The 72,089-nt window shown below is 40.5% G+C and overlaps 1 protein-coding gene and 1 long non-coding RNA gene across 5 annotated transcripts; both read right to left on the reverse strand.

Moving 5' to 3' along the window:
• Positions 1 to 26,851: 26,851 nt before the first annotated feature.
• LOC121452351 lies at positions 26,852 to 43,613 on the reverse strand. Of its 2 annotated transcripts, XR_005974842.1 has the most exons (4): positions 43,531 to 43,613; positions 42,998 to 43,072; positions 34,682 to 34,805; positions 26,852 to 27,185 (listed from the first exon to the last, which is right to left on the reverse strand). It is a non-coding gene; the product is annotated as an uncharacterized LOC121452351 (long non-coding RNA). The 2 variants fall into 2 exon arrangements; XR_005974843.1 differs by lacking the exon at positions 34,682 to 34,805.
• Positions 43,614 to 45,870: 2,257 nt separating this feature from the next.
• On the reverse strand, positions 45,871 to 50,195 carry Foxg1 (forkhead box G1). 3 transcript variants are annotated; one of them, XM_041658441.1, is made up of 3 exons: positions 49,989 to 50,126; positions 49,230 to 49,460; positions 45,871 to 49,097 (listed from the first exon to the last, which is right to left on the reverse strand). In XM_041658441.1, exon 3 carries the CDS (start codon positions 48,907 to 48,909, stop codon positions 47,470 to 47,472), a length of 1,440 nt encoding a protein of 479 aa, XP_041514375.1. In that variant the 5' UTR covers positions 48,910 to 49,097; positions 49,230 to 49,460; positions 49,989 to 50,126; the 3' UTR covers positions 45,871 to 47,469. The 3 variants fall into 3 exon arrangements, with proteins under 3 accessions (XP_041514375.1, XP_041514373.1, XP_041514374.1); XM_041658439.1 differs by having other exon boundaries at positions 45,871 to 49,460; positions 49,989 to 50,195; XM_041658440.1 differs by lacking the exon at positions 49,230 to 49,460 and having other exon boundaries at positions 49,989 to 50,117.
• Between the last annotated feature and the right edge of the window lie 21,894 nt (positions 50,196 to 72,089).

Here is a 72,089-nt window from a genome sequence, read left to right on the forward strand (position 1 = left end):
GAGATATGATGTAAAATTGGAGGTTCAGATTCTAATTTTACTGTCAGTACAGTAAAATTAAGATGAGCTCACTCTGACTTAATAAGCAGAATGACAAGAACACATCAAAGACAACAGAATCTTCCCATGCCCTACAATTGCCTTTCTGTGGCTCTTAAGCAGACAGTTATATTGTAAGGACCAGAAAGACACATCAGTTATTTGACTGTTGTCCATCATAAAATTCTCTTGAAAATAGGCCTATACAGAAAGTCTTTCATTTGGGGTTATTATAAAATAAACAACATAGAAAGTGAAAGGGAAAATACTAGAATATACATAGTAAGAAATGAAGACAATTAAATAAATTATTATTGTTATGAAAATAAAATATTCAGCAAGAATTTTTTTAAATGGTAAAGCAAATTCCTTTATAGGAAGTCTCGGGGGGGGGTAACAGAATTCAAAGAATAGTATGCAAAACAATAGATAGAAATGAGTTGTGATTTGGGATCAACCTACCCCTGGACCCAGGAATACCACTCTTGGGAATATACCCAAGAGATGCCCTATCATACAACAAAAGTATATGCTCAACTATGTTCATAACAGCATTGTTTGTAATAGCCAGAACCTGGAAACAACCTAGATGCCCTTCAATGGAAGAATGGATGAAGAAAGTATGGAATATATACATATTAGAGTACTACTCAGCACTAAAAAATAATGACTTCTAAGTGTGTGGGTGCACCCCTCACGGTCCTGAGTTCCTTGCACGTGCTCTCTCTCCTTCTGCTCCTGATTTGGACCTTGAGATTTCAGTCCTGTGCTCCAATGTGGGTCTCTGTCTCTGTCTCCTTTCATCGCTTGCTGAAGGTTAATATTCAGGAGGATGCCTATATGTTTTTCTTTGGGTTCTCCTTATTTAGCTTCTCTAGGATCAATGGGGATGTTCTACTGGGAACTCACCAAGACCAGCTGGCCTGGGTCTGGAAAAGCCTGGGATAAAACCGGACTCTCTGAACATAGCCGACAATGAGGACTACTGAGAACTCAAGAACAATGGCAATGGGTTTCTGATCCTACTGCACGTACTGGCTTTGTGGGACCCTAGGCAGTTTGGATTCTCAACTTACTAGACATGGATGGAGGTGGGGGTTCCTTGGACTTCCCACAGGACAGGGAACCCTGATTGCTTTTCGGGCTGGGGGGGGGGACTTAATTGGGGGAGGGGGAGGGAAATGGGAGGCGGTGGCGGGGAAGAGACAGAAATCTTTAATAAATAAATGAATTAAAAATAATAATAAAATTAAAAAAAACAATGACTTCTTGAATTTTGCATGCAAATGGACGGAAATAGAAAAAACTATCCTGAGTGAGGTAAGCCAGACCCAAAAAAAGGAATATGGGATGTAGTCACTAATATTTGATTTCTAGCCATAAATAAAGGACATTGAGCCTATAATTCGTGATCCTAGAGAAGCTAAATAAGAAGGTGAACCCAAAGAAAAACATATAGACATCCTCCTGGATATTAACCTTCATCAGGCGATGAAAGGAGACAGAGACAGAGTCCCACATTGGAGCACCAGACTACAAACCCAAGGTCCAAATCAGGAGCAGAAAAAGAGAGCACGAGCAAGGAACTCAGGGCCATGAGGGGTGCATCCCCACACTGAGACAATAGGGATGTTCTTTCGGGAACTCACCAAGGCCAGCTGGACTCGGTCTGAAAAAGCATGGGATAAAACCGGACTCACTGAACAAAGCGGACAATGAGGACTGCTGAGAAGTCAAGAACAATGACACTGGATTTTGATCCTACTGCACGTACTGGCTTTGTGGGAGCCTAGGCTGTTTAGATGTTCACCTTACTAGACCTGGAAGGAGGTGGGAGGTCCTTGGATTCCCCACAGGGCAGGGAACCCGGTCTGCTCTTCGGGCTGATGAGAGTTGGCGAGTTGATTGGGGGGAGGGGGAGGGATACAGGAGGCGGTGGCGGGGAAGAGACAGAAATCTTTAATAAATAAATAATTAATTAATTAATTAAAAAAATAAATAAGAAAAAATAAAAAAAATAAATGAGTTGTGAACTGATGAAATTGGGGGAAGTACCTGAAGAAAAAACTGATTATTGAAGAAATCAGATAAATTAAGGGGTTGTAGATCCTGTCATGATGAAGTAGCTGGGTCAAGACTAGTCCACTCATAACAGCCAAGAAGAAAACTACAAATATTTCCATACATATTATAACAATTTCCATGTCACCATGATTAACACTAAGAGAGGAGAATGAAATAGGCAAGCTCATACTTAAGCAGTGTTTCTGTTTGGAATGGCATTAGGCCCTAGTGGGAGGTAGATTATATACAACTCAACACTCTAAGATAGAGAAAGAGGTGGGTATCTTCAGAGAGTCTGAGGTTCATCATGAACTTTGTTTACTTATTGGAAGCTTGTCTCTTAAGCCAGTCTTGATCTTTATATGTAATCAAGAATGAGCTTGCACTTCGGATCCGCGTTCTCTGCTTCCGAGTGCTGGAATTACAGGTCTATGCCATCACACCCTCTGGTGCACAGGCTAGGCAAACACTCCACCCAATGAGCTGCACGGAATTGGCATCCCATAAGAAAGGCTACAGAATAAGAGACAGCGTATGCATAAACATCAAGGCCACATTCCAAGTTATCTCTAAAGTGGTTGTTGGGTATTATGTCATGCTGTCGAGGCTGAGGTAGAAAGCAAAGAAAGTTGTGCTCCAGACACTACCCAGCACTCACACAGGACTTGGAGAAGTCCTGATTGCCATGAGTCAGAGTGCTGGCTCCTCACAGCACTGCTTGTACTGTCTGCGTTCCCACTAAATGGACAAACCCAGGTCTAAAATGAAGACCTTCCTACATCTACCCTAACCACTAGGAATACCGTTAGGAACAAAACTGAATTGCAAGTAACTTAACCATCCGTGAGGTCAAATCCGACCACATTTTAAAGGAAGTTTCTTGGTGGAAGTCTAGCTGTGGGCAGTGCAGGCAAGGGTGGCCAGACTAGCCAGGGCAATGGAAGTAGACTGGAGAGAGATCTGGGGCTTGGATGAGGGTACTTAGAAAGAAGGATTAGTGATACTTTCCAGGCTAGACCTCCCTTTGTAGATAATCCCCTTCCCTTTTGATAACTTGATCTATAAAGTCCTGTTCACTGGGTAATTGTGCATACGTAATATTTCAACAATTTTTTACCCATATACTAGAAAGATAGACAATTGTCTTCAGTGTTTAGATCTCTTCTTTTAAAATACAACAAGAAATGTTAAAAATAATATCTATACATGTTTGTGCCCAAAACCAAATTAAATTTTACTTTCTTCAATTTTAAACACATTATTTCTATAGTCACACAAGGTCAAAAAGTGTAATTTGGAAAATCTCATAAAAACTAAAACTCCTTTTGCTTAATGTAATGAACGGGTGATGGTGGCATGCATAATGCATTTTTCACAAATGAAGGCAAATGTGAGTTGTTATTTCAAGAGAAATATGAACTAACTCAATAAAGATGAGCAATATTAACTAACCTTAAGGAGTTAATCATGAGAGTGAATGAGGACTGATAGTATAATTACCAGTATATGAAGGTAGTCATTAAGGTGAACCAAGGCACATAAAATAGTTTGTAGTTTAATGTAAACAAAAGGCAAAGTTCCCATAGCAACACAAACTTTTCTCAAAGGTATAGATACTACACTTTGGGTTATTACTTAATGTTATAAATTTATAATTTTAATGCATACATATAATTAATGCGTATCAACCTGATTCTGAAAACAATAAAATTTATGCATGAAAATGATATGTATTTTGATTTGCAAGCTTCTCCTTTCATTTTCTAGATGGTTGACATACGCTCAAACTATTCTGTTGTTTTAAGACATTGTCATAAAATCATATCTGTTCTACTTCTGGAACAGTTTATGAGCATTCTTGCTGCTTTAGCTGTAAAGATAAACTGTTTTTGGATGCCTACTTGATCTCTCAAGTTCAGTTTTAAGAATGTTGATCTCTAAACCTAGTGATGTTAAAATATAAGGTTATATAAACTTCAGAGGACTGTACTTCAGACCCTGACGTCACAGCACCTTTTTTTTAATATGTGAACCAACCTAGGTTCCTTCCCAGCACCTCAAAAGATAAAAGAGCTTCATTCCTGGAAAATAAAACATGTAGCTCTAAACCATTTATTCACATAAGTAGTAAAATAGTAAATATAATAAAAGTGTATTTCTCCTCAACATGCATAATTACAATGCTATTCTTTCTGGAGAGAAGAATTTTTTGTTTCTATAACTCTAGCTCAGACAATACAAACTGAATCTTTTTCATTGTTGGTTTTATGTATATGATTGCATTCTTATATGTGTGGTGTAATATATATATATATATATATATATATATATATATATATATATATATATTATGAAACACACACACACACACATATATATATATATATATCACCATATTATTCCTGATGCCACATAAGGCCATTAAGGGAAATGAACTCCTGAGACTGGAGTTAAATACAGTTTTTTTTTCCATTTATATTTTTATTGAGAAAAGGAGAAAAAAAAACAAGTTTCCACCTCCTCCCAGCCTCCCATTTCCCTCCCCCTCCTCCCACCCTTCTCCCCCTCCTCCTACCCTTTTCCCCCTCCCCCCACTCCTCTCCCCCTCCCTCTCCAGTCCAAAGAGCAGTCAGGGTTCCCTGCCCTGTGGTAAGTCCTAGGTCCTCCCCTCTCCGTCCATTCCTATGAAGGTGAACATCCAAACTGGCTAGGCTCCCACAAAGCCATCACATTACGTAGGTTCAAAACCCCGTGCTAAAATAAAAAACTCCAATGATAGCCTTTGCTGGAGAGGCTGTGGAGAAAGGGATACCCTCATCCATTGCTGGTGGGAATGCAATCTTGTGCAACCACTTTGGAAATCAGTGTTTTGGTTTCTCAGGAAATTCGGGATCAACCTACCCCTGGACCCAGCAATACCACTCCTGGGAATATACCCAAGAGATGCCCTGAGCATTTGTTCAACTATGTTCATAGCAGTATTATTTGTAATAGCCAGAACCTGGAAACAACCTAGATGCCCTTCAATGGAAGAATGGATGAAGAAAGTGTGGAATATCTACACATTAGAGTACTACGCTGCGGTAAAAAACAATGACTTCTCAAATTTTGCATGCAAATGGATGGAAATAGAAAACACTATCCTGAGTGAGGTAACCCAGACCCAAAAAGATGAACATGGGATGTACTCACTCATAATTGGTTTCTAGCCATAAACAAGGGTCACGGAGTCTACAATTGGTGATCCCAAAGAAGCTAAGAAGGTGAACCAAAGGAAAAACATATAGTTGTCCTCTTGGCTATGGGAAGTAGACAAAATTAAATACAGTTTTAAGGCACCTTTAGCAGCTGGCACACAAACTCACGTCTTCTACAAGAGTAGAAAGTGCTCTTAATCACTGAGCGCTCTGTCCAGGCCCTTAAACTGAATCTTTACCTTGAATTTCTTCTTTAGAGAGAAAATGGGGCTATTTAAACATTGTATTTACAAAATGCTTTCTAATGGTTTGTATTGTAATATTTGTGAGATTTTTTTATGAATGTGCTAAGTGAATGATCGGGATAATTACTCGTACTTTGCATATGGAACAAGAAGTGAACATTTAAGAGCACAAGAGTGACAATTAGCAATGTCATCGGAATATCAACATAAGCCCTTATATTGTTCATAGCAGATGGCAGTAAATTCACATTCATTCATGTATTGACCAAGGTAGAAATTCAAGCACTGCGATTAAGAATTAACAACTAAAAAAAAATTAACAACTAGATATTTACCATATTCTAAAATACCCTACTGGTTGACTAGTTCTAAGGAAAACTGTTTTGTTTTGGAGATTTAAAATATTGGTAGATCTTTTCGTCCCTGTAAAATAGACTTTAAATAGGTTCTGGTTTTACTCAGCTATCTGTCCCTGATTTCAATGGGCTTAAATTTCTATTTATCTCCTTTGAAACTATATTATAATGCAGTTGAATTCTCAATTTTTAAGTGAACATTGATTTTGAAGTCTCAAAATTAAATTATTTTGAAATTTAAAAGATTTATGGGCTATAACAGAGCATTTGAAAACTGAGAGATATCATTTTCTTATCATTTGAAAGGTAAAATAACAACATATAACTTGTAGTGGAGTTTCCTGAACACAAAGATTTGCATTGGTCTCTAAATTAAAATGTATTTAATATGTACACAAATACCCAAAAAAATTTAAAATAAAGACAATTAAAATACTATTTAAATTTAAATTTGAATGAGATAATATTTATAATAATATAATTAGTATTTTGGCATTTTCTAGCACCTGCATAAATATCATTGTCATATGAACATTGTTTGTGTTGCTATGAAAATACATGTTTGGATCAGTAGGTTTCAAAGGAAGACTGTCCATTTCTGGGAGAAAATCATCCCCTTTAAAGACAATGATAAATATTCAAGTTTTCCTTCATGAAGATAATATTTCTTGTCTGAGTCAACATACTTTACCATTTTTAAACTTTTCTCATCATATTTTTGACAGCAAGTTTTCTAATTTTGACAGCTTTTTAAAAGTAATTTTAACAGCCGAGTGATTTCTCTTCTAAGCAAAGTCAGATTATGTGAAATGTCAATGCAAAAACCATACACTTTGACACATAATCATTTTAGTTGAATTTACTTATTAATTTTGCTTGCTTTTACTAATAAAATGTAAGTGCTTAGCTAATTATATTTCTTTTTGAAGTGTTTTAATGGTATTTAAAGGGGTATTCTTTCCTACAAAGCTTCTCGTAGCATCATGATTACTCCTTCCTAGTCAAAGAGGAGGGGAGAGCATCAAGTCGCTAGGTAGACACAAGGCAATTGAGAGATAGTCCTGTGAATACTGTAAACTGAGTGCAATTCTTCCTTGTCCTAAACTAGGGGGGAGGCAGACATTAATCCCCTGGAAGAAACTCACTCTCTTGTCTTGACTGAAAATCCTTGGAAGCCATTTAAATAAAAAGTACTGACTTTCTAAACGAAATAAACCCAACTGATCTCTCAGTCCTTTATTTCACAAAGTGTTTCAGGAAGTGAAGTAGTATCTGGTCAATAAGAAGACGTTATTAATTCAAAAACCATCTTAAAATATTTCCTGTGTCTCCTCTCTGTGCACTTTACCTTGATAATGTAAAGTGAGTTTTTCCAGAGTGATACAAATAACTTAAAGGGTCAAAACTAAACGGCAGAATTGCAGAGAAAATGCTGGCGTTATTGCTGTCTGTTGAGTCTGGAGACTAAAACTATGAAGCACATGTGGCCCTCTTGAGCTATTTTTCCAGCACCAAGGATCATTTCAGTCAATGATCTACCACTAAGGAGGAAATGTCATTTCATCACTATTCTAATAAAAATAAAAATCTCATTTAATTTGCATCAAAGACATCCTAATAAAATTATCTTTAAAATTGGGCTGGCAAAATGTCTCACCTGCTACAAAGCCTGATGACCTTATTTTGATCACTAACTGAAACCCACATAATGAAAACCCTGCATGATGAGGCATACATGTGCTTCAACATCAACATGAGCATTGGGGTCTTCACACATTGACACACACAATCAAGCACACAAACTTAAGCAAGAAAATTAGTAAAATGTAGAAAAGTCATTATTCTTATTAAACTCATTCATAAATATATGTTCTAATCAGTTCAAGAAAGAGTCTGACTCAGTATTTTCTTTGGAGAGAGGATCTCACCCAGCTCTGTAATTCACTCTGGTTTTAAAACATATTTCAAATTAAAATATAGTTCCATCACTTCCTCCTTTTCCTTTTCTTGCTCCTGGCATTTCATTGTCACCTCCCTCCAACCCTTCCCATGTCCCGTCTGCCCAACTGATAGCTTCTTTTTCTTTGGTTATTTCTATTATTCATATACACCATATGTGCACACAAATATGTAAATACAACCTGATGAAGGTTTTCTTTTTTACTGTTTTGTTATATGATTTCAGAGATAATTACTTTGCATTGGTTAACCAATTAGGGGACTTATTCCTGAAAGAAGCTAATTTATTATTTCTCGGTAACAATTAGTTGCCTATGAGTTCTCTGCCTAGGGATGGGAGCCATGAGTTTTTTCTCCTTCTGAAATGACAAGTCTACTCATGTTGTTGTTCACATCCTGCTTATGCAGTCGTTTCTTGGGGAGGCAGTTTCACAACAGACTACCTAGCACTTTGGCTCTTTAAGTTTTCTGCCCCTCTTCTGAGATGTTCCCTAAGGCATAGATGTAGGAGTTGTGCTGTCCAAGCATCCACTGGTGTTGGGGTTCCCATAATCGTCTGATCTCTTTTTTTTTATTGAGAAAAGGAAAAAAAAATTCCCCCTCCTCCCAGCCTCCCATTTCCCTCCCCCTCCTCCCACCCTTCTCCCCCTCCCTCTCCAGTCCAAAGAGCAGTCAGGGTTCCCTGCCCTGTGGAAAGTCCTAGGTCCGCCCCCCTCCATCCATGTCTAGGAAGGTGAACATCCAAACTGGCTAGGCTCCCACACAGGATCCTACATGAAGTAGGATCAAAACCCCGTGCCATTGTCCTTGGCTTCTCATCAGCCCTCATTGTTCGCCATGTTCAGAAAGTCCGGTTTTATCCCATGCTTTTTCAGTCATAGTCCAGCTGGCCTTGGTGAGCTCCCAATAGATCAGCCCCACTGTCTCAGTGGGTGGGTGCACCCCTCGTGGTCCTGACTTCCTTGCTCATCTTCTCCCTCCTTCCGCTCCTCATTGGGATCTTGGGAGCTCAGTCCAGTGCTCCAGTGTGGGTCGTCTGATCTCTTCACTGTGTCATAACCAGCTTTGGTTCTCAGTAATTGTTTCTATTTTCTGTAAAGGGAAGCTTCTTTGATGGTGGTTGATAGATATACTTATCTGTGTGTCTAAGGATAAGATTTTGAAAGCAGTTGTTATGAATTGTGCTGGTCTAGAAGAGCAGTCGTAGAAGATTTTCCTCGAAGATCTATGACCTCATTAATTAGGATTACTTGCAGAAGCATGCATGAGGCGTAACTTACAAGAGCACCTCTGAGTCCAAGACAGTTGCATCACTGAAAGCTACGTTGGCATGAGCAAGGAGTCATCAAAGCACCAACTATGAAGGTCCTTGTAAAACATTCTATCAGTTTAACTGAGGAAAAATATCTCCTCTACCCATATCATGTTTATTGTATTTCGGGTGAGACTCTGTGAATCTTCTTATTTTCTGAAGGCTTTGTAAGTTTCAGTAGATTCCTGCGCTTTAATTGATGTCAAATTGAAATGGGCATGGGCTGGGGAGATTTAGGAAGGGTTGCTGATGAGAAATGGAAGTGTGTGGGATCATATTTTATTGTCTATAAATATGAGATCCTCAAAAAATGAAAAACTGTAATATTTTTAAATAAAAAAGCAACAAGACTATGATAAATTGGAAATACTTAGCATATGAACTCCTTGAATTGGGAATGAATTTTAAACAAGTATTGAACGATCCTCTGATATCCTAGCTTATAAGGATGTGGGACATGGGGACAAATGGGTCGGTCTGAGTGCTGTGGAATCAGAGACATTGAGTAATATAACTATTCACCCTTCTTCAGATAAAGGAAGTGTAATCTGGAGCAATATGAGGAAATTCCATAATGGGTTAGCTTCTACGACCCATGGTTATTTATGGTTATCATTAACTTATCACTGGTTATCACTGGCTGAGATCCCAGTGAATATCGGGGACTAATAGACAAAAGTGGAAGGACAGGAGTTACTAAGAGAATTAGATGTGAAAGAGGTGATGATTCATATCTTTTAGATCTCAGATCCTCTAGTTGCCAATCCCTCTTCCATAAATCTGACCGAGCTCCCTTATAGTTTCTTCTTCTTCATATAGAGAGTAAATATTAATAACAGCCATTGGGGTCTTGCAGTCTCCTTTACCTTGTGATTGCCAGTCCCGCCCCCTAATACCCAAGCCAAAAACAACCTTGGATTATAGTTTTACTTTTATCTCTTGCCTCCTGGTAGGGATAAAGGGAACTACAGACTCTGTTTCTCCATTCAGGACTTCATCATTCTATTTATAACTATCCATTAGGAGTTCTTTTTCAGAACTGAAGATGTGATCTTTTCCTTCTCGATCCCATTATTTGTTTCTGCTGCATATGCTGTTACTCTCTTGATAAGGGTCTCTCAAAAGATAATTGGTAAAAGCATTATACCACTAATTCTTTAACCTTTATTAATATCCAATGCCAGTCTACTTGGCCAGATAAGACTGTGTTTTCAAGAAAGCTAAGAAAGAGTTTGATTCAGCAGAGATGTTGGGACTGCTATGTCACTGTGATTGCTTTACTGAGTCCCATAGTGCAATGTGATCTATACAAGTCAAGAAACGCTCTGGTAGATCTAAATGCTTTAGAGCATCATACAAGTCAGGGATGTGAGGTAATAAAGCAATCAAGGGTGAATTGTCAAAGCAGATAAAGCAGCTTGTTCACGAAGGCAAATGTGACAATGTTTATGTCAGGACAAAATTCCTAAAGAACAAATTTACAGAAAATCAAATTCGGTGTTATTAAACTCACAGGAAGTTTTAAACCCCAAACAACAGTTCACAGAAGACATAATAATAAAACAGTTCAAGTGGATAGCAAAGTGTTTCCTGTGAGTGGGCAGTGTTTCCACGGAAGTATGTTGTATACATTTTCTTGTTGCTACAAAATACAATTGGAGTTAAGATTGTTCATCCAGTCCATGGTCCTTACATTAGCCAGATACATCCAGCAGAAAGGCAAGAGTCTCAGTGCTGGCCAAAGGCTGTCAGGACTGATATTCTATCATCAGAACCCCAGACTAGACCATAACCTAGCTCCATCTTGGACTTGAGCCAACCCCAGTAACATAAACCAGCTGCCCCATGCCTTTGGGAATTGAGAGATGTGCAGCTGTTTTGCAGCAGCGGAATCTCAGGATGAAGAAGACTAATGACACACGAGCAATGACTAAGGATTGTGGAAAGTCAAGTCTACTATTGTCCCTCGTAAGTGCTGCTTTACTCAACATTGCTTCTTCTGTGAAACAATTAGTATAATTGGAGATTCAATTTATGTTGTATTGGACATCACTAACATGTTGTTCTTATTATCTCTTTAGCTATCCAAGGTCAATTTTTAGTTGACTGTCGGAGATGATGATAGGCCTTCTGTTTTCTTGTCCATCCTCTACAAAAAAAAAAAAAAAAAAAAAAAAACACCTCACCAAACAAATTATACCATTTTTAAAATTCAACTTTAATAAAGATCTTTAGGACACAAACATAAAATTGTTGCATTATTTGCCAGAATGTGACTTGAGCGTCCTGTTGCCTAATCGCCAATGGAGTTCTTGTTCCCATCTGAAACTTTCAGAAGATAGCGTATCATGAGCACATCTTTGGCATCTGAACCTTCGCCAGAAGAGTCAATCAAAATCTTCACATAAGGTGGGGAGATTTCTCGTTAGGTAAAGTGCTTGCAGCGCAAATGTGGGGACCTGAGTCCTGATCACTCTAAGCAACACAAAGCCAGGCATGGGAGCAGATATTGCCGGACCAAAGTGGAAACAGTAGAATCCCTGAAAACTTACAAGCCTGGCAGGTACAGAAGTAAACAAAGAAACCTTGTCTCAAATAAGGGGGAAGGAGAAGAACAATACCCAGGGTTGTCTTCTGGTTTCTACAAATGCTTTATGGCATGATCATGTCTGTGCTTACATACACACACACACACACACTCACAAGCTCGTACACACACAGACAGAAAAAGAGAACAAGAGAGATTGGGCTGTTAATTATTTTAGGACATTCTATAGATGACCTAAGTCACAGCCCCAAACTCTTCTACATTCCTAACACAAATCATTTCCAAAAGTTCTCAAACATTGATCATGCTCCAGCAAATAGCCTCATACCTAGCAGCACGAATTTGGTTTGTTGGGATAAAGAAAATGTCACATACATGCCTAGAAGTCGTGTGGTTGGACCTGGAAGGAATTACAAGGTGTTGGGGAGTATATATAATCAAAATACCTTGCATGTATGTACTAAACTCTCAAAGAATTACTAAATATATTATGTTTTAATGCCTTCAGAAGATGAAGTCAAGTTTAGTACATGAATGCCCACTCCTGGTACCAACTTTCTGTTTTTCTTTGTGTTTCTCGTCACCTGGGCAAAAGAGTTGACCAGAGATGCCTGTGGGATAAAAGATTTGAAGCATGTGCCTCCAGGATCTATTGGTCCATTTAGTGAGGAAGGTGTGGGAGCAAGAGCACCTGTGCCGTGAGGGGATCTTGCAGCTATAGTTACTCAAGTCACAACTAGAAGCAGAGCTGGGTTCTCAATCACTCCCTCAGATAGGGTGCTAAGGAAAGACAAATGATCATGCCATCCCCCACTACCTTAGTGACCAATGAGTTTTTTCTTTAGGTGACTCTAAGACATCTCCATTACAAAAAAAAAAAAAAAAAAAAAAAACTCAGTATGGGTGATTATGCAAGAAACTACTTTCAGGAGCTCCCAGAATAATTTACAGGCAGTGCAGTGATCAGACTTGAACCCAAGGGAAGGGTTTTGTAAGTCTTGTAATGTTCAGCAGCTTCCTATGCCTTGTAAGTTTTGTTTACTTCCTTGGTCTTATGAGCTCCCATTCCTCTTTGTAGTAGGGACTCTTTCAGTCTGGAAAAGATAATCCCACAACACCAGTGCCTTTCCTCCAGCTCTTAGGTTCTTCCCAATAGAAGAATAGTTTGTTGCAGACATAATATCCATGCCACTATTACATTGTGCCTCACATGTTGGTATGATAGAAGTTAGGATCCATGGTAAAGATCCTATAAATGAAAATTATCCACCAGAAGCCTGTGGAGTAATTTTTGGCACTTTGAAAGTCATCCCCGAGAAAGGGGACTTCCATATCCGTCCCAGGATGGTTTCTCAGTGCCCTTCAATCATAGCATGATGTGTCTTCATAAATAGGGACTCACTGTGTAGTTACAGCCTGAAACAAACCAACATCAGTGTCAAGAATCTTTATGGTTTACATGGCCTTGAGAGCTTCCATGACCAATAACTCATCCCTAAAAATGAGATACTCCACTCAACAACTTTATGGCTCCTGGGATTGCATCTTTGCACTTACAGTTTTCAGGCCGCTCATACAAAGAATATTCTCTTGCATGCAATTATATTTTTCTGGGGAAGGGATTTGTGAATCTTGAAACTTTCAGGAACTTTCTGTGGATTTTTAAACTTTTTTTTACTTCCCAGATCTTAAAAGTTTCATCAAATCTCCAGGATTATGAATCTCTTTCAAGGAAGAAATGGTCTAATTTAGAATAAATAGCCTTGTATATTTTTGCAAAGATTTTGGGTTCCTTGGCTACTTCATAAGGCCATGAATAATTTGGAGTGCATGAGACCTTATCTCGAAGAAATAAAAGGGCAAAAAGAATAAAGAGAACCAAATGCACAACAGACATTGCTGTGGAACCTGAAGATATTGGAAGGCTTTAATCTGGGCTGTGGAAATAATGCTGGCAGAAAGCGAATGGATTTGGAATACATTCTAAACTACACAGAAACAAAGGTTCTTGATAAGTTAGGGAGCATGCATGAAAGACAATTAACAGTGAGCCACTATCAAATCTAAGAGACGTGGGAATCTCCAGTTGAAAGGATGAAATTTTATTTCCCTGAAAAATTATATTTGGTGAAGAACAAGTTGTGGGAGAATATTCTAAACATGTGAAGATTAAGATGTATATCCACTATCTAAGCACAGAAATGTTATGTGTAACTCAAAAAAGAAAAATAAACTGGTGATTCATATTTATGCATGCACTTTATAGTAGTGTATGCATGAATTTATATATCATGTTTTATTTACATTTTCATATTTACATAATATGTGAGCATTTTATAGAGTATTATATGAATATATGCTTACATACTACATAAGTATAAAAATGACAGTTAAAGCCTTGAGAAGGATATGTCAAGTAAAGTAATTGTTAGTGATAGAAAAAAAATGATACAAGTACCAAACCTAGGAAGAGTGAGACATTCAGAAGCCAGTGGGGTTTGTTGAGGTGGTATCCATTTGCAATCATAGTGTGTGGGAAGAAGAAACAGGAAATTTTGATTTTATTTTATTTTTATTTGGTCGACTGGGCTACAGAGCAAAACTTTATCACAAAATGAAGAAAGAAGGAGAGAAAGAAAAAAAGGGATGTTGTCATAGAGATTTGGAGAAACTAACAAGACCTGAGATAGTGCTCCATAAAAAAAAAAAAAAGTACTCTGTAGTCTTTTCATGGTGGAAGCCAAGCCAAGTAAAGACAATGTTTTAAGTTAGGAATACAAACCAATTCTGTTAATGTTGCTAAGAAAGCAGGGAGGGGAGCAGAGAAAAATGTAGAGCTCAATAAAAGGCAGTTAAAAAAAAAGAATCCAAGTAAAGATGAGAAGTAAGAAAGGAACAGCCAGATCTCTTAGTTAGATGTCAGCCTGGTCTATATAGCGAGTTCCAGGTAAGCCAAGGTTACACATTGAAGCCCTGTGACCAAAAGAAAGAAAAGGGGGGGGGGAGTTTATTCTATTTCATGGACTTTTAAATTGTTGATCTCTAGATAGAAGACTAAATTTAATGATAGAATTTGGTAATAGTAAATCAGCTACTTTGCAACACTGACATGCAGACAGATATTATAAAACATTACACAAGAAATTAAAATCAAATCTAAAATCTAATCCAAGAAAGATCAAAACTGGATATGCATGTATTTTAATACCATCCAACTAGCACTGTCGATGTCATTTTTGCCATTACTGATGCCAAACACTGCTCAGCTGTGATAATAGAAGACATTGCATTGATAGCTAATAAATCGGGATCCAAGAGAGAGAGAATTGATAGTTATATTTAATGGCATGGAGTTGATAGGCAATAAATAAGACAAGCTCAGTTGAGATATGGAGCTAAAGATTTTGTTTGGAAAGAGGTCAAGAAAGAAAACTGGAAGAAAAATTGGAAGAAACATGGAAATACCCCATTTCTTCAAAGAATTTCATTGTAAAAGAGAGCAAAGATGCTGAAAAAGAATCAAGTAGAAAGGAAAGGGAAGCCTAAAATAAGGATCTCTAGAAATAGAAGCAAGAGCAATATGTTTATGTGCTGTAGAAATCATCTAGTCCGGGCAAATACACATAGTACCGGAGAGGGAAGATTTGCTGGGACCTCATCTAAAGTAATGGGAGAGGAAGAGAATCCTGTACGCAAGTAGCAAATTAGCTTTTCTAAAACTACACCAAGGGAATCCACGTAAAAGAGAACTACTAGTGTTAGGTTAATACATCTTTTTTTATTTTTTTTATTTATTTATTATGTATATAATATTCTGTCTGTGTGTATGCCTGCAGGCCGGAAGACGGCACCAGACCCCTTTACAGATGGTTGTGAGCCACCATGTGGTTGCTGGGAATTGAACTCAGGACCTCTGGAAGAGCAGGCAATGCTCTTAACCACTGAGCCATCTATCCAGCCCCTGGTTAATACATCTTTGGGCAAAGGTGGAAGCTCCTCAAAAGGCCCTCTGTGTAGGCTGTTCTTCTTAGTGAAGTAGAGGTGGTCCTGCTTGTCAACTGAGGCTAAGGAGAAGAAAAAGGTCTGGGGTTTGAAGAAAGAAATTGTATAATAGTCAGACCAAGCCTAAGAGGGAACAAAGAAGATGCCTCATGATTACCACTAAACCTAAGGAAACAGAGGTCAGCTACCCCAGTTTAAGGAGAGCATAGCATGAGTTTGTATTTTTTTTCTCCAATTGCATTTGATTAAAAGTGGAGACGTGCAAAGTAATTTAACAACAGTTGTGCTGTTCCCAAATGAACACAGTGAAGCCTCAGAGGCCACAGGGTGAATGGTGTTCACAGGCAGCGATTCTCCAATGATAGGAAATCTTTAGAAACTCACACCAACTTAAAACCAAGATACGTTTTAAGCATGTCTTATCTCCACCATTGATAAGTTTTATAGTGTTCCTTGACAGCACAGGGAAAAGCAAAAAGGTTCGTGTGAATCCTTTTATTTTTCAGTTCTACAAAAGCCGCTTGTAATTTCTGCTAGCCTTTAAATTGTATCATTAGAAAATCGGGGTCTTCCATTATCAATAGATGTATTGTGTGTGATAGGGGATGCTCCATAATAGCAGAAAGTTTAAAAAAAACTTAAAATCTAACCGCCAGTAATATTAAATTATCCCTGAGTGCACACTGTTTAGTTCCTCATTATCTTAATTGTTTTCCAGTAAAAGTGAAATGTGCAATATGCAAATTAAATAATATTATGTGTCAGAGTTTGAAAGAAATATTCATTTAACATCGGAAGGGAGATTTTTTTCCCAGGAAATCTTGTTCATTTATTTTGTGAGAATTTTTGTTTGTCGTTATTTGTTCAAAACATAATACAATTGTGAGACCCAGTGCCTGCTGGCAAAGTTGGAATAGCTGTCAGCAGGAAATGGCAAACTAATAATAAGTGCTGGTAAAATATTTATATTATAGTTTACTGGGAAGCTGAATGTAGTTTTGTATTTCATTAGTGCTTGAGGCAGTACATAGTAGCATATTTGGGCTCCAAAATAAGTGGATAGAAGTCTAAATACTATGGTAACTTCTCTTTCAGTTATCTGCTGGGGAGACTAGAATTAATAATAATAAACCCTTTTAGTAGCTGAAATATAAGAAATTTTTAAACAAGGTCCATAGGGCAGTAATTAGCACCATCTCACACTTAGTGTTATTGGACACTAGGCTGCTGGATCAACCACTTCTGTATGTGGCCTAGTAATTTAGCTCCAGCTCATAATTTTCAATAGCAGAGCTATTCACCAGAGAGGGGTGGTCAGAAGTATGGCGATGTTCAAGTACAGCACTGTGTTTATGTACTCCCCAAAGTGTATCAAAGCTCAGATCCAGAGAAAGAAAAGAAAAGTCAAACAAAACAAGCATTAGACTGCGTAAAATAAGGTATGGACAAGGCAGACAGGTGGGGCATTGTTTAGGTGGCTGAGGTAGATCAATATCTATTCTTGCAAGCCAGGAATCCTGCCTGCTTTCCTCGGGAGCTGTGCAGATCATCTTACGGCTTGCAGACAGACTGTCGCCTAACGCCAACTGACAGACAACCTATTTCACCCTGTAAAAACCATACCCATCCTCTCTGTCTTTGTGATTCACTGGAGGGGGAGAGAACGTATAACTGCCAACATAAAATGATACCAGATTGGCCTCTCTGTGTTCCTATCCCTCTTCATTAGCTCAGTTTTAAAAGACCCGCTCCTAATTTCTCTTTCATCTCTGATTTTAAACTACTCAATAAAGTGTAAGCGGATTATGATGACAGTTGTGTGGGGTGGTGATGGTGGTGGTGGTGGTGGTGGTGGTGGTGTGTGTGTGTGTGTGCACACACACACACACACACACACACGCACTTGATCAGGTTTAATGGAAAGGTGACCTAGCTTATTCAAAAAAGAAGTAAACATATGACACACATCATCTTTAAATAAATATCAACCAGTATCAATATTCCTCTCATAGTAGTTTTACCTAATAGAAGGATTTACATAGAAGAAATTAGAATTAAGGAATCATGTTTATAATTGTTTGTAATCCTGAAACAGAGATATAATAGTTCAGCCATGCTGAGAGAACTCAAGTGTGCTGCTCATAGCTGAACTTGAACTCAGAAAGTCTGGCAGCTACATTTTGGGCAGAGAAATGTGGATTCGCCTTGTTCTAGTAAACTACAACTTCTTACCTAACTTTAAATAATATTTTGTGCTTCCTGTACTGCTTTAATTCCAGTGGGAAAATCAAACTTAGAAATAATTTCAGCAAAATAATATTATACGTTTGTTATATGGAAAATAATCAGATAATAAACCTGCATTTTAGCTTTAACTATTTAAGGTTATGCAGATTTCCCTTCAAAATAATTACTTGGATATTTTGTATTTACATATATAGTTTATTACCATTTACTTTACAACTTTAAAAAGTCGGGATAGTAATTTCTACAAATACAAAAATGATAGTAATTAATATAGCAAAGAACTGTGTAAAGGAAAGGTTGAAATAAAAGTCATTTAATGAATAAAGGAAGGAAAGAAGGAGGAAGAAAGCTTATTCGAAAACCATACAATTCTCTTAATTTTGATTTAGTGTTACTGTTGAGTTTGACATTTGCTAAGGATAAAAGTTTTTTAATTATTTATACTATAAATGCAAAATTTTTTATATTTTCACATCAAATTCATCCTTTTGTAATTTGCCTTCTCTGAGTTGACCAATAAAAGCAATAAAAATTCAATGAAATACTGAAAATACTAAACACCATGGCTGGGGTATTTTAGTTATTATAGAATTTTGCTTTGATCTTCAAGGGTTATATTTTGTGAACTGTAGGGTATCATATCTCTGAACAATGAAAATATGCCTTTTCTTCAGGATGACAGTTCTCTGTTTACCTCTTTGTGGTGGAAGGAATCTCACTGTCAACTTGAGATATTTTATATGTACGTCCTCCTGTCTTTTGAACTGGTAATTTTGAAATACTGTGTGTTAAATAAATGGCGTGTTCAATTAAATAATTCCTTCACTTTAACTAAGAAAAATATGATTGTCAACTTAATAGGAAACCATATGACTATCTTGAATAAAGTACATTTTAACTCATCAAGAAAATATGATTATACTAATTTTAAACAGAGACACATAATTAGAAGGAAAACAAAATATTTAAATTATTATCTTTGAAGTATCAATAATAGTTTTTCTTTTAAGGTTTAAAAATAATATACTGCTATTTTAATATATTAGTTTAAATTAAAACTTTTTTCTTTAAACAACTAATCTACAAGTAAAGCTCAGTTTAAAAATCAATGAACACTGACTGGAGTGATCGCTCATTGGGTAACAGTGTTTTCCTGCCATATAAGCCTGACCTGAGTTCAAATCGCACAAGCCCACACAAAAGTCAGACAGGATACACACACAACACAAGCATTCCTAATCTCAGCACGCCTGTGGGGAAACGGTAGGCCAGAGGGAAATCTCCAGAAGCTCCTTCTCCAGCCAGTGTAAACCTCCATGAACCAGAACAGGACCCTGTTTCAAAGAAGGTGGAATGTGAGGACCACTTACCAAGTGTTGTCCTGTGATCTCCACATAAGTACTGTAGCATGACCATACCGACATTCACATTCTTCAGTAAGCACATATGTGTACATAGTATGCACACATACATACATGCATAATCAACACCTTACTGTGATAATAAAAGCTTATCTTAAATAGAAACCATTGTAAGCTAACAAGGAGAATCACTTTTACTTTTAAATTAACAATTCTAAAGGACGATTGCTCAGATCTAAGACGAAACTGTGGTGATGGACTTGAATAATTAAGCATGCTATAATGTTACAAGCTTGTATGTCTAATATAGGTATATTCAACTAGGTAATATGCATGACTGTTTGAAAGCCAAGAATTTATTTTACCTTTAAACTTCAAAACACAAAATAACAGGTTTGCTATGATCATTCAAAAGCATTATCCTGAAGGTCAACTCATTTGTAGCTATACAAAAAAAAAAAAATTCACAAAAGTTAGAGTGTGACCTAAGAAAAACCATATGCTGTTTGTGAAACTATGAATTGTTATCCTAATTATCACTATTTGTGTTTGTTTAGTTAGATAAACAGATGAAACATTTCTTATCCAGATGTGACAATCTCAGTGCTGTCATTTACCTCTCAAGGATCATAGAGTTTTGCTTTTAACACATTCCCCGGAGTACCTACATGTTTTCATTATGAGCCAGTAGTTGAGAAAACATGTCAGATATTAAACTCAAAATCCACCATGCAGGAAACATGTGGAAATTTAACAACTGTTTTTGGAAGAAATGACTTCAAGTCAGCTTACAAAAAATCTTAAATGATTTGCCAATAAACTTTAATTGGCATTTATATTGCATCAAACTTCAAATACTAAATGGCTTCTGCTAAACAACTTATTGTCAAATATGTATAAAACCTGAGGCTAGAACAGTTATGTCCTATAATATAAAGAAGTTTAGGCATGAAAATGTAGATTTTGTAATAGCAATTCGGATATATAAAACCATTTGTCTTTAGCACTTAAATCCCATTGATATGCAATGCCTTACAGGAAACTGCAGGCAGAAGACATGGTGCCTGATATAATAGCTTCTTACATGGCTGTGCAGGGATGTGCACAACCACGAAGACAGCAAAAGTTAATGCCATCAAAGTCACAGTGACTACTGCACGTGAAAGGTTAAAAACATAGGGGTTTAAAACACAAAGGTTAAAAGACTTCAAACTTTTATAAAATGATTCTACTTCATGGATTATTATTTTTCATACCAAGAAAATCATTTATTTAATATTAAAAGATGAAAATATATACATAGTGATTGATAATTTTAAAAAGGAATTTATAACATAAAATGCCAAAAAGAATTCATCTTACATCTTTTTTTTTTTAAAGATTTATTTATTTATTATGTATACAACATTCTGCCTTGATATATGCCCGCACACCAGAGGAGGGCGCCAGATCTCATTACAGATGGTTGTGAGCCACCATGTGGTTGCTGGGAATTGAACTCAGGACCTCTGGAAGAGCAGCCAGTGCTCTTAACCTCTGAGCCATCTCTCCAGCCCTCATCTTACATCTTGTACGAGTTCCTACTTAATGTATTTTAACATCATGAACATGACATCAAAATGTTTATTTCGACATTTTGTTGCTTTGTTTTTCTGACACAGGGTCTCACTGTGTAGACTTGGCTATCTTGCGCCTTGCAATGCAGACCACACTGACCTCGAACTCAGAGATCCACCTGACTCTGCCACCAGAGTACACCACCGCCCCTGGATCTATTTTGCATATTTGCTTATTTATATATTCTGTGTTGATGAACGGGTTCTTACTATGTAATCGAGGCTAGTCTCAAAGTCATGATCCTCTGGCTTCAGTCACTAGAGTGCTAACCCTGTATGTACCACTGTACTGGTTTTAATTTCTATTTTTTAAAATCCTTTTTTGGCATAGTTGTTCAGTTTAGTATTATATGTCAACAATTATAGAGCTGATGCATTCAAGATTACTTACTTTTGATGTTTGTTTAATAAAGGTAGAGATTAGGCTAACACAAAAATCATATTCATGGTGCTATTTGAACTCTAACCTTTAATTTGCAAACAGACAAATTCTAAAATACACAAATGTATCAAAAAGATGACACATATTTTATATACAAATTACTAATTAGTACAAAAACAAGTATGGACATAATGTATACCCATCTAAGAAAGTCAGTGTTAAACCAAGATGGTGGCACATGCCTGTAATGCCAACTTTTGAGAGCTGGGTTTAAGGGTTCAAATCCACCCTAGACTACACAGAGAGCTTAAGGTTAGACTAAGCTATATGAAACCTTGTCTTAAAAAAAATCAGCCTTTAACTTTACCTCATAACTAAATAGAGACTTAAGAATGCATTACAGTGACTATCAGAAATATTTCATTTGAGTAAGCATAGGTAGACAATCAATTCAGTCAGTTCTTCTGGGGGTCTTTTTGTCTCCTTTTCACCTCTGAAGCATGGCTTCATGTAGGACTTTCTCTGATGATGTCATCAAGGTGTTCAATAACAGGAAAGTGAGCAAGTGTCGGCTCCAGAGGAAGTGAAGAACTTGAGAAGGCAGTGCCTGTCTGTCTGAGTGAGGACAGAAACACCATCCTGAAGGAGGGCAATGAGACCCTGATAGGTGATGTTGAGCAAATTGATGACTGCTACCTATCATTGTCAAGATGCAGCCAGATAAGAACTATTGCTCTGATGTAACCTGCTGAGACCCAGTAGAGGAATAGGAGGACCCAGTGTTCACCTCTAGGCTCCTGGCAATGAATCCTTTGAGAACAAAATGATCTATACCAGATCCATCAAAAAGAAGTACCTATGCATCAAACATGAAGTAACCTGCTATGAGGAGACCGAGGACCACTGCATTCTGACAGAAAAACTCAACAGTCCTGCTGTTGTCTTCCTGAGTGGCAAGACTTTAAGTAGACGCCTCTAATCCCTACCTGGAGCATCTAGCAGTTACCAGAAACGCTCTTGGGTGTTGAAGATCATCACTTTCCTGACAAATTTAAAAGCGACTGGAGGAATCCCAGCAAAGAACAGGTAGCCCCATCACCGGAATTGTCAAATACCATCACCACCACCACCACCACAACAACAACAACAACATGGATGGCCCTGTTCCCTCCATCCCTAGTAGTTTTGGTTTTCCCAAACTTCTATTGATCTTCTGATTCCTCTTGGGTTTAAGCAGACAATGTCTTCCATCCCAGACATCTAGTTGGGAAGGGATCGTATTTTTATGTCATCCTGATTCCTTATTTATCCCTCACCACCTATCCCTCTCAATCCCATGTTGTAACGTTCCAGGCAAAATAGTGATTCTGCTTGCTTTTTAGCTTTGTGTATAAGTGGAATGTTGTGACCTCCCTGCACCAGCTGGTTACCTTACCCTTTCCCTGATTTTGGCTACACAACAATGAAAAAAAAAATCACCAAGGGAACTTTGGTTTAAAAAATTAAGGTAAACTAAAAAGGATGATTCATAAAACGAGATACAAAACGTAAAAGATAATTCATTTTCACATATTCATATGAGAAGACTGTAAGTATAATAATTAGTTCTCACAAAATAATATCAGCTTAATTGAAATACACTGAGTGGAGAGAAGCTGAGTAAATGCAGTCAGTCTCTGGAACACTGGTATTACTAAAATATGTGGTGTGAGCATCACAAGCAATTTGTTCTGTAAAAGAATACAATAAGCAAGGTATTTGACTCTGTGTGCTGGCCCATGATGAACAAGCCCTGTCATGGAAACTTTAAGAGAAGTTCTTAATTTGGATAGAACTTTCAAATATATTGCTCAGTGGATTTTAATGCTAGCAACTCTCTCACCAGGAAAGTGGAACCTGTTTTTTTTTTAAAAAATCATATTTTGGAATATCATAGCAAAGCTAACACTGGGTGTAAAGTTTACCATCACAACAATTTTTCATAAAAAATCTCAAATCTAAAGTTGTCAATCCACTTCTTTTTGAGTTTTTCAGCCACTTAGAAATAGCAGCTAAGCATGAAGAAAAAAAAATCTCTTAAAAGCATTGACTTTTACAGTTCATCCCAACAAGAAAATTGGCTATTTACTTGTTTTACATTTAATCTCCATGCTAAATCTGAAAGTGCATTCTCAATAACGACTAGAATAAAAGAACACTGGGATAATGACATGACATGATGAAAGCTGGGAAAAGCTCATTTGAGGATATAATCTCTTCCACATACGTAAGTTTTAAGTTAAAATGGCATAGGTTAAAGGTTTCAGAAAATGTTATCAAGAGGAATTGTATGAAATAAGAACTTACCAAGGAGAAAGGAAGCCTTTCTAGACTACAATCCCTATAGGCAAGTGCTTGCTAAGAGAGATTAACTTTTTAGCTTAGTATTTGGTATGATTTTAGCTAACTGATTATAAAATAAAGAAGACGATTCAAATGCATTTAGTTAGTGGCCACCTTCAATTTACTGGCACAACAGAAATACTAGGCATTTATTTTCCCTCTTAAATACATAACTAAATAGCATACTGATGCCTTCCAAACAGTTAAATTTGACAAAGTGAACTTCACTGATGAAGACTTACGGAATTAAATAATTATTTCAAAGAATTCTGAGCATGTATTCTATACATTATCCAGTGTTGATTGTAAATGTTTTCCTGGTCCTCAAGATGGTAGAGCCATTTCTAGGTCCCTGAAGGACTGAATAGGGCTAAATAAAGACCTACTCCCACACTCCATTAGTTCTGATAAAAGTAAACGTGTAAGGCTGTAGGGAAATACATAAAAAACACTTATTCATTAATTTATTCCACCAGTATTATGAATAACAGTGATACATGAGATGAAATTGCCTAGAATTTCAAAATAAAGCAAAGGAGGCAATTGAATGGAACAGAAAGATCAGGTAAGAATTTCTAGAAACTATATCATCTGAAGTATTCAGTTGTTACCTGCCAATGTCTTGCATCTGCAATCATATCCTGAATTTCTACTATCTTATTATGACTCTGTCTTTGCTTAAGTACTTAAACTATTTTTCCACTCATTTATTTTGTGGCTTTTTTTGACTTACAGTTGTTCAGCTTATAGTGCATTATATACTATATGACGTGTCTATACACGTATCACGTGTGGTAATCAGATCACAGCAATTGACATATCCATCACTTCCACCGTTGCCATTTGTTTGTGTGAATAACATCCCAAGCCCTTCTACTAAGTCTATCAAAGCATTTGATTAATTAATTAATGTCAACCACGGTTTCACTTTGGTGTTATAGAACATTAGAGATTATTCTTCGGTCCAATCGTCTCCAGGAACTTATCCCCTTCCCATTTCTTTCCCACACTCTTCCCAGCCTCTGCCAACCAATAGTCTACTTACCTATCTTATCCACTGTTTGTCCAGTGAATTCTTAGTCTGGTACCGTATCCTTGGTGTTATAGACAACGTTGCCGTGAGCATGTGGGTGCAGACACTTCTTTAACGCACCACTGACCTCAGCTCCTTCAGCTATTTACCAAGGATAAGATTTGGGGATGATATGACAGCTCTATGACTATTCCCCCCTGCAATCCCCCCTGCCATACTGGCTTTCATTTCCACCAACAGCCTGCGGTTCTCCTTTCTCTGACTCCTTATTAGAATTTTATGTTACTCTTTTTAATAAAAGAATGTTTAACTGAGGTGAAACAATGTCTCATTGTTGGTTTAACTTGTATATCCAACATACACTAGGATATGCATACTGCTAGGCAGTTTGTGAAATTTACATAATTTTATTTCCTATATGCTAATTTTAATATAATATCCTCATTAAGAGATAACGTCGGTGTGGATACTTGTTAAGGTGGTCTCACAGTAAGCTACTAAGCAGCAAATCCAGCATTTAAACGACCTTCCCCTTACGGCCATATTTTAAATGCACAATATTGCATTACAGGAAATATTTGGTCCCATAAAATTATTATTTTCGCACTGCTAATTACTTCAAGTACTCTCCTTCATACATAGAAGCATGTGGTTATGAATGTTTTCTATCAAAAGTGGACAGAAGTAGCTGGACCTGACAGACACAATTCTGCATCAGTCAGTAACACTGGAAACTTTGCAATGACTTCTATTGATATACCAAAATGTTATCCCTTGCCCTTTTTAAATATCGATACATAGTAGAATATATTTTACTATAGTCAAGAAATGTTTTGACTTGAAATGAAATTGTTTATTTAAGACAAACAACTTTAATGAAGAAACTTCGCTGGAAGCAGGGAACATTACTCGCTTCATGGTGGCTATCACTGTATTAATGCATTTTCTGAGTGGAATTCTATTGAAATCAAGAATATTGCTTGGAAGACATGGGTTCTGAATATGTTTATCATTTATGATTTTAGTGGATATTAGCAGCAAATTTAAGTCAACGAATATGAATACCCTCCTCCATCTTTGAGCCATTCTCGAATAGGTTTTTCTATGTGGCTTCTGATTTTCATTTATCTATTTCTGTGGCTACTATTTCCCCAGTGGGTATGCTAATGCCTCCAATTAACTTAATTCAAATCTTGTAGCTGAAGAATTAATCTGTTATCCAAAGATTTCTTTGTATGTTTGTGCCAGTCTCTTTTGTGTTGACATTGAATTTCAGCAATCAAAAAAAAAAAGTCTCATCTTGTGTGTTTTTATTTAGATTTCTTGTGAATATCTCTCTGTATTAAGCTGTAAGAACTGAAAAAAATCACCAGGTGTGGTGCTACATGCCTTTAATTCCAGCACTGGGGAGGCAGAGACTCATAGATCTCTGTGACTATTTAGTGAGTTCCAGGCCAGCCATAAATATATACATTAAGTCTCAAAAATTTAAAAACTAACTTCAGGGTAATGTAAAGTGCACTGAAACATCTCACATGTTTGTGAGAAATAAAGATAAACAACGGCAACTGTTTCCTCTCACTTAGGATAGAGACAGTGTACCCTTGAGTTGATCATAGGTACTAAGGCCTGAACCTAGGGCCTTATCCACTTTAGGGACACAGTCTAGTGCTCCATTACATCCCCAGCCCTGGTCAATCATTTAATCACATACATCTTGATTGCTGGAATAAAGCTCCATAAATCCCTCCTATGAAAGGAGTTATTTCATAACTACACTAAGCCCTATACCAAGCAAGTGCTGTTGGTTTGGAAAGAAAAGACGCCCAGAAAATATATAAGCATAGAAGCAGCATAAGGAAAAGATGGGGCTGAGCCCGGTGCTCCCGTGAATGAAAGAGCTATGTCTTCAGGTGTGTGAGCTGCAAGAGCAAAGCCCAGATCTGCTCTAGTCTCCACCTCTATTCTCTTTTCCAACTAGGCAAATGCCAAGAGGAGCATTGGCCCACACACAAAACGGGCATTGTCAGGAGGCACCAAATGTAATCACGTGAGTTCATCCACTGCAGTTCTCCAGGACTGGATTGACTTAGCCAAACCTCAACTGATTCACCGAGACTCAAACAACTTTATTTATTTAGTATTATTATATCTTTATTTATGGAACTAGAAGACAGGAAGATGACCAAGAATTCAGGCATGGAAGCGATCTGAATGAACATAAAGTTCTATCTGGTCGTAATGAAACTGGAGGATACTGAAGGGAATCAATTTTTTTTTTTTTTGTCTGAAGAACGATGAAGTAGCTTTCTCCAGGGACATGTCATGAGTCCAGGGAGCGTTGCTTTAAACTTGGAAATTTCTGCGTGGTATCAGCACACTGGCAGTTCAACAACCTCTGATGTGAAGCGAATGATCATGCCAGCCTTCCTGTTCCAAGCTCTGAAAATAATAGCATAAGAAGAACAAGAGAATAGACAATCAGTACAGAAAAGGAAAATATTATTAATAAAAACAAGGTTGCATAAGCAAAAATTATTTTTAAAGTATAGTAATGGAACATATTTATTTCTCATGAAACTTTGTTGTTACGTTATGTTTTAACAATCACCAGAAACATTAGATATAAGGGGTAAGATTTCTTATGTTTAATTACACACAAGGGGTTGGCCATATTTGTTCTGGGGTTTTATCTATTTTTGCACGTTTTAATGGATTTTCCTCATTTCTTATCAATTAAATGATTTCTATGAATGGAACAGTATTTATCAAACATTATTTAGCAAAATACCATAAAGAAAGAGTGAGAGAATGATTCTTGGGGAGATGCGTTACAGGTCCTAAAAATTCAACTGTTCTACTGTAAATGATTGAGTGATAGCAAACCAAACTCATCCGCTGGCATATGGTATCATATGACTCCCCACACACACACCATTTGTGATCATTAGAAACAAACTGAACCATATTGATAGAGAGAAATCAGAAGAAATAAAAATGAAAAAATATATTCCAAAAGAAAAAATCTTAAGAAATATTATAAGTGAGAAGTAATTACTATCTGGTAGAAAATTGAGGGAAAGACAAGAAATAAAAACTTATTTGCACATCCACTACTACCTATAGATTGGAATGCCAGTCCAAATGATACACATTAAGACAATTAGTGGGTTTAAAAAAAAAACACCAAAACTTAGTAGTGTCTGAATAAAAAGGCAAACAATAAACCATTATTAGTTTCGTAGAACTCATAAAATAACAATAAACTTCCAGAAATAATCTCAAGCTTGACTATAATAATGCATGAAGCGTTCATCTCAAAGATCATCTAATGAGCCTATGTAGTCAAATTCTGAGAGAAAGGATCTGACCTCTCAGTCCTAACAAAGTATTACAAGAAGATCTTATTTCAGTTATGTAACTGAAATTATAACTGTGGCTTTCTAAAACCAGAATATCAAAGAGGAAACTGACGTACCCACCAAACTTATTGTCTTTCTTGAAGTTACTGACAAATGCTGCATCTATAGATCATTATTTCATTGTTTTTCTATAATAATTATATGAATTAATAAACAAAGATGAAGGCGCATGCCAGTTCGTTTTCATTTTTCAATATGCAGAAAAATAGCTTAGACCCTGAACATGAGCTGTCTTGTCTTATAGGCTGCACCTGTCCTCCGGCTACACATCTGTGGAGCACAGTACCAGCCAACTGTTAATCAAGGATCACTTCCCTTCAGAGTGACTGATGAACCACTGCTACAGCAGTTTACAAAAATAACTTTTAGAAAAGGTGATGCAAGAGTTTCAGACACATCTCTCCAGTCCCAAACGTTCCATGCTTGAAAGTTCGGGTTTCATTAATCAGTAAATAGATTTTTAAAAAAAAAAAATGGCCCGTTAAATTTTAGAAATAAAATACCATTGGCGATATTTTCATTTTGATTACAAACAGTGATAATGTCCAAGATTGGCTTTTGAAACTGCTAACGAGCCCTGGCAATGTGGAAAGGATATAGTTTAGGTAGAGGCAAGGAAGTATGCTTAAAGAGGAGGAGCACTGAAGGGTGCCGGGGGGAAACTCTTTTCAGAAAGAGTGTAATTAGTGCCTGACAAAAACACTTGGCGGATAAGATTTCTGAAGAAGAAAGGTTAAGACAGACAAATATTTTATGACAAAGCTGTTTAATTTTTCCCCTTTGATTTTTTTAATATCCTCAACATTACACTGAAACTCCATACATAAATAATGTTTGTGGAATACTTGATGCAAATCTCCCAGACAATTGGGTGTTTGAATTGCCAGACACGGAGTGCAGAATGTGCTAAAGCATCGTCTTCCATTCTTGCTGTACATCCATTCTCTTTGTTGATTTATGTAATGTAGCTAATAATATGCAACCTACCCTCATTTTAAACAAACAAGTGAACTTTTTAAAAAGCTTCCTATAAGTTGCTAAGCAACTCCAAAGACATATTTTATTAACTTAACAAATAGCATCCAGTTGACAAGTCCCTAAAGATGGCTTCTACCTCTGCTGCTACAAAAAGTAGAAAATCCAAGCAGATGCCCTTCTGATTTCCCTCCTGTAAGGCCTCCGGGCAAGTCAAAGATGTTGCCTTCTTCAAATATATTTTTCTTAGGATGCAAAATAATATTTTTTAGTTGAAAATGTGATTATAAAAAAAAAAGATAGACCCAAGGACTCATAGTGGAGCTGTCCAAAATATTCTCAGCCCTGAAGATTGGTTAACCCAGGTTCCACTGACAGGTTGGATAGGAGAATTTGAGTGTGTAGAGGACTAAACTGTGAATCGTCAGGTGCTTCTTAACATCCTACAAATCTACCTACAAGACCAATAGTGCCCCCCAGTAGTTGCTATAATTAAAACTTTCTGTAGCTGAAAACAAGATATCTAGAGAAGGTGGATACAGTAGAAGGAAAACTTGTTCATAGGTGAAAATCGCTTCCAATGAATATGGACATGAGTGTTAACTATAAAACACATCTTGAGCTTCCCTGGCGATGGCGAAGTCTCAGGATTTATCACCACTCGTCAGTACCTACCATCTCCATCACCAATGGTAACGAAAAACATGTGGGTGTGCAAGGGGGATTCTAGGGCACTGCTGCTTTCTGTGCGTTCACGACTTATGCTGGAGTCTAACATTTCAGCGTAATTTCCACTGTTCACAAACTGGAATAAGAGGCTCAGTGGTTATTGTAATGAAAATCCTTTTCTAGAAACACCATGTTCCAGAATTTCAGCAAAATCTTTTCTTACTCTCAATTTTTCTCTGCATTCAGTATTTAGCAAGAATGATTTAAAAGTACATAGTAAGGGGCCGAAGAAGTGGCTCAGGAGTAAAGAGCAGATGATGCTCATTTAGAGAACCCATGTATGATTCTCAGCACCCTTGTTTGCAGCTAGCTCACAGATGCTTGTAATCCCAACTTCAGAGGGACTGATGCACACACCCACACACATACACAGAATTATTGAAGGTTTATGAAAATGTATCTGTTGTAATACTATTGTAACAGTCTTTGATAGGGCATTTTGATAACCTCCATTTAATAACTAACGTCTTTGTCCCTCACACACAAACAGCTTGTATGCTTCCAATTTCACGTGTGTATGAAAGACAAATTAGGAAAGTTTTCCTAATTAATCCTTCCTTTACTTACAATATTGTATTTCTGTGAAAAGAACTGCATGACTGCAGATTAACGTGAGGGAATCATTTTCTGACGGTCTTCAATATGCCAGGCACTGAACAATGCCTCGTAGCTGTTTCTATCCATTTATATTTCATTATTTATGCCCAACTAGATTGTAAGTTCCCAGAGGATAGGAACAGGTTTTATCTGTATCCCTCTGGCACCTTTTAATAACGATGCTAATAAATATGCTTTACATTTGATTAGCAATTATAACCTTTCAAATTAGTTTCGTGGTTATTAGCTCACTGGTTATATAATTTCACTATTTTACAATCAATGAGAGTGGGACACAAAATTCTCTAGGGAATAGTTCGTGGATTACACAAATGGTACTTCGTAGACTGTGTATTCAATATGCAGAGACTCCCTAAATCCAGTCTTACAAGTCCAAAATGGCTTGCCTGATTGCAAAGTCTGTTTACGATGTTAAGGAATAAAAGTTGTTGTAAAAAATAAGAATTGTTGAATGTTGCAGAAGACACCACAAAGAAGTGAATCAGTTTTTAAAAAGTGTTCAATTATACTAAAGCAGCAGGAGAATGTGAGAAATCGTGTAGTTTCTACAAGAGATTATCTTCATTTTGTTAGGTCTTCGCCTCTTATTAAAGAAGTAAAGTTGTTTTTAAAAGACAATAATACGTAAAGGAAAAGCCTTAAGATTAACTTCTACATTCTGAAAGTCACAGCATTTTACCTCATATGTATGAATAAGACCACAAAAAATATTTTCTACAACTTTCCCCCACCCCAGTTGGGGGGGGGGTGCATAGCCATATAAATAACACCAATGCAAAACATACGTTGTTTATCTGCCTTTGGGCCGAGCCGAAGGAGAAAAAAAAAATACCCTATGCCGAAGTCAGCTGATCCGAGGGCATCCAAGCCTAAGGAAGTCATCCCTTATCCAGCCACAGTGCCATTTACTGCGCGCGACTGTTAAGTGCAGACTCTGGTCTAGGCCCTGGAGGGAAAGGTCCAAACCAAAGGCTGCTGGTGTGAATCTGGGGCAGCGGGGCAAAGGGGGGCAAGTGAAAAGACCTGAAAAGCCAGAAATGATTTCCTTGTCATTGGGCCTTTTCTTTCTGCCTTTAGCTCCTTCCGATCCCAAATTTAAGAAGTAAAGGCATTTAAATAGAAATGAAAATAAGAGGAAAGGTTAAGTAAGACGTCACCAGCCAGGAGAAAGATCACCCGGCGTCCGAACCATCCTTCAACCACGTGACTGGCGTGAGAGGGAGCCGCGAGCGACCTACACACCCCTCACCCGGTCTGGGAGGGCGGTCATCGAGTGTTGAGTGGGGGCCTCGGAGCAGGTGGGGAGCGACTAGGTGTCCGGGTAAAGGGCGGGAGGTCTCCAGGTCCCGGGCGCCCCGGCGGGCTGGTGCCCGGCCGCCTCTTCCAGCTTTTCCAGCCTCTGCTGTGGGCCGAGCCCCGGGCGAGCGGCCGGAGCCTCATCCAGGCACTTCCTCAGCAGAAAGCGCTGGCGAGCTGCGTCCGAGCTCGGGTGCCGGGAGTGGAGGATGGTTGGTCCCGGCCCGAGGGACCTGGGACAGCCCAGCGCCAGCCGGCCTGGGAGACCACCCGGCGGTGGAGAGGCAAGCGCAGAGGACCGACCGGGCAGTGAAGTCCGCGCTCCCCTTCCCGGAGCAGCACAGGCACAACAGCGCGCGGGCTCGAGCCGCACTACGCTTTTAAATCTGAACCGGGAAGAATAAGATAAGTTCCAATGTTTTGTTTAGTCAGAGAGTGAAAACGGAGAAACTCTAGTCTGTTGGCATCTTCCCTCGCCCCTCCCTACCCCTACCTTCTTCTGAAAAGCCTGCCCCAGAGCAGGAGGGGATGGATGAAGCACCCCTCTTCCTCTTTACTATCCTCTCTTTCCTGCCCGCGATCTCCATACACCCTTCACTAGCCCAGCTCAGGAGTTTAGCACAAAGTCTGCCAGGGACACCTCAAGAGCCCCTACATTCAGCACCATTAGAACACTGGCTTTTAAAAGATGGAAGTAGAAAGTAAATACATGCACGCACACACATACATACATACATATATTATAAACTGTATATATACATATACTTTATAACTATACTGCTAGCCGCAGTATAATGAAAATTCACCAGTCCTTGTTTGTTCCCAAAGGCCTGGGGAGGGGTGTTTCATTTTGATGCTGTTGGTCAGGACATCCCTACCTCATTGTTTATAAGATCTTTTAAGCTCTGGTAGGTCTAAAGCAAGCAGGGATTCCAGACAAAGTCGTCCCTTCTTACCCTTTACCTCCATGCTATAGAAACTTTACTTTCATCCCCAAAGGCCTGATGACCCAGAGGAACTCTACACCAGGGGCCTGACTATGGACCTGCTCCCTTCCATCCTGGACCTGGAAAGCAGTCCTGGACCAGAGGCTGAACTGAGTACCCGAACTACGCTTGGTTGTTGACAAAGGGAGGGGGGAATGGAGGAGGCAAATGGAAAGGAAAAACGGAGGAGGGGGGGAGAATGTGTTCATTTACACATTTCCTGTGCAGAACAAAAAAGTCCCACCATCAGCAAAAGAAGTCTTTTCCTCCAAAATAGCAGCCAAAGAGAGAGAATTAGAATATGCATAAAATTCCTTCATTTTCATTTGCACAGAGCATGATTTCCGGCACATTCGTATGTAAGCTGCACGATTAATACCCACGCCTAAACAGTATTTCACTTAGCATCTTTCCAAAACTCACCTAAAGAAAATTACTGTCTTCCACTACCCTACTTTGGGAGCCACCCTTTTCCTAGTCTGTCTGCCAATGAGAATTCCATTGATAGGGTTCTAAGTTGGGTTTTCCTGGCCATCCTTTTGTCTTTAACTGCACTGGTACACCGAACTACACTTCACTGAAAGCTAGCCGGCTGTGAAGCCACGATTGCAAGTCACAGCTTAATAGAAAGTATGTTTTAGAAATATGCACAAAAGACAATAAACATGTGAGGATAGATAGATGCTTGCACATACTCTTTCCTATTCTACTCTAATTAGCAGTAACTAAGATGTTTGCACATAAACACCCCTGAGAATCAGTCATCTTCAAGAGTGAAGGAGAATTGTACAACCTTACTCAGTGTTCTTCACAAATATTCAGCCTATGAGTCCACTAAATCCCCACAGCATATTTCCCTTTGCCACTAGTTCAAGCGATCTTGTCGCAATCTTCCTTGAAAAATTCTGTGTTAGAAAAAAAATGTTAGCATCATTTGAAATAATCCATTCCTTTTGACGTGGCCTTACTTCTCCTTGTGAAAACATACATTTCTTTCATTTAATAGACTTGCTTAATGGATGAGATTTGTGTGTATTGGCTTAAAGAGTTCCCAGAAAACTCAACTCTAATTTCTTACTCCTTCATATCCCAATATGGAAAGAAAATCTATATTTGCTCACAATATAAAGAGGCATCTTCAATGATTTTCTCCAGTATCTGCAGATTTCAAGTAAATCTCAATTACTGGTACTGAAAAGTAATGCTAATATTTGTTTGACTTTTAGTTTTTGTAGAATAAGCAATTTCGATACATTTGATTTGACATATATGTTGTGCATGAATAAGCATATAAATATATGGTTTCTGTTGGCTAAAGAGTTATTCAAATATTAGGCTATAGAAAATTATTAATTTAGTGAAATGGGTTTTTAAACTTTACAGCCACAAGAGTTTCTTGCACAGCTGTTACCACTGTGAAATAATTGCTCTCAGTTTTTATTTACATCAAATATCATCACTCCAAAATCATTAAATGTAGTTTCCCTTGGTTGTTCATGTCTGTGTCGGTTCCAGAGGTCTCAGTCATTTAAAATAAAACACAAAGTATTAGAAAATAAGTTCCCCCCAAGCCATATTTAGGGAATGGGTGTAACAGAATTGTGAGTCATGTTTTCTAGTGATGCTGACTTCCCTTAATTTTCTTACTGAAGCAAATGCTAGTGTGTTTCTTAACAAAACAAACAATTCAAACAAGCATCGTGATGACAGAGTATCATCCTTAAAACATTATTTTGCTTATAATTAAGTTAAATTATGGGATATTCTTGTTATCAGTTTGTCTTGCAGGAGGGCATTTACAGAAGAATTGGGGCGAACTTAGTGGGAAATCTTAAACTCCAAGCATGGAGAAATTCTGGGTGGGGTGCCCATACCTACTTACAACCAGAGCTGCCTCCCACTGCAAACTTACCAACATGGGTGAGAAGTGAGCACCACTTCAGTGAATATAGTCTCTGGAAGCTTCTCTGTCCTTGCTGATCTTTAATGAAACAATGTTCTCACAAACTGGAAGTGTTTCCATTACAAAGAAAAGGCTAAAAGGAAATTTAAATAAAAAAGTGCTCAGCTTCCTTTCCATAAAAAGCAAAGATTACAAAGAACTGAAGCAATGTAAGTGTTGCCTTCCCTCCCCCCAACAGACACCTTGCTTCCTTAATGTTTCTGTTGTGGATTGGATTGAATTTGAGTTTGAAGGAAATAGCTCACCAAAAAAGTTTCCAGAGCACAAACCAGCTCCTGATATTTATGTCTTTGATTTTGACCTTTTCAAAAGTCTAGGTTCTGCTTTCTCACACTTCTCCAGGGGCCACATCAGTGCAGTAAGGTTACACTCCCCTTATCCCCCTCCACCAACCAACCCGCTAGTCTCTATTCTTCTCTCTCACAACTGCCCCTCCTTTCCTAACCAGCTTCTCTATCTTCCTCACAAAAAGAGGCAATTATAAACTACCTGCTTCAGGGCTAACACCTGCCTGATAAGCAACAAATCTAACTCCATGTCCTTCCATTCTTCTCCTTTTATTTCATTTCCCTTTTGGTGGGGGTGAAACCAGGGCCAAGTGTTCAGGAGACAAGGAGATTGTTGGACTGAGAAGATGGTAGACTATTACAGGTGGAGATCTACTTCCCATCTAGGCCCAGGACCTACTAACCATTTGCTCACCTAGCATGTATACACCTCATAGAAGCATCTCTTGTGCCTGAAGATATGGGCTTTGCTTTCCTAGCAAGATGGCCACCACTGAAGTCTACCATCACTAAATCTACTCCCTCAGCACATCTGCCTGTTCCTAGATTCACTGGAAACTCAAAACCCTGCCATTCTCAACTTCCTTGGCTTAAAAAAAAAAAAATGGCGACTTGCCTCCTAACCAGAAGCAATCTAGGCAGCAGGTCCTCCAGCTCTCTACATAAGAACCCTTCACATGTCTACTTCTGTTCTCATTTCCCTCCTGAGCCGACTGCTTTAAGAATGATATCCTCAGGGGGACATGATGAAGGATGAATACAAAAGTGCTTGATGATTACTGTAGATGAAGGGAGTCTTCCTTGAGAAAGCTGACAGGAATCATTCAATTAACCAGTAAAACATGAAATTGGAGGAACGTCCAACTGCAGCCATGAAACACAAACTGTAGGCTAAAATAGGTTCTGTTTTCTTCCTGTTGACCTTAAACTTATTTTGAAGTTCATTCTGTGACAGTTACTTACATTGTTCTTATTAATAGTTTATTTAGCATTATTGTTGCAGGTTTTGTTGTTTTGTTGTTGTTCTAGCTATTAGATTATTCACCAGAAGTTTAGGAAGAATAGTTAAATTAATTAGCTTATTGGTAATTTAAAGCTGAAAACTAGTAATTAAGCCAAAAACTATAAATGATCAGAGATGATTCATACCGATGTAGGATTTGGAAGGAAGACAATCTAAATTTTGGGCACTAAATTTTGCAGCTGTGAAATAAGTAGGACTTGGGAATCAAGAATATGATAACGGACTGATACTTTTCAGTCACCAAACCACTCTCCCCCAGATTCATCTCTGACCTGTTTGTTAAGATTAAAAAATAAATTCGAGCAAAAAAAAATCCCATGAGTGATCCTCAGGTCATCAGCTTTTTCACATTTATTCTCTGTACCCAGGACCATCTCTCCCTTCCAAATCAGCCCTTTACATCTCTTTGCTCTTACTTTGAGTCTCTATGTCAAGACAGAAGACAAGGAGATAACTTCATCCCTTTCAGGCACACTCTAGAACATAAGTTTAGCATGGCAATTCTCTCTACAACAAGCTCTTGCTCTTTCAAATATAATTAATGTTTTGATAGTATAGTTCTTTAACCACATATATACACATAAAACCAGATGCACCCTCCAGCCTTGCTGCTTGTTCAACTCAAACAAAAATGGGTGCATTCTTTCAGTGGCTCCTAAAATTCTTTCAGTCAATCATTACAGAAAGAAGATAACTACAGTCCAAATATTGTCAATTTTTGTTAAATTTCACTTAAAACCAAAGGATATTCTGGATTGGTAATCTGGTACAGAACTTTACTACATACTAGGCAAAATCGCCAAACCCTTGTTTATCTTTTGAAAAATTAATAAAGGGGTTAGAATTTCAATATCTTGATATTATACAGGTGAGGCTAAATTGACACATATGTGTAAAAACTAGTAACTATGACAACTAAAGTATAGTGACTTAGCTAAGCATTGCTTACTTTGTCAAATACCTCAGCTTTGTGTTTGGGTCAATTAGTTCACACAGTTGCTATTAGTTATAAATAAACATATGTGACATAGATGGTCAGAAAAATAGGCATGTAGATATGTTTCTAACAACATAGGGGTTAAGTGAGCAAATCTGAGCTTCCATATTTATGTGTTCGTAGTTCAATCGGTATAGAAAGATGAAATGTTAAGAACTGATAGCTATACAGACCGTGGGCTATGACATGCTTGCCATCTTCAATAAAGAAATGCATAACACTGAATCCAACACACATAACAAACTTCATTTCCCTACAACATTATGGAACAGAGAAATTAGCTATGATATCTGAATATATCTCAAGTCCAGGCAAGGCAAAGAGACATCTTCTACATTTCTCTCCTCTGCTAACTTTTTAGAAGGAATGTGCCAAAGATTCTGCTTTTCATAAACATCCTGAAGATTACTTTCTTCCCTTATTTAATATTTCAAATTACGAAAGAAGATAGGAGGAACAAGGGAGTCCATGAAGGTGATTTTCAGTGGATTTTTTCAAGAATGGCAGAAACAAAACTGCTTTCGACTGGAGTGTGATTCCTAAGAAGCCCTGATCTTTGTCGCTGTTTTAGAAAGGACCCATTGGCATTCTTTTATTACTTTCCCTTGAACAGAGATGTGGGATTGACCCTCCTTCCCACTGATTAGCATGCAGACATTAAATATTAGTTAATTTTCCACCAGAAAAGCCCTCACAGGTGTACAGACTCCGTATCAGGATGGGAATAAACTCCCATCTCAGTCATTTGGGCATAAGCAAGTGAAGGAATAGTTTCTACACTAGTGATCACCAAGGGTATGTGAAATATGATGCACACGTTCTCCACCAGAATTCCTGATGTGTCCTTATTTTTCTCCTTGTATCTCCTTTATTTTATTTTATTTTTTCAGTTCGAAATGACTATGAGTTTCCAATGAGGTTTTGTTTGGGTCTAGTTAATATTAAAGATCACACACGGTTTAAAAATATTGTTATTTTTCTTTAATGGGGAAAATTGGACTCCTGCGTGTCAGATCTGTGGATTTCCGAAAGGCAGTGGGAATGGTACTGACATCACTTTGCACTTTAACAATCCGATTTGGTCAGAGTACAAGTTGTTTGTTTAACCCGACAACTCGGTGCACCCCGTCGCACACTTTGCACACTCATTAAAACGATTATTCACGACCTGTCGAGTGTTTTCGGGTTCATTCACAGGAAAGGCTTGCATCCAGAGAGCAATTCAAGTCAACACTGTCCACTACACCACGCACGTGAGGACTAGCTGGTGCATGCGTGAAAGGCTAGGGGAGGGGTTGGAGAGTGAGTGTCTTGGCTGGGAAGTCCCGTCAACGCGAGATACCAAGGAATCTCAACCGCCTTAGAATGCTTAGAGCTAGCTCTTGGTTCCACCACACAGCCAAGTCACTACCTAGTTTCAAAGACTTCAAAAAGAAAAGGAAAAAAGAAACAAATGAAACAAATAAAGGTAGACCTCCCTGACTCCTTTTCTTTTTCAACCTTCTGCATACTTTAGATCCTAGGGTTGCTGTGGCCCCTCTTCTCACCACCGACAACTACTGAGAAAGGGGGGATTCCCTTTCCTTCCACCTCCCAGGTCCCTTTGACCTCAGGTGGAAAAATTGCAATATATTTGTTTTCTGTGTACCTTGCATTCAGTAGAAGGAATGAATAAGAAAATAAGATCCTTTTGGTAGTTGTAGTCCCAATTGTTAAAGAGGAAGGACTAGTCCTCCATACTGAGAACTTTTTTTTTTTCAGATTAAATACTAAATACCACTCAACAAGGTAGGCCACTTTTGTTTTTGTTTTTCAATTTTCAAGTAAGGTTTCAATCTTTTGGAACGACAGCAGAGGACCAAGACGGATGTATCTCAAGCCCTATGCTTGCCTTGTACTTAAAAGGAGCACACTGACAAAGGCTTTTCCATTTTGTTCTGCGATGAATCCTGGTACCTCCTATCCGTGTGCTGTATTATTGCAAGAGGCATGACTATCTCCAAAAGCTGTAATAACACATGCACACCAATAGGATATGTGTGTACAAGTATGTAATATATAAAAAGCCACAATAATTTCTTCTGCATAAGGACCCCTGCCATATATAAGAGCTTGCACTTCCTTTACAATAGGTGTCCAATATCTACATTTAAATGATTCCTCCTTGGTATTTCATACAAAGCACTGCCAACACCTCATGTCTAGTTTATTTTCATGAGGCTAATCTATCCATGCCTATTGAAAATCATATCTTATTCGGGAGTTTCACTCTATTAAACCTAAGATCATGAAACCATGTATCTACCTTATCGAAACACGTCGATACAATGTATGAGGAAAGGACTGGAGCTTTCAAACAGCATGAGGTTTTAAGCAGAAGCTGGCTTCTAATTGCTAACAGGCAAGTATGAATAAACACTTTTATAAACTGGTCTCACTCCCAGAATTTAAGTGCATCTATAAGGTGTACTTAAAATGAACCGGCTATGTGTGTTTCACTTCCTGTGATTAAAGCTTTCGTTAAAAGCAATGTGTGATAAAAATAAAGCAGGGCACTCTGAGATATGGAAGCAAATAGCTGAGACCTCTGCATAAATAAACACAAATCAATGTAGGAATACATAACACTATTGATACAGAAACGATCGATTTTAGCCTTCCAACCTGCAGTCAGAGTTTGCCATGTTTAATTAACAGTATTTATTTTCAGAAAAATAGAGATAATAAAGAAACAAGCAATACTGGCTATCAATTATATCTGATTCTACTTAATTGTTCCCAGAACATTTTTGATGAGGTCGGCAGAATACTCTTTTTTTTTCCTAAGAAAGCTTTGCCAACCTTTAAAAGCACATTATTAATTATAGAAATTATCAAAGTATTAAATAATAAAATTACCACCTTATTCTTGCTCTGAATTTCTCAACCTTCATGCCAGTCTCTAATTATTCATTCAGAACATTTTAATAGGACAAACATAACAGTACTTCTTATTTTCAAGTTTTCTCAAATGCTTGAATACTATTGGGTTTAAAGATTCCTTAGCTACCTCTTATAGTAAACAAGAAAGCTGTTGATCTCCCAATATGCCATGAAAGCCTTCTCTCCTGACCATACATAAGCTTTATCAAAGAAAAAAAAAAAGATGGGGAGGGAATCTGCACTATTTCAAGACTGTTTCTTACCATGAATGTAAAATGAACATATGTCAGACTCAAAGAAAAAAGCAATATTTTAGATTCCTAGAATTTACATCTAAAACAATGTTGCAGGTTTTCCTACAGTCAATTTTTCTTTTGTGAGACATGATTAGCCGCCAGGGTGTGTGATCTCTTTCAGACTTGGCCTCTGGACAGTCATGGGAATTGTGTTTGTATTTTTCATCTACAGAAATACTCATTCACATTCATGCTTGAGTCTAGGTTTCTCAAGCACCAGTTCTAAAAAAAAATCCAATTTATAAAGCCCAATTATTTTGGGAAAAATTTCATCCCTAACATCGCTGCACATAAGCCTCGAGTCTGACTGTTTTTACAATAGTGTATATTCAAGAATTTTCCTTGACTCCTGTCAAACCTACCTAGGGCCAAGAATTCAGGGGCAACCAGACCCAAAAGGAAAATATCATCAGTTATTGTTTAGGGCTAATTTAACAGATAATTTAACTTCAAACAACAATGATTAGGTCATTAAATTTCAGAGTCATGAGAAAATGAAAGAACCCACCGAGACACAATTCTCTCTCTAACCCCATTACAGTTTCCAGTCTTCCTCTTCAATCAAAGGAATTAAACAAACAAACAAATAAACAAAATCCGCCTATGCCGGGAGACACCACGCTCCTTAAGGCGCACAGAGACAGAAGGAATAAGAGGAGGCGAAGAGGAAGAAAGAAAACAGAAGGTGGCTATTTCAACTCCGGGATGCTAACAATATAGGAAAACTCAACTCAAGCCGAAAATGAATATCCAAACGTGTAGTTATTGATCAGGCTCTTTCATACCCACCCAAAGCGACAAATCTCGCCTAGAGCTATTTGTTCTTTCCTCCTGTGCGGCTTTTCCGCGATACCAAATTCAGTTAAATGCTGAGGGGCCCATGAGAAAGGTGTGGGACATCTCTGCTGACAGCTTCACATACAGAATTCTGAATTATTTCTGAAGATCTTAAGTAATTCCTCGGATCTCAGTCTTTGGATTTCTGCCTATTTTAAGTTTTGCTATAGGGCTAGGATGTAGCGGTGTGCAGGCTTAACCAGGAAGCCTGACTGCTGGAAGAGGGAGATGGGAGGTGCACAGGTGGGAGCTCCCCTCTGTCTCTCTCCTCATCTTTTCTGTCTAGTTCTTCCGAAAGGAAGATTAATTCCTAGCAAACCTCCGTGTTTCTGCGGCAATCTGCTCCCCAGCCCTCTTTCTCTCCCCAGCTCCAGGCTGTTCCTCTCCTTCAGGAAATTCCTATCCGGAGGCTCTTTCCAAAACATCCGAGGAGTGGGCAGAAACGGGGAACCAGACAGAAGGGATGGATAGGGTGCTATTGTAAAATCAGTTTTACCACCCACCGGGTGAGTCCTGAGATCTGAAACTGCACCTGGCAAACAAAGACTAACAACTTCTAGGGAGAGGTGAGGTGGAGCGATCAAAGAAGTCTAAGAAGAAAGGGAAAGGTTTGGATCACACGCGGCCTCAGCTCCGGAGGCCGGTTCCCCACGCGGCGACCGTTTCCTGGGCTAGAGCGCCCTCGCGTTGAAGCTTGCCGGCAGCGCGGCTCGGCTCCCTACGCAGGGAGGCAGGCGGTGGTGACCTGAGTGGGTGTCCACACCCATAAGCCCACCGCCGTGCGGCCCCAGATAGCTCTGCGGTACCGGTCCACGCTCTGCTGTTAGTCCCAAACCCGAGACCACAACGCCGGTAGACCCCGGCCTCTCTGCTCAGAGTCCAGCCCGGGCTCCCCCTCCAAAGTCAGCCCGAGCCGGGAGACGCAGGGCAGGACATCCCGACACCGCAAGGCGGGCCTCTCGGGGGGAGTTTCGGAAGAAGCCAGCCTGAGGCTGGCGTGCTCACAGCCACCCTGGGACAGCCAGGCTCTGGAGCATACAGCGCCGGCTCCTAAGTGTGTATTAAAAATCAATTATTTGCCTGAGATTTCCAAAGCCGGGAACTGAGGTATTCCCAGTAGGGACGAAGTCAAGCCCAGAACGGTGCTCATTTCCCTAGTTTTTCCAAGAGACCAAGAAGGCTCCTTCTCTTAACCAGCGGGCGCTGAACTCGACCTGAAGCAGATCCTCTTAATCTTGCAGAGACCCTGGCTTGACCCAGGCCAAGGAGCTGGTGAGAGAGCCCGCGTGGTGTTGGCAATGGCAGTGTGAAAGTAGGAGCAAGAACGGCATCACACACATACACACACACACACACACACACACACACAGACACACAGAGAGAGAGAGAGAGAGAGAGAGAGAGAGAGAGAGAGAGGAAGAAGAAGAGGAGGAGGAGGAGGAGGAGGAGGAGGAGGAGGAGGAGGAGGAGAGGTTTTTGATTATAAAGAAAGTTTCATCTTGTTGCCGAGGGTAAAATATCCATATTAAATTCCCTCATTCTCTGAAGCAACCATGAAATTCAGAATTCCTATTTCCATTAAAAGACTACTCTTCTTTTTCTGAACCTGTTACATTCTCCCATTGTCCATTACATATAAATTTGCCATCCTTTCTTCCTCCTTCGAAATATCTAAATCCTTTTTACTTAGGCATCCACCGTGATTTCTGCCCACGTGGACAAATCATGCATTCTTCCACCTATGACTGTGGGAATCCACTCACTAGGAACAATTTCAGGGAAAAAAAAAAGAGTAACACTTAAGCCTACAAGAGTCTTGATCTAAGGGTCCATCCACAGCAGCCTGTGGGACACACTAATCACCCACCACCACCATGTGAGGCAAAGAGGACTTTCACTTACCGATCCCCGGGGCGAGAGTGTTCACAGTTCTCCAGTCTTTTGCCTTGGCAGCTTTCCGACAACATCAAGCAGAACCTTGGGTTGGGGGTGGGGGCACCAAATCGGGAGGGAGGAAGACAAAACATAACACTACGTCACATATATTAGCAGCCCAGAACCCCCTGGGCCTACCTTCCCAGGACAAGGTCTTCAAAGAACCAAGGGATGGAGTGAGGAAAAGGGTCAATTTAGGAGTTGAACACTAAAAGATGGCTCTTTTTAACTGTGGTTGGGGGAGGAGTTCGTGAAGGAATGGTAGGGCAGGACAATTGGTTGGAGAAAAAAGCGGGAAATCGGAAGCAAAAGAAAACTGAAAATGGAGTTCTCAACTAACTGAAAGATGACTAACACCTTTAAACTCTTACAGGTAGGAAGAATAAGGGGACGCTTTTGTGAATCAGAATCTAGAGGGCCCTTTTCCTTTTGTAACTCCAGGATCTGGCCTTCAGTAGAAGCATAGTGAAAGGGAAACGTAAAATTCCGTGTTCACCTACCCTGCTTCTTGGAAGGACTGCGCAGATTTTCGTTTGGAGACTTCCATCAGTCTGGCAGAAACTGGAGTGGTGCTGGGGGCAGGTTATCTGCTGAAGTAGGAATGTACAGGAACCCCGCCCTCTAGGCACGGTTACACAACCTCTGCAGCCCGGGTCTCAACCAGCAATGAAACCTCCAGGCTCTTCACCTTCACCCTTTGTTAACCTAATTTTCCAGCAGGCTCTATCTAAAAGCAACCAACTACATTAGCTGTTCACAAAATGAGCGTATTGAAATTGAAGTTATTTTAATGCATGCAAATTTTTCAGTGAGAGAGTAGAAAATACACGTAGTAAAAAAATCGTATTTTTATATAGAATTCTAATATATTTGATTTATCCATCTATTGGGATAAAATATGTGCCAACTTGCATATATATTTTAATAAATACACTTCAAGACAGCTTTTTTTTCTTCCTTCCTGTGATGCCAGTCATACAGATCGGAAGAGTACTTGGACTATAAAGCACACTTGCGTTGAACAGTTTCAGATTTACTTGATTTCCAATTTTGCAACTAGATGAAAAAACTGGCTCACTGCTGCATCTTATATCACTCCTCTGTTTATGTGTTAACAATCGTGCTAACTTTCAATTATGTCAATTAAAGTAAAATACTCAACCTATTTCTATTATTTCTATTATTAAATTGGGATCATTTTCTTTTCCAAAATTTAAAAAAAGAGGGCGGCCTCCCTTTCATTTTAAGCAATTATAAGTTTGAAAGAAAATAATCTTCAAAAATTTTGAAGTGTTGGTCTGGAATGAACTAGCCTTAGCCAGTAAAAGTTGGTGACAGCACAGCACACAGAAAAACATTGGATCCACCAGTCTGAAGCAAAATTAAATGTACCAATGCCATACCAGGTTGTTATTTTTTCAAAGAGGATATCAAGGGGGAGAGTAGGCTAGATCAAGATAATGAAATAAGAAATGTTCACACATTGGGCTTCAGAAAGCCGTGACCAACTCCTCTTTCTATATATTCTTTCTCATGTCTAGGAAGCCGAACAAACAAACTTCCAATCGCATCACTCCATTTATAACTCAGGCATGTGCTATAGCACACTTCTGCTCCAATACCTAGGTCTATGGACACAAAAAGTCACTGCGGATCTGAAAGCACAAAAAGTTGCCACTGAAATTACCTATCTTCTAAATAAACATTTCATAAAATCACAGCTAAGAATGAATTTACTTTGGCCAGAGGGAAAGCACACGTAAAAAATGTTTCTTCTTATCTTTATCTTTTCGCTCTACTGTGTGAATTCAGTTTTCCTTTCAACTTTTGCAATCCTGTCTTTCCCCTGTGGTAGTATATACCCATGCCGTAAACAAACCCCATAGCAGAAGTAAGCAATAAATCATGCTCTTTCCCCCCAGCCTAGATGCAGGCCTTTCTCTGAGCTACTTTGCTTCCCAACTGTGCAATGAATCTCTCCTTTCCCTAAGCCCACCCTGGCCTTCTAGTTCTTTAAAACAGTAATTTGGGGTTCTTTCGTTTGTGGTTCACTATAATCAACCGTTAGGTTTCAGGAACTTCTATCTATTCTCTCATTAACGAATCTTGTCCCCCTAAAGGAGACAATCAAACTAGCCATCTCAGTCTGTTTTAGTGTCTACCTCTCTTTTTCACATTTGATTCCAGCATTTCACAAAATTTCCTGGGATCTCTCCCCTCTCCTCCCCCTTGCTCCCCGCTCCCCCCCAGCCACCCCCATTTCCCAACACCAGTTATTCTGAATCAATTTTAGCCAAGATGCTTCTTCACTAGTCACCCCCCACACACTTCCCTGAGCAAGTCTCTAAGTGTTCGCTGATAACATCTTAAGGACAGATTATTTTTCACTGGGCCCATTGTAAGAAGTAGCCAGCTTATTGCATTACTGCAGAACACATTTCAGACTATACAAATGTAACAAATGAACAACTTGTCTTCCACAGAATCACACAGGATCCAATTAATTACTAAACCCTTAACTCAGGTTCTCTAATTATTTTCTGGAAATATAGCAAGTAGGCTGTCTGAAACAATCTGAAAAAGTTTTCATTTTGTTTCTCATATATGCATATATATACACACATGCACTATATCTCATATATATGCATGTTGCGTCTAAAGAAAAAAAGGATTCAATGTAAGCAAAAGAAACACATCTGTAAATTAAATCACATACATATATTTAAAAGAGAATCAAACAAATACTTCTATGTTGTAAAAATGGAGAGGGAAGATAGGGGTCTTACTCTGAATAACTAGTCGTTTAAGCTTTTGTAATTAAAATTTAAATCTCAACATTTGTCTGTGAGTCGTTACAACAGGTGATCACTGCAGCAAGCTCTCCATTGCAACTCAGAACATCTTTATTAGAATTCGTTCAGTGTGGGTCAACAGCCACAAAAATAAATGCTGACTGAGAAAGGATAAATACAAATATTTAAACAAAAATGTTTGCAGCATTCATAGCGCAAATTGTACCTGAACTGAAGGGATATATATATGCATATATACATATGTATATGTATATATGTATATACACACATATATAATGTGTTCATTATTCACTTTGCACTAACTATATACACATATTTATTTATAATTTGCCAAGTTCTATAAACAAGATACCTGCAACAATATATATAAAGGGCATTCTATCAACTGAATTTAATATAAGCACAGAGTAAACAGCTATACACATAAAATTGAATATCTTTTTTGCTGTATATCTACAAAAACAAAGATATCAGCTGAAAAGCCTATGTTTCACTTAAAGCTAGTATTTATAAAGTAGCCTGCTCCTGGCAAAATCTGTCCACAAATGGAAAAAGGATACTATTCTTAGTTTTCGTCTCAGTTGAAATTAGAGGAGCATTTTAAACTCCAACTTGGCTAAAAAAAAAAGCCTTCAAATTCTCTATAAATCGAATGGTATCTTTGCAAATTAGCTCTACTTAATAAAAGAGACAAAAATATCAAGATATATATGAATTTAGCCTATTTTTTATTTCTGTGTGTTCATAGTAAACATTTTTGTAAGTGACAAACACGGGCATATGACCACAGTATCACAATCAAGAAATTTTAAGACAACATTAACAATCACTCAAATTGATGCGGCATTTGCGCAACACAGGTTACATATTTGCAAGGTTTACCTATAAGTACAATAGGTATTAACATTTCACTACATTTAGAAAAAATAAAAGTGACCTGTTAGTGACCACATACATCGAAATATACACAACACAAACTGAAGGCAATCCTTAATTTGTCCCCTTCCGATTCAATTCAATGGGCAGTGTTGCCAACTAAACAACTTTCCTTTTTCGCTTGTTTGTTTGTTTTAATACTTAGTATACCAAGTGCATTTGCTAGAATCCAATCTTTGGTCTAAAAGTAAACAAAAGGTAAAAACAGTTCTTTAAAGAAAAGGACAAAACAATAAATGGCCAATATAATTTCTTGGGCACCTTTACTACAAATTCTTAAATACAAATTACAGTGTAACATTTTTAAACTCTCTCCATAATTTAGGTTGTTCTCAAGGCCTGCGTCCACCAGATAGCTCCATGATAACTTATAATACTGCACACATGGAAATCTGGCAGCCCTATGAGATAGGCTTGTCAGGTTTGAATGAAATGGCAAAGCAGTCACTATTTAGATACACATTCTACTATAATTTGACGTCCAAACCTTATATTCTACAATGTATTCTCCCACATTGCACCTCGCTGACACTCCACACCTTGTTAGAATAGTAAACAATCCTAAAGACTGAACAAACGTACAGAAATGGGGGGAGGGCTTAATAAAAAATACCTGGACTTATTTTTTTAATTATCATTTACAATGCAAATGTGTGTAAAACGTTCACTTACAGTCTGGTCCCCGGGATGTTAATGTATTAAAGGGTTGGAAGAAGACCCCTGATTTTGATGTGTGAAATAATCAGACAGTCCCCCGGACAGTCCTGTCGTAAAACTTGGCAAAGAGGGTCTTAAGGACTCACAGGGCAGGGTCGAGGGGGCCTGCGGCGACGTAGAGGAGGACGCGGCCCGGGCGCTCATGGACGTGCTGGTCTGCGAAGTCATTGACGGGTGCGGGACGTGGGGGAAAAAGTAACTTGTCTGGCCCGCGAGCAGGTTGACGGAGCAGGGGTTGAGGGAGTAGGTCCCGGAGCAGGGCACCGACAGGCCGCAGGGCACGGAGGCGGCGAGCGCAGCGGCCGTGAGGTGGTGTGTGGCGTACGGGATCTCCCCGTTGACCAGCCGGTCCACGCTCAGCCCGTTGGCGGTCGAGAAGGAGTGGTTGTTGCCCAGCGAGTTCTGAGTCAACACGGAGCTGTAGGGCATGGGGTGGCTGGGGTAGGCCGACGTGGTGCCGTTGTAACTCAAAGTGCTGCTGGCGCGGGGGTGGTGCAGGGACAAGAAGGGCGACATGGGCCAGTAGAGGGAGCCGGCGCGGTCCATGAAGGTGAGGCCGGTGGAGGTGAGGCGCGCCCCGCGCTTGAAGGCCAGCTTGGCCCGAGACGTGGTGGAGCGGCGTCGCAGCTTGCCGGTCGTGCCGCCGATGAACACGTCGTCGCTGGACGGGTCCAGCATCCAGTAGTTGCCCTTGCCCGGGTCGTCGTAGTGGCGGGGTACCTTCACGAAGCACTTGTTGAGGGACAGGTTGTGGCGGATGGAGTTCTGCCAGCCCTGCTTGTTCTCGCGGTAGTAGGGGAAGTTCTTCATGATGAACTCGTAGATGCCGTTGAGCGTCAGGCGCTTCTCCGGGCTCTGCCGGATGGCCATCATGATGAGCGCGTTGTAGCTGAACGGCGGCTTCTCGTACTTGCCGTTCTTCTTGTCGCCCTCCTTGCCCCCCTCCCCGTCCTTGCCGCCCTCGCCCGCCCCCTTCTTCTCCTCCCCCCCGGCACCCGCGCCCTTCTCCTTCTCGTCCGGTCCGACGGGCGCCAGCTCGGCCGGCCCACCGCCCGGTTCGCCTTTGGCTCCCAACGCGTCGGCCTTGGCCCCGTCCAGGGCGGCGGGCGGCGGGAGCAGAAGCGGCTGTGGGCCCTTGTCGTCGTCGGCTGCTGGGGCGCCTCGTGCCTGCGGGGGCTGCGGGGCCGGGGGCGGCTGCTGCTGCTGCTGGGGAGGCGGCGGCGGCTGGGGCGCGGGCGGCGGCGGGTGGTGGTGGTGATGATGATGATGGTGATGCTGGGGGTGGTGGCTGTTGTGGTGGCCGTGGCTCGCGTGGTGGTTGTCGTTCTGGACGGCCTCGGGGACCAGGCTGTTGATGCTGAACGAGGACTTGGGAATCATTTTCACCTCTTTCCTATCTCCCATGTCCAGCATCACCCAGGCGTCGGGGGGCGGCGGCAGCGGCGGCGGCGCGGTAGCCGGGTAGCGGCGCGGCGGGCGGCCGGTGGGTTCGAAGCGGGGCGCGGGGGGAGCAGGCGGCGGCGGCGGCGGCGGCACTGAGCGCTCCGGCAGCAGCGCAGTTGGACCGCAGGCTCCGGCGCTGGCAAGGCATGTAGCAAAAGCTGCAACCACCCCTCAAGAATTAGAGAAAGCGAGAGAGAGTGGAAAGAGAGAGAAACAGAGAGAGAGAGAGAGAGAGAGAGAGAGAGAGAGAGAGAGAGAGGAAAAAAAAGCAAGAAGCAGAAGCAACCCACCGCCCGGGGTGCAGCGCCCCGCTCCGTTCCGCGCCCGGCCTCCCCCTCCCCCGCTGCCTCCTCCTCCTCCTCGCGCCGCAGCAGTCACAGCAGCAGCAGCGGCAGCCCGAAGGGGGGGAGAGCCGGGCGGCGGGCGGGCGCGTCCCGGAGCGGCCGCGGCGAGGCTGGGAGACAGCGATCGAGGCGGCTATAGCCACAATTAATTTTCCGAGCTACAGGCGCACACTAGGGCTGTAAAAAAATTTTTGGTTTAACCTTTCCTACCGCTGCACCAATCAGAACCGGCGGCGTGCGGGAGCGTCTGGCTGGCCGTCGACCAATCGGCGGTCCAGGGCCCGCCCACCCCCGCCCCGCCCTGGACCCGCCCCCTGTGCCTGCCCCCTCCGGGTGGCGGGGCCGGGGCCCGGGAGCCGCGCGGGGATCGGCGGGAGCTCGCCCACCCGGCCAGGATTAGCGCGGGGCGTGCGACCCGGGCCCCGGCCGCTTGCCTGCGGCCTCCTCCCTGTATGGGATTATTTTCCTTTGCGCGTCAATATTTATCCTTATTGATTAAAGTTTGTATCCATTTTTGTCTCTAAGAGCGGGGGCACGGCGGAGGGGCGAGCTGTGAGGGTGCGGGAGAGGGCGTGAACCTTAGAGACGCAGCAGCCCTGGAGCGCCCTGGGAGCCGACGGGCCAGAGGCCCGGGAGAGCCGGGTTTTCGGGGAGCCTAGCCTGGGATCTGGGGCGGGGGGCGGCCGTGGCCAGGCCGGTACTTACTGGTTTCTGAGGCCCTCGGCGAGCTCGGCCGCGAAGTGGGGCTGAGGGCGGCGTGCGGGGGCGGCCTTCCGGGCGGAGAGCTGCCCAGCGCGAACACAGTACCAAACAGTCCCGAAATAAAGCAGGTAACACGTGCGCGTTCCGTATGTCTCTCTCCACGCCAAGATCCGCGCTCACGCGCGGGTGACCGTGTGACGGTTTCTCCTCGGCACTCCACCTCTTCAGCTTCTAGGCAGTATTGGAAGCCGGTAGCCGCGATCGATCACCCTGGAAATATTTTCATTTCGCTTGACATTGAAGAAAATATGAGAGTGGGCGTCTACTTCCTTTTAAAAAAAAAAGAAAAAGAAAAAGAAAAATCCTATGTTTGCTCCTTTACCCCCATTTCACAAATGCTTTCTTTCTTTAAAACCTCAATCTTGAAGCATCAGTATGTCGAAAGCAGCTCTTGCCCTTCCTGGATGCTGCAGGAATGCTCCCGAGCGCCTGGGAAACGTGGATTTGACAGTCCTGGCTTCTGGAGTTTAGGGGTGGTGTGGTGGGGAGGTTGAAATGAGTGGATAGCTTGTGATTCAAGGGCTTTAAAAAGATCCCTTGGCTGAGGCGAGGACTAAGGTCCAGCATTTCCCAGGGACTGGAATTTAGAGCGGAGCAGGCAGACCAGAAGCGTCTCAGCCCTCAGGGCTCACACGCCACGTAGTAAGAAGGATGTAGCCTAAGAGAAGAGGGAGGTGGAGACGCATAGGTCACGAGTACTTTCCCCCTCCTCTTTAAGGTAAAATACTCTAGCCAAGCAAGCATTCTTCACTTTGATGAGCTCTTAGATAAATGATCTGGCAGACTTGATGTTTTTAAAAAATGGAAGGAGAAAAAAAAAACAGGGCCTATGTTTGACGTTAACATCTAGCATAAAAACGTAATAGATGAATAGTCAGAATAATAGGGAGTGATTCCACTGTTCCCATCCCCAACTTTGAAATGGGGCGCAGGAAGAGGGAAATGAAGGAAAGAGAAACTATGGAGAGGAAAAATATACACAATTATAAATAGCGATTTTTAATGTCTCTGTTAGGAGTGCTGTGAGGAATCATTGAATATTTGTCCCCGAATATCCTTCCACTGGTTGGATCTATTTCTCCATGTCTGCTTAGTTTAAAACAAGGTATGCATAAAGAACAATTCCAGAGTTCTAGCAATTAACTTTGCAAGCCACATCGGCCCCAACGGTTGATTTCTAAGCTTAGGGTTGATGTCTAAGCTTGGAGTTTCTCACAGAGCCAGGCAGGGAGGTGGGCTTTGCTAGCCCAGCTAGGGAGATCTGTGAGGCTCAGTGGTCCGGTTCATTTCCCTTTCCACTCTTTCTCCTCCTCAGGCCTATTCTTCAGAGTAGTTCCTCGACTGGCTTGCTTTCCTTCCTCCTCCCCTCTTCCTTCTTCCCTTTTCACTAACCCACCCCTTCTCCCTCCCTCCTTTCCCCTCCACTCCTCCACCTACTCCTCCCCATCCCCCCAGCCCCCCTTCTCACCACCGCTTATAATGGCTCACGGGGCTCCCTCTGAGGTGGACGGCCCGGTACGTTTTCGTAGTCGGTCTAGCGTGAAATGATTCGGTGTAACCGGATTCTTGGGAAAGGACAGGTTACGTAAACATTTACTGATGTGGAGTAACTATACTATTTGTACTCTGATATGCAGGAAGGAAAGTGTTGATTAACACAGAAGAAAAAAAAAGCGAAATTAGCTGATTGCATGCTCATAAGTGCAAGCTGTCATTGAACTGCTTTTAAAATAGACACAGCTGGGTGTTTGTGTTGAAGAATTTCTTGTGTTTTTGCTAATACTGAAATAAGCATGATTTTGTATACCAAACATTTTCAGATCATTAAAATTTGTAATCTGTGCTGGTTTTAAACACAAAGAAAAGAAACAGAATCATGTCGATGTAAAATTTGCTGATATTATATTAACTCAATCAGGTCTGTGCAAATTGTACATTGTGCCTCCTAAAATCTGTTTGATCAATTTAATACACAAAGTGCCAAACGTGGGCATTGTTTGTTAACATTGGACACTTTATTCCAATCTGAGCTCAGCAGTGACTGGAGGAGTGTTCCTTGAATCCAATACCAGCCCTGACTGATGAATTTTTAATGTTTGGAGGTGCTTCTTAGGTTAAAGCTAAGTGTGTATTGTTCTGTTATCCTGCAGAAGAAATTAGCAGGGGAAGTAAGGTTTTCTTCTGTTTACTTTCAAAAAGCAAAAACTGGGGGTTGGAGAGTGAGAGCTGTAATAATCTGATTTTATATGTCAAGGCATATAGTGGCCTGAAAAAAAATGTTTTTGCATGCAAATTAAGGGTGCGCTGTGTTATATTAAGGTTGCATGAATGCAAGTCTCTCAAAACAGGATGGTTCATAGTAAAAAAAATAGAATGTAGTTTGGTATAATATTAAAACTAGTTTCCTGATGCAAAGATTATTTGCAATTTCCGAAAAAGCAAGCTTGAATCCCCTTAAACAATTTGAATTGCTCTTTATGATGAGATGGGAATATATATCAGAATGCACACACATATGCATCTCAGCCTTCTTCAACAAAACATGCAGTGTTTACTCAGCGGCTTATATTTGTATCAGCAATGGTTTCTTTTTAGATGAGCTGCTAGCTGAAACAGAAGGGGAAGGGGCTTCTGGACAAAGTATTGTGAAGTTGAAAGTCTCTGGATAGGGCTTTGTATATCCTACCAACCAATTTGGGTGCAAATTGGATTTGAAGTCCTGCCCATGTCCACCATGGGCCTCTTCCCTCAGCACATAAAGCCCCTGTTTTCAGCCTCTGTGATTACCTTCAGAAGACAGAGGGCAGGCAGCCAGTGGTCTCAGACCGGAAACAAATTCCCCCGCCAGTACTGGTTTCCCTCCTAATCAATTTAACCTCACACTTATAAATCTGCAAACGGGTAGTGTTAGTGAAGTAGTGGGCATAACAGCATAGCGGAGTAAATGTGATTTGTTGGTTTACATGGTGGTGAACCTGTAGGCCTCAGCTCTCGCCCACCACCCACCCACCCCCAAAGGAGGACAAGAATTGTATAGTGAACAATTCCAACGGAAGAGGTTCTTGTGGGATGAAGTAGATTATTCCTTCTAGATTTTATATTAGCCCCCAAGACTCCACAGTGTACTTCATCTGAGCAGGAAGCAGCAGCTCCTTTTCATTTCATGTATGAGGGTGGATGTTACACGTTGTCTTCCTTGGATACAATTCTTTGCTTTTGGGCCTTCCTTACCTTCTAGTAACAAGGGTGGGCCATATTTATCTATCTCCACCTTTCCCTTGGGAACAGGGAAAAACTCTAGCTAAAGTTCTCTTCTTACAAATGCACAGGACCGTTTGTGACCCCTTGACACGTGGGAGTCAGCAGATCCCATGCTGAGCCATCCAGGTATTTTGAAGAGATTCTGTAACAAATGAAGTCTGCCCTCCCTAGAGCCAACTTGCCTGTAATCGCTTCCTAACAGCAGGTAATGGTGCTAACATTCAGTGATTAGAAGTTACTCTTTAGTGTGTTGTATCCTTGTTCTGTGGGTTTTGGTTACAGGTTATACGATTAGGTTTGCGAGAACAGTAGTGAACTAAACTTCTCAGTAAGAGGTCTTCACACCAGGGAAGTGTTACTTTTCCTCAGCAGCCCAGCCTCGTCACTCATTAGGGAGCTGCAGGTTGTCAGAGGCTGCTCTCAGCAGGCTCACGCGCGCACCCTTAATGTCTTCGAGGGCGCGCATATGTGCAGGGAGTTGGTACACACACACACACACACACACACACACACACACACACACAGCTCTAAAACTAAATTAAGAAGCCGATGATTAAGACAAGCGTCTACTAGGCCTGTCATTCCAGCATCCTTCCATCATAACATTGTGGCACTGGCAATTTTGCTTGAGAACCTTGAGAAAAAATATCTATGGGAGAGCCTTATATTTGAGAGTCGAAATGTTTAACTTCTATAAGCTAGGGAACCACTCCAGAAACCAGAAAGTTCAAAGGAGGAAGAGGAAGAAAGTGGTCTTCATGGAAAACCATGGTGGTCTCTGGACACATCTCTTTGATATAGCCATGTGTCCCCCATGTGTAGTGAAGCTAGATTCACTGGCATCCCAAAACTCCTGGTCCCAACAACCCCAGAGAGACTCACAGCATAACGTAATCATCCAAGAGCCAAGACCCCTTGAGTATCTCTGAACAACTTCTCTGCAGAATACCCGAATATTTCCGGTGAATTGGAAGGCCTGCTGACCTTTTATGTGTTTTCTGTTATTTGCCAGCAGCTTGGGACTTTTTAAGAGTGGATCGTTTAAGAAGTCGAGCCCCTGATAAGTAGGCAGGGAGGCTTTGCTCCACTTAAGGAGCAGATCCAATTGGGAGAATTTCTCACACACACCAGCTGGGCAAACCAGCCCTGAAAGGGCCTGTATTTTTCCCTAGCTGCCCAAGGAATCAAAGCAGTCTACTTCCCCCAAGAGGACAGGAAAGGATGGAGAGAGAAGAAAGAGTGGAAGTATGGTCCCAGAACTGGAGTTGGAAGACAAGGCTTGGCTTCCGAGTTCTCCCGACCCCATCCCAGTCTTTCTGAAGCGGAAGCAAATAGACTTACAAAATCCAGCATGTATGACTATGCTGTCTTCCCTGGTTTGTCCATCAATGCATCTTGAAAGGAAAAGAAAGAAAATGGTTTTGTAAACACACACACCGTGAAACAAAAGCTTGCAGTCTGGAAAAGTGCAGAGCTCCTTTGGCCTGGAGACCCTAACTGTCCCATCAGTGATTTTAGGATTTCGGAGCATCATTGTGATTTTCAGTGGGATCCTGAGTTACCTTCCTGAGAACACAAACAACAAATCCCCTATGCTCTGAAGCACCCCTCCAGAAGGGCCCCCAAACTCCAGTTGTGAGAGAAAACTGAAAAAAATAAAAGCAAAAACCAACGTGCAACTATTAGATGGTCAGCTCAGAAGCAGTCACCTCTCGACAGTTAAATGCACACAGAATGCGTAGAACAGCCAAGGGTTATGTGTGAGATGGATGAATATAATACAGGGAGCAACTCATGCTCATTCCAAGTCTGGAGAGGAATAAGGAGAGGGAAAACTGCTTGCTTGAGGGTACTCGGAGATCCCCAGTCCCAAAACCTCCCTTAGTCCAGAAGAGAAAGCAAGCAACCTGTGTACTGATAAAATGTGTGCTTCCTTACGAAAGATTAAAACTATGCCCCCCCCAAAACAAAACAAACACAAACAAACAAAAATCCAACCAAGCAAAGCACAAAAACTTCCAGGACAAACCAATGCGCACAATTCATACCCACCTGCCTCTTCGCTCTCTAGTGCTGGATCTTCTAGGTCCTCCCCAAGCCCCACCCTACCCAACCCAAAGCAGAACCAAACGTGTGGCACAAGTGTTTGCCAAAGGTCCAGTCTGCCCACCCTCTTGGGGCGGCAATGGCTCTGGGGCTGAGGTTCCTGGCGGCTGAGCTTCGCCGACGGACTAGCCAGTCAGCACGCCTCTGTTCTCCTCTCCTCCCTGCGCGCTCACCCTGAGCTCCTTTGTCGTCCACGCCTGCCAAGTGCGATCCAGCCAGAGAGAGGCCTTGCTTTTAGGTTTCATCTCCCGGTCCCCCCTCCCCTTCTGAAAAGGCAACTTTCAGCTTAGAAGTCTGGTTTTTGCACATCAGACTGGAAGTATGCACCAACAGATCAATATTTTTGGGCTTTATAGGTCATCTGCCATGGTGAACGCGGGGGGCGGGGGGGGGTGGCGCGGGGAGGAAACCAGTTAAAGGTTGTGAGCTTGTATTGATATAGTGCACAAGTCTGAGCTGAAATACCGGTGCGTGGTGCTGAAGTTAATTCGAATATTCAATAACAACTAAGGAGTATTGAACCCAGTGGGGGAGAGCAGTTACACACCACTTCTCTCTGGATCTTCCCAAGAAGCCACACGCAGGAAGGAGACATCCGACAGAGTAAGCTAGATGCAGCAGGACACAGGCGCAAGCTGCTACCGTCACCAAATGAGAACTAAAAGAGCCCAATTCTTTTTCAGAACTGATAGCAAAGGTGGTGGGACGTTTTTATATTAAATAATCCCGAGTGGATCGGTGTCCCCCTTCTGGGTTTGTCCTAAGACTAGGAGAGAGAAAGCCGGTGTCTGAGATGAAAGCTCAGTCGGGCAAGTTTGGCTCTGAGCTTGTGACAGCAAAGAGACTCCTCGTCTCTTTCTGTTTTTCTTTTTTCTTTCTGCCTTCTCTCTCTCCCTCCCTCCTTTCACTTCTCCTTCCCCCTTTCCTCCTCTCTCCTTCCTTCCTTCTTTCCATTTCTTTTCTTTTCTCCTAGAACGTGAACTTGTTAGATAAGAAAGAAGAGACAACTAGGAAATGGAAACTCAGAGGCAGTCCAGCTTTGGCCAGAGCAGGCGGTGCGGATCGCTGATGGCGGCCGCGTGGTCTCCGAGCGCGGGTAGAGAGCTTCACCCCCGTGCTTTCTCAGCTTAAGGCTTCCCGGCCGCCTGCAGGGCCAGGCTCTCTGCTTGCTCGGATTTCTGCCCAAGCAAACCACCCTTTGGCCTTAGAATAAATACCCCCAAAGAGGAGAGAAAGGCCCCCAATTAAACTAAGTATACGCTGCTAACTGTCTCCCATCACCAAACTGGGCCTGAAGGTTTTCATAGAAGGAGTTTTAGGTCCAGATCACAAAATAACTCGTGAGTGAGAGAATCTGGGTATTGCGGGGGTCTGGAATTGTGCATGAAACATTATGTCCTAATTAATTAAACTAATTCTTTTTCTCTATTTATATTCATGTACATGCTATTGATTACACGCCCCCATTTGCTTGAAAAAAAGTGCACAGAGTATCTTTAGGGCACACTGCTCTTTCTTTGTCCCTTCGAACATTTACAGCTGATCTTGCGGCTGGTTGAGATCAATTAGCACTGGATTTTGCCCCGGGATTGCTCCCCAGGGCAGACAAATGGAGCCAACTGGTCTCCAGAGACTTTATTCGCCCGTGAGTATCAGCCAGGGCTTCGTAGGCAGTTCAAACTCCCAAGCCTTGGTTTCACTTGATTTTGTTGTTGTTGTTGTTATTGATAAATATTGGGTCATACACAAGCCACTTGTCAGAGCCTTTGGCTCCATCTCACAGCGGCAGCTCCTAGCGGGGCGTTTGAGTCCTGTCCTAGAAGCTGAAAAGATTTCCTGGGAAGAGGGCTGCACATTCTCTGCTTCTACAGTTTCGGAGATGGCCCTATAAGATTACAGTCCTGCCCGGCTGCTGTCAGGTTCGTTCCTTAATTTGTTTCACTATAGGGACACTGAGTAGATGGGAATATTTCATCCATTTTTTTTAAAAAAAGAAATGCAATGATTTAAAGCAGGGTGTAAATTGATGCTAGTCCTATAAGTATATCTGAAGCCCAAAGAAAAGCCCAAATCCATAATGGTTGTAATTGTGGGGAGGTGGAGGATGAGTTGTTAGGTAGGGCACTTGAGGGTTGTGTGATTACAGTGGTGTATACAGTTTATCTTTCAGCTGTGTCCTATGTATCCCATCCCCTTGATACATGCTGCATCTGAGCAGAATCCTTGGTCGGCTTGCCTCGGCATGTTTGAAGCCCCAGACACCCAACAGTATCATTACCGGAAAGAGATAAAGCCCCATAGACTCCATCAGGCAGGGAGGTGACTACCTTCGGGGCGAATGGGGAGTTTCCTTGGCATTGAACTTGTCAGGGAACCACAGCCACTGCCTGGACTCCCTTGATACTTAGAGTTCAAGTCTTCCCGTTGCTGAAATAGGTGTGTGTGTGTGTGTGTGTGTGTGTAGCCAACTGATTTTTCGACATTTCAAAGAGATTCTTTCTATTTCTCGGCATTACCGAAATGTACGTTACCGGAAAAGCAGTAAAACAAGCATAGAACTGCAATTTTCAAGAAAATAGGATCTCCAAATATAAAAATAAAAAAGTAGCAGATAAGATGTATAATTCAATCAAATTACACAAAATTGCTTGAAAATCCAGAACAGTAGCGATCCATTATGCCTCTGTTTTATTAGTGACAAGTACAATTACTCTAAAATAAAGAACACTGGTGAATATATAATTGGCTGTAATCATGTTAGTGTTTGAATAAAAATGACGGGAACATTTAACACTTTGACAACAAAATGTTCAGAAATAACTTATTTATTCAAACAGTTTTTTATTTTCCACCAAGCGAAGGAGAAACACAGTTTGCTTAGGAAAATCAATGACTTTTCCCTGCAATAAATAAATACCCCAAAGGGGAAAAACAGCCCCACACCAATATATTATTACTACTATTATTTTTAACCACCAAGAAGCTTAATCATATTAGAAGTCAACACTTCTAGTGGTTGTTTGGTACTAAAGTCCGCCACCTAGAGGAACAACTGTGTAGTGCACCGCCAACCCTTTTACCCCTGCGGTGACCCGGGGAATCAAAGTTAATATTCCTTTGCAAATTGCTGTCCAAACTAACTCCCCCACTCCACTCCCTCATATCCCCTTACGCCCTACAACGTCGTCACAATATTTTCTTAGTAATTGTTATGCGCGGTTGACAAAAGCATTGACTTTCTCGGTTAGTACAGGAACTCCCGGGAAAGTGCCAGGGAGCGCGCTGGGGAAGCCGGTCGGGGCTCGGGAGATTCTGGAGAGACAGACGAGCCACTTTTACCCGGGGTTCATCGAGTATAGCCAGGTTTTAAGTCCCTTAAAGGAATGGCTTAAGAGGGAATCACGACCTGCCCTCTTTCTCCGGTTTGTATAGAAGAAGCAGCCAGAGCCACGGTCCTTTTCGCACCCCGCTCCGCCGCCGGCACACAAAGATCTGCACTCCTGCCTTTATCTAACTAGTCCAGTGAATCCTTTAACGACCCAGCTAGGTTGTTGGAAATATCCATAATGCAGAGTTTATTTGTTTGTGCCCCTAAAGCCAGACCCACCCAAGAGAAAAAGCTCGATTTCTGTACAGTCCTGGAGTTTCAAGAAACGTCTGCAGTGCGCGGGAGAATTTGGGGCTCAGTTTGGTGGAACTATGAATCTGTTGCCTTTTAGTCTTGTTGGATCTCCTGGATCTCCAAGGAACAAAAACCGCCCTTCCCTCCCATCTACTTTAGTTTAAGCATTGGTCAGGGATACCCTAAATCAGGGCGAGGGAGGCTACACGGAGAATTCCCTGGTGTGCGCTGTATTTTCCGCTAGCGGCTGCTGGCCGCCGCGACTGCTGCCCCTATGGTGATCCAGGCCAGGCATTCTGCTGTCGACGCTTCACTCCAAAGTTTGATTTTCTCTGCCCCAAGTAACCTACAGTACTCTTCAAGCCACAGTTCACTAGCAGGCCGAGAAAGGGGCAGTTCTTCAGTTTGAAAAATAAGTGTAGTAAACATCTCCTCTGGGTTTCATCCCTCCCGTGTCCCTCGTGCATTCTTTCCAATTCTCTCTTAGATTTCTCACCTTTCAATTCCTCTTCCCCTTTCTCTCTTTCCTAGTATCTACCGAAATTTCCTCGAGAGTAAGATGAAAAAAACAGAGCGAAGGTGATGCAGGGACTTTTAAAACAAATTCATTTTATTTTATTTTTAACTGGGTGTCTGAGGCACACCACTCTGGAGTTCAGATACCTCTGTGAGACTATTCTTTCTTTTCTTCTGGCCCGATAGAACCTCGGAGTCATGAAACAAGAAACTAATTTCATGGTGTATATATAACTTGTTTTTAAGGTAGCTGAATGTGTATTTTTAAAACCACATAGTCTAAACTGATATTTCATTGGCCGGCTTCCCTGTGACCTTAGGCCTGAGTGTTCTAAACTCATTTCACCCAACAGCCCTAAAAACTCAAGTCATCAGAAATGGTTCGGGTTTTTTTTTTGTTGTTGTTGTTGTTTTATGCAAAACTAGCTCTTCCACTCTCCTCTCCCAGGTCTATCATCCCTCTCCTGCATTATATTAACAGCGTGCTAGCCTGCCTCTACGTGTGCAGGATGCTAATGGGAGCTACTTAATGCTCATCTGTGGAGATTTTCCCAAGGCTAGCTGCAATTTTGGCTCTTTTTTTCCCCCTTGTTTTCTTTTCAGGGCACGTTCACTCTTCCCTCCCTTCTCCTCTTTTTTTGAGATGGGGTCTGGAAAGGGGGTCCAACTACTTTTAGCGAGTGTGTGAAGCTCCCTCCCCTTTTTGTCCCTTGTCAATCACTCTGGGAGGAACTGGACAGTTTCGGTTCTCTCCAGAAAGCAGGAGTATACTAAGGTCTAGCTCGTGGTTGCCTCTTACAGCAAAGCTGACTTCATCCTTTCTTCAGTCCTGTCTTTCCTTTCTCCTTGCCCAAGTCTGTCACTGAAGATCAGGATGATTGAAACGGTACACTGTTCTACCCTTCAATACTCCTAAGAAAATGTCACTACAAATCGCCACAGGGATGCTCTGTCCCCTTTCGTGGCCTCATGTGTAGGGGGTGTTTCTCTAGTTTAAAGAACTTTTGGGGTACTTGCAAGTATCCGCCTCCATGTAGGACTGCACCCTAGAGATGGGAATCACCCTGTTATACTTTATTTTCTCGTGGAATTCTGGCCAAAGTCATGAGTCCCCATGACTCACGTATCTAGTTTCCAAGGAGAAGATCATCAGTAAAAAGCCGAGTAAAATTAGATGTGTAATAAATGTTATACAGTGGGTTTGCTGATGGGTTTATGATTCACAGAAGAAATGTTCTTGCCACTTAGAAGTTGGTGATATGCAGATTTAAGAACTGTTTCCCAATCCCGACTTTACGGTTCTTTCCCCAGGAATCCTTAGGAAGTTATGTCGCCTTTGTAGGGTTTCGTCTTCATCTGAAAAAAAATTCTGTAGTTGCTAATATACAAAGTGGCAGGTATCGTCTGTTTGTACAAACTCCCAAGAAATGACACCCCAAATCATTTTTAAACCACATTTTTTTTAAAGTTGGAAATGAAATTCCATTCAAATAGCAGCAGTGCCATCTAGTGGCCACGAGGCTAAATTGTAACGAGGAAAGCGAGAGTTTTAAGGGCCCAGTGGGGTTTTCTAATATTCTTTGTTTTGCAAAGAGAAATCTGTAATATCAAAACTTATATTATAACATAAACACAAAAAAACGAAACTATGTTTTACCATGTCAAGTTTTCATCCAAGGAAGTTTATGCTTTACTAAATTAACTTTACCAATTATCAGCAAGAATTGATAACAAGAGATATAAATATATAAATAACTAGAATCGAAACAAGTAGACGTGTCGATATTTATTTATGAGGCAGGCATTGATTATTGATTTAATATGACTACTTAGTCAGTGTCAGGAACACACTAAATTTTACCACCTCTGTGCTATCTCCTTACCATCATTGCTCAAGTGTTTTGAAATTCAAAGTAACAGAATTCCTATGCTTGGATGAACTCCACTTTCTTTTTTGTAGAAAAGATTCTAAATGGACTGGGTGGGCACAGGTGCAGTCTTCGAGATGGCAAACTAGACAGTCCAAGAATTTTCAGAATAACAACTTTAGCATTTGCTTGACATTTAACACTTTAGACTGAGGTAGTAGAATTCATCTCAATCCTGTGACTTTGCATGCTGCCCATATGTGTGGGTGTGGTTTGTGCATATACTTGCTGAAGTGTGCTTCCTGTCAGCAAGGCAACTGATGGTTTCTAGAGTAAAAAGACCCAAGCTTTAGGGTTATTAGTTGTGTTTTTCCCATTTTGCTTTTATTAATACTTCCCATGATTTCCCCGTGGAACTTGGCTACCAACTGGCTTAAAAACTAAGTGGACAGTCTTAAGCATAACAGCTGGAATTCTTGATAGCATACGGGGGAATGTGAGGCAGCCATGCTGCTTTTTGAACCCTTGTCTCTTTAGACACAAAATGAAAACACACACACAACACACACACACATGTCCATCCTTTTTCTATATATGAAGGTCTAATAATATATTAGCCATTAACTCTCATTTCAAGATAGTTTTCTGGTGCCAGCACTGTAACCTTTCTTTGAGATAGTGTTATGGAAATTCAGTATCACTTCTGAATTCTTCCAATAGGCATTTTATCATGAGTAAGTCTTGGTAAGTCCTTTTCTTCTTGTTTCTACCATATCATCCCTTTCTTTCTTTCTTTCTTTCTTTCTTTCTTCCTTCCTTCCTTCCTTCCTTCCTTCCCTCCTTTCTTTTCTTTTTTTGTTTAAATAGCAAAAGCAATTCTACATTTCTAAATTACCATTTAGTAATTCATGGGCAGGCACTTGGCTCTATCTCACTGTCCATCATAAATCTCACGTGAGAATTCTGATTAGACTGAACAGAAAGCTGAGGCAGCTGTATCTGACTTCCTCTAACAAGTTCCCATATCCTCATGGCAATGATAAATTAATATTAATATTTCTAGGTACCAGATCCAAAGTAGTCTGACTGCAAACAGCCTACATCTTTCCTGGCTTCTGTGGTCCTTTGAATAAATTCCCTCAGGAGCTGACAGTCAAATGTTCCCAGCTTCTATCTGACTAGGAAGGCTGGTGAACAAATCTAACAAGGAGAGGATTATTCACTGAAAGCACACAACACTCAGGATATACATCTCTTCCACCTCATGGAGGTTGCACACAGACACAAGGAGTGTCATTTCCACACTGTCCGGGTTGACAGAAGGCACAGGGTTCATTACTAGGAAAATTAGGATCTTTCAAAGGTTTTTTTTTTTTCAGGTGCTATTCTGTTCCCTAGATATCCTTCTGCACCTCTTAGTCCTGGGAATGGCAACTAAAATACCTTATGCCCTTGTGTTTGTGTAGGTGTCTCTTTCCCCAAATGATTGGGGCATGAAGCATTACATATTTTTGGAATATTTACATAGGCCTTTGTTATAGGAGGCTGTTTGTTTTTTTTTTCCAGGTGCCCAGCAGCTCAGACATCAAATAATCACACAGAAACAATTCTGATGTCTAACTCTGGCTGGGCTACATTGCTTCTCCTGACTCCATCTTTTATCTCCCAGCATTCAGTTTGTTTAGTTTTCCCAGCCTAGCTCTGTTCTGCCCTGCTCTGCTATAGGTCAAAGCAGTTTCTTTATTAACCAATGGTATGCACAGCATACAGAGGGGGAATACCACATCAGACGTTGCTGGTTGAATATCCTGAATCTGAAAAACCAAAAATCAAAGGCTCTAAAATCGAAAACTTATTAAATGGCATGTCAGCATTGAAAAGTTTTGGATTTGAGAGCATTTCTGATGTAGGATTTGAAGTTTGGAGATGCTGGCACTGTATAAGATTCACAAGGCATGTTTTCTCCCGGGAACTTTCAGGGAAACCAGATCAAAAGGCTGAGCCTCTTTCCTTAGGCCATTCAGCTTGAGATTATAATAAATCACATCTTTTCCTCTTCCCTTTCCTCCCTCCCAACACCCCTCAACTTTGTTGTCTTTCAAATAAATGACCTCTTTCTTTTTCAGTTTTGTTATTGTGTGGATGCATATTTCTTATATGTAAATACACCCAGCCATGTCTGTATCATGTTGCTTGTATGTAGATTTTTTCACCTTCATGCTAATGATTTAATTCTATGTCTACAGGAGGTATCACCGTTGCAGAAAGACTGTCCCACAAGGTCTCTGTTAGTCAACCTGGGAGGCTAAACTTCAGAGATGTAAGGAATCTTAGACATCATTCAACTCAGCAGCTCAGGAGACAGATGGCTGAACCAAAGACTTCTGGAAACTGTGCTGAATTGAGTCCAGAATATTCTGAGTTTTCTTTCAATCTTTCTTGTCTATCTCCATGGATATTTATGCCATTTATTAATGCATTTGAATATTCTTTTCTTGCTGGCTGTATTGTTTGTTGACTTGTTTTACAAATGGGCGGCGTCTTTCACTGCAGAGTTGTGACTGACATCTTGGATTTTCTTCCAAATTTCTCTCTGCTGCCCTCAACTGGCAGTCAGCCACCTATGCAGACAAGCTATCTGCATGTTAACTCACAGCATTTTTTTTGATTTCAAAGAAGATATGGGAAGATTATTGACCATATACAGAAGATTTTTATTGCACAGGGAAAAATGGAACCCAGAATATTGTGTCCACCTATTGTTTTCCATTTCCTCACTCTGTACACATTTGCTTAAGATACATGAAGAAAAGTATTTGGCTTTTTTTACCCTCAAGTATTTGTACCAGACTACTTGGAATGACTACTTAACTGTTAAATCAAGATGCATTTCAACTGGTGTAATATCCAGCAGATATTTTTGTAATTACTCAGAAGTGAGATTAAGTATTTTATATCTAATGTTATATAGAGACAGAGAATTATATAAGGACCAGAAATAGTGCATAAGTGTTCTCTTTGTTTTGACAAATTTATATTGTGCATATGCTATATGTCAGACAGCATTGCAAATGCTGAGAATATAATACTGGTAACAGGACACAAGAAACCCATATGTTTTTATTCTTCCAGAAAACATCTCCTTAAACTATAACCTCCAAGCCCTTGGACACGTAGTGAGTACTGAATTCAGAGATGTATCTCTCTGTTCTACATTAAGTCCACTGATATGAAAATAAGCACCCTTGCTCTGCAATTCCACAAGTAAACTTGAGGCTATATGTAGTGACTACTCCAGGAATGAGCAAGCACACACCCATGATACCAAGTCTGGAGAGAATCTTCAACTAAATCTGCATAGGGTTAGATAAACTTCTACATGAGTGCAAATTTGTGCAGTCACTATGGAAGTCAGTGTGGCAGTTGCTCAGAAAGATGGGAATTGATCCACCACAAGATCCAGCTATACTGCTTTTGGGCATGCTTCATCCCACCACAGGGATACTTGCCCAAACATGCTCATTGCTGCTTCCTTCATAATAGCCAGAAATTGGAAACAACCTAGATGTCCCCCAACAGAAAAATGGATAAGAAAAATATGATGCATCTAAATAATGGAGTATTACTTAACCATTAAAAAATGAAATCAAGTCAGGTGGTGGTGGCTCATGCCTTTAATCCTAGCACTTGGGAGGTAGAGGCAGGTAGATCTCCGTGAGTTTGAAGCCAGCTTGGTCTACAAGAGCTGGTTCCAGAACAGTCTCCAAAGCTACAAAGAAGCCCTGTCTCAAAATACCAACCAACCAAACAAACAAAAAATGAAATCATAAAATGTTCAGGTAAATGGATGGAACTAGAAAAATTCTCCCCAAGTGAGGTAATCGAGACACAGAAAGCTAAATATGGTATAAATTTGCTTATATGTGAATAATAGCCATTAAGTAAATGATAAGCAAGTTACCATTCTTAGACCTAAAAAGGTCAGTTACAGGGGAGGAAGACACATGGATCCTCCTGGGGGAGGAAATAGAATAGATAGATCTTACTGATGTGCTGAAGGCTGGGGGATCTTGAGTGTGTTTGATGTGGCAAGACACAGCCTAAAACTGGTCAGCCCCATTCCAGTGGGTTTGGATTCTGAAGAGTAGAGAGAGCTGGTAAGTAGGCACAGCTTCATTTTCTCTCTGCTCTGTACTACAGATATAATGTAACTGTTTTAAATTCTTGCTTTCTTGACTTCCCCAGGATGACCAACTCCAATCTGAAATTGTGAAGTAGAATAGAACTCTTCTCCCACAAGCTGTTTTTTTGACAATATTTTAAAATCAAAGCAACAGAGGCAAAGCGAGGAAGCTAATACAGTTGTCTTCCAATAGGCAGACATGCTATACCTTTTGCACAACATGGGTGTGCATGCCAGATCAGATTCACATATCACATGGCTTAAGATGTGCAAATAAAACATTTTATTATTCATTTTTAATATATATGTGCAGGTGATTTGCCTACATATAAGTCTATGCATCATATGTGTTCATACCCAGCACCTGTGGAGGTCAGGAGAGGGTGCCAGGTGTATTGGAACTGATTATAGATGATTGTGAGCCACCCACCATATGGGTGATGGGGATCAAACCTATATCTTATGGAAGAGCAGACAGTATTTTTAACCACTGGACCATCTCTCAAGCCTAAGAAATACATATTCTTTTTTTCAAACTGTTTGAATTAGCTTTCATTTTTGCTTATGTCAGACCTTAGTTATTTATTTACCTATTTATTTTAAAATGTAAAATGAATTATTATAAATTATTTATTATAAATTATTATAATGTAAAATAAAATTATATATATTTAATTGGCTTATGACTTCAGAGTGTTAGAATTCATGATAACAGAACTAAGGAAAACCTGAGAGCTTCCATCTTGATGCAGCCAGTAAGAAGAGAAAGACTCACCCCTAGGAATCTTTTCAATCCAAAGTACGGTTCCAGTGACATACGTCATACAACAAACCACACATCCCAACCCTTGCCAAATAGTTCCACCAACTGGGGACCAACTGTTCTAACATGAATTAGTAAGAGCCACCCAAATATTCAAAAAGAGCAAGTAAAGAAATAATCAACTTTTGATTATTTTGTATGGAAATATCAACAAATCTATTAATTCTTTTTTTATAAAATTATTTTTCTTTTATTATCATCTCTCAAGATTAATTATAAGTTTTATGTTAGAATAATTATGTGCTTTCTATTATGCATCTCCAATTAGTATTGTCTGACAGATAAAATAACTCAAATTGAGTTAAAAAGTCATATTTAATAGGAAGAATTTCAAAATAGTGAACTCATTTGGAACAATTAATTCTTTCCTAAGGAGGTGATTCTGTTCTGAATATAAACACCCTTTGTCCCATCCACCAGCTCCTGTCGGAACTCACTGGAAACCTACTGGCAACCCAAGACTGGGAATCAGTGAGGCCATCTTTGTCCTTTCCCTGCTCCTCCAATGTTAGTCTCCCATTTTATCCTGAGCTCAGTAGCAGACCCCCTGCTATAGGGAGGGGTTCTATGCAAATCCTGGTGGTACACCCAGAGTCCTCCCATCACTGGACACTCTCCACCACTTCCTTCTAGTTCATCTCTGTCCTAGTGTCTTTCTTTAATTTTTTTTGTTTATTGAAGATAGATTTTCTTTTCTTAACAGTCTATCTCTATTACAGGTTCCCCTTCCTCTCTGCCTCCCAACTACTTCTAATCTCCTCTCCCATCTGTATCCACTCCCTTTCTGTCTCTCACTAAAAAATTAGCAAACAGAATAATAAAATAATATAAAAATATAATAAGTTTATCAGAATTGGACAAAACAGCTAGAAAGAAAAGAGCCCAAGAAAAGAGAGAACCACTTTATTCACACACGCAAGGATCTCATATAAACACTAAACTGAAAGTCACAATATATATGTATGTATGTGTGTGTGTGTGTGTGTGTGTGTGTGTGTGTATGCAAATGACCTGGCTCAGACCAGTACAGGTCCTGTATGTGTTGCCCCAGTTCATATGTGGCCTTGCTCATTGTAGAAGGAACAGCGGGCTGTCTTACTGCCGCCTGGCTAGCTTATGCCCCGAAATAACAACGCACAAACTGTATTCATTTAAACACTGCAGGGCCCATTATCTCTAGCCTTTTACTGGCTAATTCTCACATCTTGATTAACCCATTTCTAATAATCTGTGTAGCACCACGAGGTGGTGGCTTACCAGGAAGGATCTTAACCTGTGCCCATCTTGGAGAGGAGAGCTATAGTGTCTGCCTCACTTCCCTTCTTCCCAGCATTCTGTTGGTCTACTCAGCCTATCTAAATTCTGTCCTATCAAGAGCCAAGGCAGGTTTGGTGCTTCTTTTTTTTTTTTTTTTTTTTTTTTTTTTTGTAATTTGTGTTCTCATGCTAGCCTCTAGGCAGCTGGCTTTGGGGTAATTATAGGTCTAGGTGCTGATTTCTGAGTTTGTTTTTGTTGGATAGGTGTTTTGTTTCTTGGTTTATGTTTATTCTCTAGTATTCTGGTCTGTGTGACTGGTGATTGGGCATGGGTACTCTATCCAAGTTGGGGGCTGCTCTTCTGTGTTCTGGCCCTCCACTCTGGCAGAGGCACTCTACATGAGCAGAGGCTACACAGGCTGCCAGAACTCCAGGTATGCTGCCCACATTCCCCACCCTAACTCTTGTTTCCCTCCAAGCTATCACTAATCCCACTACCCCTCCTCATCAACTTGAAAATACATTTTGGTAATGAAAACAAAAAGGAAAAAAAAGAACAAAAAGAAAGATGCAGGTATTAAGTGTTACTTCATCAAGGACTGCATATTTTTGGATTGCTCCATAAAATCTATGAAAATAATTGCAGTAATTGCTACTTTATGAGTAAATGTCTCAACGTACTATTTAAAAATGACATAAACTAAAGGGAATCAAAGCATCTTTTGAAAGTAGGTGATGAAAACAAGTAAAATAGTAGTATTTGTAAATTTTAATTTCATATTATTGTATGTCAAATTTACAGTAAGAAAAAAGAACAGTCAAATCTTTATGGGTCAGTTTTTAAAATTTTGATTAAATTTTTCTACATTGTAATGCATAGATCTTAATTGTGACAGTGTCATGTCTAGCTCCTGGTTCACTTATATTGTGTCAGGGATGATAAATAATACAAACTGTGATCAATCTATAAATCTTACTCTCAGACTTGCATGTACATATACACACATTCACTCACATGCAAACACGCATGTGCGCACACACACAGACACTCATACTTACACACATTCACACTCACACAAACTCAATCATCAAATTGAAAAATATACTGGCTAATAGTATCTGAGAGAAAAGAGAACACAGTGATGAGGAAGTAATGGGCACCTGGAGTCAGGGTGGTGGGGCACTGACAGTGTGTGTGCATGTGTGGGGCCTGCAGGCTCGTGGACTAGAATTTTAGAAGTCTGTGTGGCCTCTGGTTGAACAGGGTGCTTCCTCTGGAGCTGGGGGCTAAAAGAAGTCTTTCATACTATGGAGGTTTGAAGGAAAATGGCCCTCAAAGGTAGTGACAACATTGTAAGGTGTGGCCTTGTTGGACTAGGTCTTGTCATGTAAGAGGAAATATGTCACCGTGGAGGCATTCAGGTCTCATATATGTTCAAGCCGTGCCCAGTGTTTCCATTCACTTCCTATTGCCTTTGAATCTCAGCTCCAGCACCATGTCTGTCCACATGCTGCCTTGCTCATGCCATGATGATAATGGACTAAACCTCTGGACTGTAAGTTGGCCATGTCAATTAAATGTTTTTCTTTTTAATAGTTGCCATGGTCATAGTATCTCTTCACACTATAGAAACCCTAATTAGGATAAATGCCATATTTTTACTCTACTTTTAAATGTATAAGTATGTTTAGATTTAAATATATTTACAACCACTATAGTTAATCAGTAATGTAGCATGCTCTACAAGCTTACAGCTTGAGAGCAATAAGTAATACTGTATATCTAAGGTGCTTAATAGGCCATAATAGCTAGATTCATGTAGTATACCAACCACATGGCTTAATAGCTTCATGATGCATGTCTCAGAATACACCCTCGTCAAGTCCTAATTCATGTCTGCAAGCTCTTTTGAAGGGTTCTAAGGCATATACCTATGAGTAAGTGAAACAAATCCACATAGTTACATCACCTTGCTAATTTTTAAAATAAGCTCTAGTTGTAGCTTTTCTATCAAACTATTCAAATGGACCTTTTAAAACCTATTGATCATGCAGTCCCTCTTCCATGTTCAGCTTAGGATTAGAAACTTTGATTAGTGTTATCACTTTTGTCCTTGCATCCTTGGTACTGGCAGAGGTTGCTGCAGCACACAATGCCTGTCTGTGCTCTATGCGCTACCATACAGGTCACGAAGGGGCTGGAGGTTGAAACATACAAAGACACACACAGACAGAGAGACAGAGACATGGACCTCTAGTCACTGGTAAGAAGCCCTTTATTCAATAGCACCATGGAGGCTTATATACCCAACAGTCAAGTGGGCAAACAGGTGAAAACTTTATCCTCTGATCCTCAAGGCCAAGGCAACATGTGCTCGTGAAGCAGAGCTGGTAAACAACTTTGACACAGCTTTTAGTAACTCAAATCAGAAGGAAAGTAAAGATCTCCAGCAGGGAAGAGCAGCTTGAGGCCTGGACTCCAAATGGTCCCAACAGGTTTCACCTGAGGGTTCCCCAATTTCCCTGCTCTTCTTCTGGGAGTCCTTTCTTCAGACAGATGAATCTGTCAGACTTTAGAAATTGCCTGGTTTTCATACAACTCTTCACAGATTTAACTGATTTACAAAAGTCACTCCTGATTTAGACCTGACAGCGTGAGTCTATTTCTGTAGCTAAAAAGGCCTAGAGACCAGCATATAGTAAAAATCCCTGGAGCATCAGAAGGTCTCAATCTCATACTTCATTTTATTACTTAAAAGTTGCTGGATACTGAGCTTAATTTTTACAGCATATTTGTGTATACCTTAGAGCTAAAATTCAGGTTCAGCTGGACTTGGTACTGGTTGCTTGTGATTCTAGTTACTTTGGAGGCTGAGGGAAAAGGATCCTTTGGAGACCAGGACTTGGCAGCCAGTCTGAGCAGCATAGTGAGAATCCAGCTAAAAACCATGAAGCATGAAATATCTTCCAGTCTAACTCAAAATTATTCTCAAGAGCGGATGGAATGTAAGTGATGGAAGTTTATAGATAGAAAATGTAAGATTCTAATTTTCTTTCTTAATTTGGTTTTTGCTTGGACTCACACAAACCTTGCAAAAGATTTGAATGTTGTTTGTCATTGACTCTTTACCATGGTTTTTTTAATGCCTCCCGTATTCTTCACATGTACTGCCTTGTGTCATTCTATTATTCTTTAAGTATTCAAAATGAAATTTGCCAGATAATTTTATTTATTTAAAAGGTTGAATTTACTAGGTAAAGTGTTTAAAGAATTTTAGTGAACATGTGTAGGGTTTTTTTATTGTTTTATTAGCTTGATAAGCTCAAAAAGCACAGTTATAATGCAGTTGCTATGTGTTTGCTTCACACAGTTTTCATCATGTCATTGGTTACTATGAGATAGATTAGTCAGAAGTTTCATATCTACATGGAGACTTACCTGTTATTTTAGTAATTATTTTTAATTTTTTAAAAAAGGTGAAATGTTTTTTTTTTACTTTTTAATTATTTTTTTTAAAAGAAAACAAACTGTCTTTTTTCATTTTACACATCAATCCCAGCTCCCACTCCCTCTCCTCCTCTCATTCTCTCTACCTATCCCCAACTCCACCCCACACTCACTCCTAAGAGAGGGTAAGGTACATTGCCTAAGTAGCCTGTGGGAGTAGTCCTGACCCTCTCAGGGGAGGGGTTAGTGTTTGGCAGGCTTTTTTAGAGGTGGTGTCCTGCCCAAGGCAATTCCCAGGGGGAGGGGGCCTGAGATGGAGATTTCTGCTTCATTGGCACTCAATTGGTGCCTCAAGGATGAATGCCAAGGGCTGGGATGATGCCCCTAACTTAATATTACATTCCAGACTCTTTGGATATAGGGATGTTAGAGGGCTGGGGTCTCACTTTCAATCAAACAGGGAAAACTAAATACTATTGTTCTGCTAGAGTAACAAAGCAATAAAATGACACTTAACAATTCTTGGCTATACCCATAGATCAGTGCCTCTCACAGTCATCATTAGGGAACGCTCCTCTTGCAACAGATGGGAACCAATACAGAGATCTACAACTGGACAAAATGGAGAGAGTGGGATACTTTGGAACACACAGTCGTAAACGGGATGCCATTATGGTTCTCCCTCTCACCTGACATCCATCTTCACCACTAGAGCGAGCTCTCCAGCTTTGTTCTGGCTAGTTCACTGCTTTAGCAAGGGGTGGGACCAGTTTTCCTGCTTTCAGGTCCTCAGGGTCCCTTTCTCCAATACCTGCTTCTTCAGGGCCAAGTCTACTGTCTGTGTTACCCCGGTGAAGGGTAGGAATCGCTCCACAGTTTGCTGCAGCAGGGACAGCTCTTCAGCTCTCTCAACTGACTCAGGCATTGGTTTGGGGAGGGCCTCTCTCCTCTGGCAATGCAG

Source organism: Microtus oregoni, unplaced genomic scaffold (genome assembly GCF_018167655.1).
Source record: "Microtus oregoni isolate MIOR12 unplaced genomic scaffold, Mior012 000009F_ref0000495, whole genome shotgun sequence".
NCBI classification, from domain to species: domain Eukaryota; kingdom Metazoa; phylum Chordata; class Mammalia; order Rodentia; family Cricetidae; genus Microtus; species Microtus oregoni.

Coding starts and splice junctions, on each gene's coding strand:
- Foxg1 (XM_041658439.1), bottom strand. CDS start 48,909: ATGCTGGACATGGGAGATAGGAAAGAGGTGAAAATGATTCCCAAGTCC.